Source organism: Panicum virgatum, chromosome 2N (assembly GCF_016808335.1).
Source record: "Panicum virgatum strain AP13 chromosome 2N, P.virgatum_v5, whole genome shotgun sequence".
Taxonomy (NCBI): Eukaryota; Viridiplantae; Streptophyta; class Magnoliopsida; order Poales; family Poaceae; genus Panicum; species Panicum virgatum.
Window position 1 is genome coordinate 5,186,698 of NC_053146.1, and position 70,279 is coordinate 5,256,976.

The window sequence follows — 70,279 nt, forward strand, 5'->3', positions numbered from 1 at the left end:
AACGTCGAGACGGCAAAAGCCATGGACGTTCTGAAACTAATTTTGTTGCAGGATTGAATCTTTGGAGATGAGTTGAGGAGCCCATTGGATATCATACAACTTGTGCTTTCTATTTGATAAAAGATAAAAGATTGTAGCTTTCCTTTCCTATTAGAACAGAAGGGCCATGTACGGGCCATGTACTATGATTATTTGTGTTTGTATGTGTCTGAAGGTTTATGATTTAAATCGATTGACCAAGTTCCTGTAAACCGTGAGAATATCATGGAAATATACTGGCATATTTCAAGTCACTTATTTTGGATGCCATCGCGGGGTGGGTTGCGGGGAGCATGCAGGCAGCCTGCAAGTGTGCCTGTCTGCAACTTGATGTTTAACCCACAACTGCGGGGCGGGTTGGAGCGGGTTTTAAAATATTTGGGCGGGGGTGGGGTGGGTGACAAAATATGTGCTCTGACAATGGGTAGGGGCGGGGAGTGGGGTGGGTGAACACCCATTAGCAGGCCTAAGTGTGCAGTACTAGGCTAGCAGATGATTGTTGCCTCCTCCATGGAAAGGATGCCAGAATGCTAATAACAGCGTAAGCGTAACAGCCTGTTGAAGACAGTTGTGAGCCATCACCTCACAACTGTTGACTAAAAAAAGGCAAAATAAAACTGGCACCTCACTGATCAAATGACCTTACAGCCGTTTAGCTCCCAAAAAATTTCCTACAGTATATATTACATCGAATCTTCAGACAAATGTATGAAACATTAAATGCAGTTGAAAAGATAATTCATTACACAGTTTAACTGTAAACGATGAGACGAATCTTTTAAATCTAATTAGTCTATAATTAGACATTACTTACCAAATAACAACGAAAGTACTACAGTACCTAAACCCAAAAAAATTCGCGAACTAAACACGCCCTTAATTGTGGCTGTATATAGTAGATACTAGTTCAATAATACTAGTCAATCCATTCTTCTCATTTTTTGATCTTATCGAGACTCGTAGGTTATACATTTCTCAACTAGTCAATCCTTCGATCCGCCAGTCCACAATCCCCACTGCTACACACAATAAAAATCCACACAACGTAAACAAAAGTTAAGTTTGGTGAGAACAAAATTTCTCAATTACAACGAGTCATTGATCAATCCCTAAAGTTCAAACATGACTAATAGCTACTTCTAAGAAACTACAATGTTGGTCAAGTATACAAGATATGCACATTCCAAAACACTGCATGATAAAGCAGATTGCATGTATGTAGCCAGGTCGATCAATCAATTCTTCCTTATAATAAGATCTAGATGGTTCTGTTCTGTCTGAACTCTTGCCATGGACTGCCTGTTGTATGACCACCATTAGTCACCTAATGTGTGTATCCCTTTAACCCATCCAGTCAAGTGAAGCAATCGTCTGATTATGATCCCAAGTTGTTGTTGCCTTCCTACTTTGCCGTTTCACTGCCTTTTGAAGCAGCTGGAGCAGCAATGCTTTTCTCAAGAGTCTTTGTTGTGGCAATTTCAGCTCCAGACGGCTCAGACTGTTTCTTTCGCCTGGGTCTCCTTGTTGTCATCTTGATCAGATCATCTTTTTTGTGGAGCCTTCTCTTTTGTTGAGCCACTTGTTTGCTGCTTGCTGTTGGATTCTGAATCCCCATCAGGAAGCAAAGCTCGAGAACTTAGACGAAGTTGGCCCTTGTCATTTATCTGGTTCAGACAATCAAGAAAGCAAAACATTCAGAAAAGGATGATATCAAGTGGTCAGATAACAGATGGCATTTCTGGAGGTAGGAATTGTAGCACTGTCAGTTTTGCAATATAAACGCCTACAAAGAGACAGTATAGTTTCACTACATATAACCAACTTAGAGAAACAGCTAAGGTCACTTCTATTTGCACTTCAAATTAGGCAAGATAAAAAATTCAAAAACCTAATGCCCTAATCTCTGTTGAATTTAAAAAGAGCTACCAACCTCAATAAGCTTGACGTCTATGCGATCACCAACTTTGAAAGCCTGCACAAAATGCATGGCTTGGATTACTTAAGCAAGCAGAGGGGCAGTGGAGGAGGACCAGCATGGCAAGGTATGGCCATTGCCATACCTTGCTTTTTGATAAATACACCACATATGTAATTCGTCCTACCTTATTTTCTTGTACTCTAATGGATAATAAGTGCTCAAATTTGTTGTCCGCCATACCTCAAATTTAATTCGTCCTCCGCTACTGCAGAGGGGGGTGTGGATTCAAATCAAATGAAACAAGTTCATAATGTTTCCTCACATCATCAGCCTTGGCCAACCAGCCCGAACTTAACTCACTGATATGACATAGACCCTGCACATTGAGTTAAGCAAAACAAACTATGGCAGCAAGAGTATCAAAACTAAACTGGAACGAATTTTCAGCAGAACATCCTTTCTTTTGTGAATTATATACATGTGACAAATATGTCAAAATGCGAAACTAATAAATTAATTTTAACATCTGCCCACCTCCCGGCTCCCGCCCTGGAGCAATTTCAACAAAGGCACCATACGGAGCTATTGATTTGATCTCACAATTCCTGGAAATAAGTTTCCAAGAAGTGAGTGTTAATTCGTAACCTAGAAAAATGGTTAGGAGAAAGCAAGCAGGGTAATTAATTGAACAAGAGATAGGAGACATATTTTGAGAAAAATACTGTACATAAAATCCAAGGGGATAAACGTTGATACCTATAAATTCCTCCAACTTTTGGAACCATGGTAAGGTTAGCTATTATAGTTCTTGACTTCTCCAAGCTTGATAAGTCCCTTGCTGTAATTTTTACCTGCCACAAGCATTTGTCAGATAGTATTTTAAGAAGGCTAACTGGCAAGTATCACTAAGTTCTCGCCATCATCTCCTGTATCAATAGCGTCTACTCCAGTCTCCTCAATTATGCTTTTTATTGTCTTTCCACCAGAACCAATTATTAAGTTCACCTTGTTAGGTTTGACCTTGAAGATCAATTGCAATAAAAACATGTTAGAAAGTAGAGTTACAAGATAGCATACGTAGTCTATAAACAATAATAACCTTCATGACATGAATTAAGGGAGCATGTAGAGATAGTGCTTTTGATGGTGGAGGCGAAGATTTTGACATTTCATCTGAGGAAGATAAGAAGAATGTAAAATCAGATGGTGGGAAGATCTATGCAAGAGAAAAACGCAGAAAATGACAGTTTCAACATATGAGTATTCTATGGAACAGAGAGGAGGTGGTTATTATTGTTGGCCATTCAAGGATAACTTTAATATTAAGAAAAGTTCCAACCATCTTGGGACATAATCTTTCATTAGTGACATTACTGCTCACAAATTTAGTAGGACGTTTGAAAATGATGTCATGAAAATTGATCAATTCAAGAATTAGCATGATGCACAAGCACAAAAGACAGCAGCTACTGCATAAGTGCATATGCTATTTTGCATATAGTATACTAATGCAAAACAGTGAAATTTCTGATCCATAACAAGCAAGAATAATATATTAACTTTTATGATTTTTTTTCTGAAAATGCTGAGCTCCGCAGCCCATTTGCTTATTCTTGCCGATGCCTCTCTGTTATGGAACAGGTCATGAATGGGTTGGCTTGTCACCACTATCGTTCTGTGACCTTCGAAGTAATGCCTCAGCTTCCTCAAGGCCATTACCACTGCATAGGCGATTTTTTCCAGCTCCGAATAGAACAACTTGGAGTTTGAGAGTGCTTCTGAGACAAAATAGACTGGTAGTTGCTTTGGGTGACCCTCAATCAGCCTTTCCACCACAAGCGCTGCGCTGACGGCTGAAGGGGAAGCGGAGACATAAAGTAGTAGGGGGTCCTTTGGATCGGGTGAGGTCATCTTGGTCATGTTTTCTAGGTATTCTTTGAGATCATGAAAGGCCTTCAATTGTTCTTCGGCCCATGTGAATTTGCTTGTGCTTCGGAGGACCTTGAACAATGGTAAGCTTCGATCTGCTGATCGAGGTATGAATATGCTTAGAGCTGCTATTCTTCCGGTGAGCTTTTGTACCTCTCTGATTGACTGTGGCTCTTTCATTTCTTTCAAGGCCTTGATTTTCTCTGGATTTGCCTTGATGCCCTTTGTTGATACCAGGTAACCCAGGACCTTTCCCTTGTGCACCCCGAACACACATTTTTTCGGATTTAGGCTTAAGTTTGCCTTACGGAGGTTAGCAAAGGTTTCGGCCAGGTCTGCTACGTGGTTCTCTCTGTGGGTGCTGACAACTACAATGTCATCGACGTAGGCTAATATATTCCTTCGCAGCTGAGGAGCGAGCACAACTGATGACATTCTTGAAAATGTCTGTCCCGCGTTCTTGAAACCTTCGGGCATCCTTACGAAGCAATAGGTGCCAAAGGGGGTGGTAAAGCTGGTTTTCTCTTCATCTTCTTTTCTCATCCATATTTGGTGGTATCCTGAGAAGCAGTCGAGGAGGGACATCATTTGGCTGTTGGCGGCATCATCGACCACTTTGTCGATTCTTGGTAGCGGGAAGTCATACTTCGGGCAAGCGTTGTTAAGATCTGTGAAGTCAATACACATCCGCCACTTTCCATTCTTTTTCTTGACAGGGACGGTGTTGGCCAGCCAAGTTGGGTATTTGACCTCTCTGATGATCTTTGCGTCCAGGAGCCTCTGAACCTCCGCCTTAACAGATGCGACCTTATCATCAGCCATCTTCCGCAGCTTCTGCTTTTTAGGTCGAATCTTGGGGTCAATGTCCAGCTTGTGCTCAATTATGTCGCGGCTTACGCCGCGGAGGTCACTGGCTGACCAGGCAAACACGTCTTGATTTTTGTTGAGAAATTCCAACAAACTTTGTTCTTCTTCTGGTGCGAGGGTTGCACTTATGGTGACCTCCTTGTCGGGCAGATATTTGTCGAGGGGTACCCTTTTGGTTTTCGTTTCTTGGAAACTTTGCTTCTCTTTGTCCCTCTTTGGGCTCCTTGAATGGTGGAGGTTTCTTATCGGCCTCGAGGACATGTAAGTTTCTCTGTCCGGGGGCTATGCCTCTTTCTATGTCTCTGGCCAGTTCCTGGTTGCCTCGGACGGTGATCACTCCTTTTGCAGCGGGTATCTTCATGCACAAGTAAAGCTGGTGGACCACTGCTTCAAACTTATTGATGAGTCCTCTGCCAAAGATTGCGAGGTAGGAGTAGTTCATTTCTACCACATCAAAGGTCACATGCTCTATCCTGGGGTTGGATGTGTCCCCGAAGGATACTGGCAATGCAATCTTGCCCAAGGCGTTCACCCTCTTGCCTCCGAAGCCTATGAGCGGGATATCAGATGGCTGCATGAGGTTGCGATCGATGTTCATTTGATCGAAGGTACTGGAGAAGATGATGTCTGCGGAGCTTCCGGTATCCACTAAGATTTTCCCTATCGTCCAGCCTTGTATGTTGGCCTTGATGACCAAGGCATCAGTGTGAGGGTAACTGATTAGCTGCACGTCCTCGTCTGAGAATGTGATTGGGGTTTGGGACAATTACGTTCTCTTGAAGGTGCCTTCGGGGATGATGGAGTGGACTTGCCTGAAGTAATTTCTCCTTTGCCTTTTGTTCTTGAAGTCAAGGGAGGAGCCCCCAGATATGGGCATGATCATGCCGAAGGTTGGCAATGGGCTTGGCTGGCTCTGATGAGGATTCGGGTTCTCCTCCTTGGGCGGAGGTCCTGGAGGTGGTGGGGGGAGGATTTCCTGAGGTTTAGGGTTCGGAGGTTTGCGGCGGTGCCCCTTGAGAGTTTGGCTGCGTGTGTTGCCAGCTGGCTGGGTATGGATTGTAGCCAAAGGCTGGGGATGGTTGGAAGGGGTTGAAAGGTGGTGCCGAAGGTAGGGCTTGTGGGGTGGAGTTGTATGGGTTGCTCGAGGGTAGAAGGTTTTAATGCTGTGTTTGTTGTGTGTTGTATGTTTGGCTCGGTCCAGTCCAGCTTGTGTGACTGACCAGCTTTGCCTTCTTCTCATCTTCCATTCTGTCGAGGGTCTTTTTCTTTTCTGGGCAGTGGTTCGTGGTATGGTCTGATTCTGCTCCATGGAAGTGGCAGAAAAACTTTCTTGGTTGATCTGGGGGTTGCTGGCCTCGGCCTCTACCGCGCCCTCGACCACGGGTGGACTTGCCTCCTCTGTTGGAGTCGTGGCGGTGATTGCTTGGTTGCGAGTTGAACGATTGAGCCGGTGGTGTCATGTAAGGCTCGGTGTCGGGGTGTGGAGCTGTTCTCTGTGAAGGTTCCACTGGGAATATGTACTGTGGATTGTGTCTTGGGATGCTTTGGTTGCCCTGTGGCCAACCTTGCTGCTGCCTCATTAGCTTCCTTTGCTCGACTCTTCTGCGGTGGTCTGCATCGGACCTTGCATACTTTTCCATTTTAGTGTACAATTCTGCCAAAGTCCTCGGGGGTTCTCTGGATAGATGTGAGGCTAGCTGACTTGGTAGTAACCAGGGTTTTTTTCCCAACCGGACACCCCAAACCGGAGCACTCCGGTTCCAGTTTACCGGACCGGTTTGACCGGTTACCGGTAGAAACCGGTCAAATTCAAATTTGAATTCAAAAAACTCAGTTCAACCGGTTCGGACCGGCATACCGACCGGTTAGACCGGTTTACCGGCCGGTTTGACCGGTTTGAATTCAAATCTAAATTTAAAATCGCATGTGTAACCGGTTTGGACCGGTATACCGGCCGGTTAGACCGGTTTACCGGCCGGTTTGATCGGTTTACCAAGTGAGCCTTAATGGGCCGTCTCATTTTTTTCCTTTTCTTTTTTGTTTTAACTTTAAATGCCCTAAAAGTATGTTAAACGAACGATTTTTTAAGAAAATTTGACACCATTAGATTCGTCGCACCTTGAAGTATTTTTAGGAATTTTTTTGGGAATTTTTCATTTTTTTGAATTCAAATTTGAATTTTGAATTTGGGCCGGTTTGGTACCGGCCCAAACCGGAACCGGACCGGACCAGTTTGACCGGTAACCGGTCAAACCGGACCGGTTCCCACCGGTTAGGTGAACCCTGGTAGTAACCCGGTGATACACTTCTCTATTGCTGCTTTCTCAGAGAAATTTAGCGTCTGTGCTTTTTTCTGAACAAACCTTCGAAGGTAGTCAGGCAGTGGCTCCCGGTCCATCTGGAAGCACTGGAATTCTTCCACGGAGGTAGTGGATACTTTCTTGAAAACTTGGAAGTCTTGCCTCAGGCTCTCCTTGAGGTTGAACCAGCTTGTGATTGATAGTGGGGGAATGTACGAATACCATGTCGCAACAGGACCTTCGCAAGCCATGATGAATGATTTGGCCATGATGGGGTCGTCTCCTCCAGCCGAGGCTATTATTGCCTCGTAGGCCACGATGAACTGGGTTGGATCCACAGAGCCGTTGTACTTTGGCAGCTGTGTGGGTTTGTAGCCGAAAGGCCATGGGGTGAGTTGAAGTTGTGAGGATACTGGGGAGGTTGGATCGAAGGGGGAGTTTGATTGGTAATGCTGCTGTTGATGTGAGTTCGGATCATGGGAGTTTGACTTGGGGTTGGTGACAAGCTTCTATCTGACCCGCATCTTGTGCCTCGCAGGCCTTCTGGAGCTGCTCAACCTCAGATTGCATCCTTGCAAGCTTGCGTTTGGCCTCGGCCAGCTTCTTTGCTTGAGTTATCACTTGTTGTTGTGTTGCCAGCTGGGCGGTGAGGTTGGCCTTTTCCCTCTCGAGGGCCTTGAGCTTGAGAGCTGTTTGTGAATATTCATCTTCCTCCTCATGTTGTGTATCTTCATCTTCAGTGAACTCAGTATCTTGGTTGGCCAATGCAGCTTTGTTCTTCTCTTGGGCGGGAGGCTGTCCTCGGGCTTGTGTGCCTGCTCCGGTGGTTTGAGCGGTGGTTTGCTTTGGGGCGACAGCAGCTAGGAGGAGGTTGGAAGCTTCCGCTTCGGTGGTTGGGGCGGCCTTCTTCTTTGTGGGAGCCATTGGGATTGTTTCTCGAGCTGAAACATGGTGGGTGCCTCTGTTGGGGTCTCAGCACCCGAAGGTTACCTAAACCCCGAACAGACAAAGGAAATGAACAAGCAAAGTACTAAAAGACCTTCGGATAACTCGAGGTGAGCTTTTCCAATGATCAAAAAGTTGTTACAGTGTAGAAAACCGGGGGTATTTATACCCCCAACCTCCGCGGTACATTTACATTTTTGCCCATACATCTGGACCTTATATCAGCACTTTCGAGACCCTACCCTAGTCCTTTCACGCTTCGCGGCTGAAGAGTCGTTCACGTCACGTCAGCTCTCTCCGAGTCGTAATCAGCGCGCTTCTCCTAGTACTCCGGAGGTTCGCGGAGGCTTCGGGAATGATCCGCCTTCCGAGCCACGACTCGGCAATCCGAGTCCGGAGGTCTTTGGTGACCCTGATCCATTCTTGCAGGCACTGCAGTACCTTCGGGCGAACCCTTGAGAGGGAGTGACATCCTTGGAAAGGATCTTTTGACCTGCGCATCATCAGAAAGATCAGCAGACCACCCGAAGGTGGGTTAGTTGCAGCTGCCGTTGCATCTGTAACCTTCGAACACGTGTCCTCCGGAGATGGTGATCCCCAACAATTGTTTAACGCAAGTATAAAGTAATAAAACTTGGAGCGCATCATATATTACCATTTACCAGTGTAAATGCTGTGATGGTTGGACTATGAAGAACACAATATTTGGTTATTGTTTCTTTGACCACGGGATGCGGTGTTGCTAGGTCTCTCCATCTCCATGTACGGTCCCTGCTCTCAATTATATCGGGCAAGACACATGTTATTATGGAGCATCACTCTATCCTGTTTAATTCCAACATAGCTACGCTCACTGTTTCAGCACCCAGTCCACAACTCAGTAAAAAGCAACGCATTGTGAACAAAATTTGAAGTTCAGCAATAACAATTTCTCATAAATCCCTAGTGTGCTAGATCTTGTTGGAACTAATATTTGAAGTGCAATGGGCTACTTGTTATTGCATCCTGTACTCGTGTAGATCCCGCTTCTAGGAAACTACAGCCTTGGTCACCACAAAAATCATGGCGTTGTGCAGCCCGTTATAAAATACTGCATGATGAAGCTGCACCAACCACATACAAGAAAGGGATTTCAAAAACTCTGCACACTCTGCTTGTCGTCAGCATCAACCAATTCTTCTGTACGATCCAATTTCGACTTCTGCCTGAACTCTTGTTATGGACTGCCTGCCTTACGACCATCATATAGGTCACGTGGTGTATGGATCCTTTTAACTCGGCCAGTCATGTGAAACAATCATCTGATTAAAGCGCTAAGTTGTTGGTGATGCTATTATGCGGTTTCACTGCCTTTTGAAGTAGCTGGAGCAGTAGCACTCTTTTCAAGAGTTTTTGTTGTGGCATTTTCAGCTCCCGACGGCTCAGACTGCTTACGTTTGGATCTCCTAGTTGTCATCTTGATAAGATCATCTTTCTGCGGCGCCTTTTCTTTTGTTGAACCACTTGATTGCTGCTTGCTGTTGGATTCTGAATCCACATCAGGAAGCAAAGCTCGAGAACTTAGTCGAAGTTGACCCTTGTCATTTATCTGGTTCAGATAATCAAGAAGGCAAAACATTCAGAAAGGGATCATATCATGTGCTCAGATAGTTTAACAGATGGCAATTCCGGAGGTAGGGATTGTATCATTAGCAGTTTTGCATTGCCTACAACCTAGAGAACAGCTAAGATCACCTTTATTTGCACTTCGAATTAGGAAAGATAACAAATATAAACCACCCCAATCCCTGTTGAATTTAAAAAGAGCTGCCAACCTCAATAAGCTTGACATCTATGCGATCACCAACTTTAAAAGCCTGCACAACATGCAGTGGATTGGATTACTTAAACAAGCAGAGGGGGATGTGGATTCGAAGCAAATGAAACAAGTTCATGATGTTTCCTCACATCCTCAGCCTTGGCCAACCAACCCGAACTTAACTCACTGATATGACATAGACCCTGCACATTGAGTTGAGTAAAATAAATTATGGCAGCAAGACTATCAAAACTAAACTGAAACAAACTTTCAGGAGAACATCCCAATCTTTTGTGAATTATATACATGTGATAATTATGTCAAAATGCTGGAACTAATATGTTAATTTTTAACATCTGCCCACCTCCCGCCCTGGAGCAATTTCAACAAAGGCACCATACGGAGCTATTGATTTGATCTCACAATTCCTGGAAAATCAGTTTCCAAGAAGTGAGTGTTAATTCGTAACCTAGAGAAATGGTTAGGAGAAAGCAAGCAGGGTAATTAATTGAACAAGAGATAAGAGACATATTTTGAGAAAAATACTGTACATAAAATCCAAGGGGATAAACGTTGATACCTATAAATTTCTCCAACTTTTGGAACCATGGTAAGGTTAGCTATTATAGTTTTTGACTTCTCTAAGCTTGATAAGTCCCTTGCTGTAATTTTTACCTGCCACAAGCATTTGTCAGTATTTTAAGAAGGCTAACAGGCAAGTATCACTAAGTTCTCCGTACCATGCCATCATCTCCCGTATCAATAGCATCTACTCCAGTCTCCTCAATTATGCTTTTTATTGTCTTTCCACCAGAACCAATTATTAAGTTCACCTTGTTAGGTTTGACCTTGAAGATCAATTGTAATAAAAACATGTTAGAAAGTACAGTTACAAGATAGCATTCGTAGTGTATATACTTCATGAAAAAATACTAACCTTCATGACATGAATTAAGGGAGCATGTCGAGATAGTGCTTTTGATGGTGGAGGCGAAGATTTTGACATTTCATCTGAGGAAGATAAGCAGAATGTAAAATCAGATGGGAGGAAGATCTATGCAAGAGAAAAACGCAGAAAACGACAGTTTCAACATATGAGTATTCTATGAAACAGAGAGGAGGTGGTTATTATTGTTGGCCATTCAAGGATAACATTAATTGAAGGAAAGTAGGATGCGTATAATACGGTTGATGTATTGCATTGAGTCTCTGGAGCGAATATATAGGAGTACATGGCTTGGAGGGCAAGTAGCCTCTCCTAGAGATAAGGAAGGTTATCCCGGGATTACAATCAATCCTAAACTAACCATATCCGGAGTTGCCTAATATACTCTAACATCCCCCCGCAGTCGTAGCGGTAGCAACACGAACGGTCAGACTGGAGAACAATGGAGACGTATCCCCCCTGCAGTCGGAACGCCGGTGCGAAAGCTTTGACTGGAGACTCATACATATGATAGCCCTTTAGTGCCGTAGTAGCCGAAGTCGAGTTGGACGTGGTCGAAGCCGTGGAGGGGGCGTGGGTCGAAGCGTCGTCGAGGTGCTCGAGGACACAAACTCAGCAGCTTCTGGCCGAAGATAGCAGTAGGACGGTGCGGCGGATGACGATGGTAGACGGCGCGGTTTGCGACTTAGGTCACGCTCAGGACAGGGGTGGCGACGACGCAGGTTGCAGCAAGTGTCGCGCTCAGATCAGGGGTGGCGACAACGTCTTCCTTCAGGAACATCAGCGGCGATGTCCGCGCGAGAACGGCTGGAGGCGCGGAGGCGGATCGAGCGCCTGCTTTTCGAAGACCGGCGGCGAGTGGCGCCACCACCTGAAAAGGCGACGACACCGGTAGGGTGGCTTGATCACGAACGTCGTCGCTGCAGCCTGGAAGGGCTCAGCGACAACCTCATCCTTCGGGGGTGTCGACGATGAAGCGGCGACAAACGGCAGGGCGACGCAAACCCGATCTCTGATCAGGAAAAAAAAGAATAGCAGCAGAGGACCGCGGGTACAATCTCGGGTGCACATACTGTTTCCCTCCCCTCCCTTATCTCTTCCCGAGCGTGGTGAGCCACGTGCACGGGAAAAAAAAAAGAAAGGGCGGAGAGAGGAGCCTGCAGGTGCAATCCGAGCGGCGCCTCTGTTCGGCGATGGCGCCGAGCACAGGGCCGGTGAGGGGAGGGCGGAGGCCCCCACGGCGCTGCAACCCGCCGGCGACGACGGTGGAGCGGCGCGAGGGCGTGGCGAGGAATCCCCGCAGAGACCCGTCCAGTGGTGGATCTCGTCGTGAGCGGCGGACGTATGAAGACGGCGCGACGACGTGGCTCGACCTCATGCCCCCCGGTGGTGCGGCAGCACAGCGCCGCCACATGCTTCCTCCGCTGCTGCGCGACCGCGCCCGAGGCATCTGTGGTCGCGGCACAGGAGGAGAAGGGCGGCGCTAGGCCAGATGCGCGCGGGAGGGGGGGCAACGGGGACGTTGGAGCCAGCCCGACAAGATCCGGGCGACCATCGGAGGTGAGTCCCTCTGCTGCTTGACACGACGGATTAGAGGGATCCGCCGGGCATCCTACGAGGGCGCTGCCCCCGGCGGAGATCGATCTCCCCGGGGGCGGCGCGGGTTGCAGCGGATGCGGCGGCGCGGCTAGGGTTAGGATCTCGTAACCTAGGCGTCTGATGCCATGAAAGAAAGGTAGGATGCGTATAATACGGTCGATGTATTGCATTGAGTCTCTGGGGCGAATATATAGGAGTACATGGCTTGGAGGGCAAGTAGCCTCTCCTAGAGATAAGGAAGGTTATCCCGGGATTACAATCAATCCTAAACTAACCATATCCGGAGTTGACTAATATACTCTAACATTAATATTAAGAAGAGTTCCAAACATCTTGTGGCAAAATCGTTCAGTAGTGACACTAGTGACAAATTTAGTGGGGCTGAAAATGATGTCATGAAAATTGATCAATTCAATAATTAGCATGATGTACCAGCACAAAAGACAGCAGCTACTGCATAAGTGCATGCCCTATTTTACATGCTGTATACTAATGCAAAACAGTGAAATTCTTATCTATAACAAGCATGAATAGGTCAACGTTTTTGTTTTTGTTTTTTTTCTGAAAATGCTGAAAATGTTTCGAAATGGGCTCAAAACTGAACAACAGCAGTTGCTATGCTTTCATATTCCTTCCTTTTCATTTTAACCTAAAGCTTAGTTATGAATTATGATGTATCAATTATCACAGATTTTTAGATAGCTACGGTGAGCACACTGAAATGTAATAAATGTTGATGTCTAATTTAGCACAGGCTTACTCAGAATATGCTTTCTACCATCCCTTGCTTGAAGGAGTGCTTGTTCCATCACAGGTAGAGTTATCCCCACCACCTGCCACAACAAATTTTCCAAACAGCTAACTTAAGCACTGTAGCAATGCCTCATAACAGTAAGCTAAATGAAAAATGCTTGCATATCTACATAGTCATATAACCTTGATGTCCATCTGGAATGCAGTTATACCACTTTCATTACCAGCAACCTGCAACAAGAGTTGATTGGTAAGAAGACTGAAATATGCAAGCAGCACCATACTAACCTTGCTAACGCATTTCCAAAGACCAAATTCAGAATACAATACAAGACACACCTTCAGATCCATGTCACCAGAGGCATCTTCAGCTCCAGTAATATCAGAAAGTATAAGTGGGCTGCCATCTCCACCAAATTCTTGTGTATCAAGAACCAAGCCCATTGCTATTCCAGCAACAGGAAACTTTATTGGAACCCCAGCATCTTGAAGTGCTAAACAACCTCCGCAAACAGAAGCCATGCTGGTGATGTATCAGAGAAAAAATAATAAGCAATTGAAGAGAGTAATCAAAAGCACATTTGTCAACTGTAAGGGACAAAGAAAAAGGCCGCTTGTTAAATGTGTGAGAAACATTGGTGAACGTTCAGGCAAATCTGGACCTAGGACCTTTATTTTGTCTCAAAGCCAAGGAATGTTAATTTTTGCAGGGTAGCAGAATCTATATATGTAACTCCCAAGCAGACATCAGGTAACAGAACATAAAGAAGTAAAATAAAAGGCTGTGCCAACTCTCAAATGGTTCAGCAATTTAGGAGTGCAGAATTTTCTCTTGCCAGAAGAAACAAACAAATTTATGCAAGCTAGCAAACCGAAGAATAAGAGTACCTGGATGAGCCATTACTTTCAGTGATAGTACTCTCGACACGAATAGTGTAAGGAAAGTCCTCTTCTGGTGGTAAAATTGGTTCCAGTGCCCTTTCTGCAAGCATCCCATGTCCAATCTCTCTCCTACTAGGTGCTCCAATTCGACCAACTTCACCAACACATGATGGAGGAAATGAGTACTGCAGTATGTCACAGAAATTAGTTGGCAATGCAGAGTAATCTTATTATCTAACTTCGTTGAAAACAAAACTTCAAGCTAGAAAATGGGACACTATTTAGGACTGTTTCACAAGTTAACAATAAAAATAGTAAGCATGTAAGCCTTTAAAAATAACTTCACAAGGTGATCCTCAAAGGTCAATAAAGAGCTTGGATAGATACTCGTAGACACCCTGATCATGATAAAATCTCAAGGGCGTACCCAGTGCCGTAGGCTTCCCGCACTGTGCGGGGTCTGGAGAAGGGTTGTCTTTAAGCCCCAAGCCTTACCCACACAAATGTGCAGAGGCTGGGGCTCGAACCCGGGACCTTCCGGTTACAGACGGTAGGCTCTACCGCTGCACCAGGCCCGCCCTTCATGATAAAATCTCAACGACAACTAAATATAGAATAGCATTCACACACAGATGACAATTAAATAGAAGATAGCATCTTGACAGCTCATATTTGCTTGCAATCTACAAATGAATTTAGCTCAGGTTCAATGCCATCAGTGAAAATGGAAGCAGCAACAAGGTAAGATGTGATCCTATCAACTGTATATACCAGTCCACATGTTTCCCTTAGATAACAAATGTTAAATGGTGCTAATATATGATGGCCCATCACTTGCTACCCATTCTATTCTCACATATCTTGTTCAGAAATATGGATCTAAAAAAGGACTAGCCCAAAGATTTCTCAATGAATAAAACTATCCAAAAATAAAATATAACAAATGAGAAACATAGTAGGTGGGAATTGCCTAGCAGGAATGCAGGATGATGTAGCATTCATTCGCGTACCTGAAGATAGAAGCTCTTTGAATCCTCGGTGTCTACAAGGTTGTCAATTCGCTGTGCCATTTGATAGCCACCTAACGTCACTACAGCCAGTGACTGCATGATTGAACAAAACAAAAAGGTGAAAAAAAGAATGATAAAGGAAGCAAATCTTAGTGCATTTGACTTGAGTTGAAACAGCATATCTATTAATAAACCAGCAGAAAGTATACAGCTTTAAAATACAGTTACTAGATGCACTATCTATTTATTAGAAACAAAGTCCTCAAAATAAAATGCATCAGCTAAAGTTGTAGGAGTTAATGATTGAGAAAATATTAGCTCTTACGGATGAAGCGCATACGAATAGAACGTACCAAACTTCTAAAAAAAGCATAAGGTATTGAACAGATAGCAAGACCGGCAAAAGCAGCATATGACAAATAAATTATAAGACCAGGTTATACTCTGCAAAATCAGAAATGACAGTTCAAAACATTCTCAAATAAGGTGTATTACCTTACCTGTGTTTCCCCCCTCGTGAACAGAGCACTACCATGTGCTCGTGGAAGCAACCCACATTGAGAATTAATGGGTCGAAGTTCCCAAGGGCTCCGTCCATCGCTTCGCTTTCCGCCCTGAAATTGAGACATTGATATTCAGTACCAAAATTTTCTTGTTCGACCAAATGAAAAGTCCCAAGAAACTGTGGTTACCAACAGAATGATATACTCCCTCCATTCTCTTTTGATAGTCCTATTTTAAAAAACATACATGTTCACAAATGATAGTCCTATTTGCTATTGACATAGGCTATAACAATAAATACCACTAGTAACGAGGAGTTCCCAATAATAACATTGGAGGACCAACTAAAATGTTTGTGTTGCATTTATTATATGATAAGGTTGTTTTCCTTGGTCATTGTGTCAAGGTGGAAAGAAAGAGAATGGAGGGAGTATCTCACTAGAAGTTCATTAGTGAAAAAGAAAGTCGCAACAGACAACATTACTTCTAAAATACAACTATAATTTTTAAAGCTACGTTGAAGAACAAAGGCATGCATGACAGATATTGCCGCACATACCACAGTGCTACATGATGCGGGCACCCCTTTTCTGAACTCTATAGTCTACATTGGTTTCACTACTAGGTACTAACCTGTTTCACCAAAGTGCATATAGGTATAAAAAAAAAGATCTTTTGTGGCAAGAACTAGAAAAGTTCATCTGATATTTCTTAGTTTTTACACAGCTGCGATCAAATATTTATGCTGCACAAATGGAGATATTGCAAATCCATGATGACTGATGATAGTTGATTATCAAGACTGCAATGCACCCCAACATTGCAAATCAGAAGTCAAGTATGCGCATGAAAGTTAAATCTCTAACAAGTTTTTTTAAGCAGAAAAAAACTCTTAACATGTTGACACAATAGATTACAGGAAGCATCCTGCTAAGCTCACATAAGCAAGCGAAGAAAATCTTCATGTGATAAGGGCGACCAATACCTCTACAATGCGTCGTCGTAAATATTTAGATGAAACTTCCTTGAAGACTAGCTTGACATCAACTTCTGCAAATAGCTATATAGAAGAAACAGTGGAAATCAGTATAAAATGCCATCTGATAATAGATATGAGGTGTTAGATTAAAAAGTCAAGCAAAGCAGGAAAAAACAGGGAAAAAAACAAAGTCTACTTATGTTAGAAATTCGATAGAGTTCCTAAAAAACCTTACGAGACAAAAACAAAGGCTTATCTAAAGATACTATATCCAACATTTTAAAGAAGCATTTACATAAACCACATCTTTAGCAAAGACAAAACAATAACCATCACCTGACGAGGGGGCTTCCTTGAAACTGGCTTGATGTGAACATCACCTTCATCTACTTCTCCATCTACTATAACTTCATCCTCATCTTCGTCCTCAACAATATCATCCAAACTTTCAGTGACTCCTAATGAGCTATCTTTGGAAACATACCCTTGTTCAGAAAGTATAGTTATAACTTTATCCTCCAATGCTGAAAGAGCTTTCCTTCTGGGAATCTTTCCTTTTATTTGTAATGCCTTAACCAACTCATCTCCAGAAATATCCTGAACAACATTAGCAGTTTAAATCAGCAACCCGATCAAAAAGATGTAAAGCAGATTAACTCTTCGTTCCTATGACATGGGCAATGCCTATAGGAAATATACACTTGAAAGAAAAATGGTGTTGCATAGCTACTGTTTTCAACTTAAAAATTACAGGCTCCTGAAGTTGCACTGTCAATGATTAAACAAGGAAATGGTCAGCTGGGTTCATTAACTTTTTATGATTTACAAGACTGCCCAACTGTCCACATGAAAGAAGAATATGCAGAACAGTAATACTATTTATGCTAAGGAGTGGTAACTGGAACAAGCATATCAAGCAAATGAAAACCATAAAACAAATAGGAACTAAGAAAAAGGGAGGATACAGCATTATAGTCACTTCGCCACAATTCTAGACAGTTCAGTTATTGTTTATCTACAAACAAGCCTATTAGGTACTTGTAGTTGCAACTATCAAATTAAAAGATTGAACAGTTGGTAAAACAAAGAGCTGTAGTATGTTCATACTTCAACGTGCCTGTAGAGTTCAGGAGGCGGGAAGTTTATGGCATCAACCATCTTCTTTTTTCCACAGTTCTGGACAAGAACATCAATTGCTTTGCAGATTTCTCGAATTGCAACCTGATTTCTAGATATGTCAGAATCACAAAAGGATGTGTAGACCAGGACAGAATTTGTGTTTCAGACTATCAGGTGTACGGAGCTAGCATTTATGTAAGAACTGGAATAACAAGAGGTAAGAAATAAACAATTACTGGCAGATAGCAGCTCTTCTTAAAGCAACTCTATAAATGAGAGAAGTTCTGGATCTTAACAAATTCGGAAAAGCAAAAAGGGGGGAGAGGGGGGGGGAGCGTAAACTTTAACAATTTTGGGTTGCTTGTGCTGGGTACTAAGAGAAGTAATATAGCAGCTGAAAAAAATTACAAAATAACAAGCTAAAATCTCTACCGTTAAGAACAACAAGAATACATTGATAAACAATATGAGGAAACAGATAAATCTATTATTTGCGCAAAGATTTGAGTAATCGATTGTAGATTAAAGTGATATGTGCTATCATCTTGCTATATTTAAGCACTTCCAAGGAATTTCGCTACCTTAGGACAGTTAGAGTTACTGCCGCCATTTATCGGGGCTTCCATTCAAAGCTTTACAAATATTATCCCATGGATTTATCGGTGCTACACTTTTTTTCTTGGCGGGAACAGCTTGTAATAGAGTGTGTCTTGTTTATCTCGAAGAACTGGGGGGGTAGATTAAAGTGATATGTGCTATCATCTTGCTATATTTAAGCATTTCTTTCATACTTACATTATGGAGCAATTTAAGTGTTAGGTTCTATCTGAAAGCATATCTTATTGGTAAGACATAAGCTAACCTGCCCAGCCTCCACAGCTTCAAGCAGCTTCTCCTCAGTCAGAAAATCACAGTAGCCCTATGAAAGACTAATCAGAAATCAAGAGATAACCGTAACCTCAATTATAAAAGGCATGAATAGTAATCCTAGGAAAATAATCAAGATAGTTGAGCTGATTTGAAGACTATCAACTTGGTTTAGCACATGAACCTAAACCATAACTACTTTATAACAAAAGAAAGGCAGAGTAACAAAATACAACAAGTATAAATAAGATGAGAAGCTGCTCATATTTGCCTAAAGAAGCTAATAAGCTATGTAGAACACCAGAACATCGATCAGCCAAAAGGTATGGCAATCAAAAAATTAAATATTTTTACTTTGATCAGATCAACCATCACCTTAAAGCATAAATTTTTTTGGTTATCACAAATGCATAAGCCTCTGTTGTAATTGTTCTAGTTCTAGTGCAGTACGGGTAAAATGTGAAATACTAAGGAAGCATGCAGAAAGCATCAACAAACACAGATTCAATTCATGGAGATTGCTACCAATTTTCTATCCAGATTAATTCCTATTTGCATCCTAGTTGAACTTATTTGGTACAGAAATTTCTGCCACGGTGCCACCAACCAAACAAGCCCCGATACAGATGCTGGAAGGATAAAATAAGAGAGTGAAGCTTACACCTAGAATGACATGTTTCTAAATTGATGGTAAATGAATGGATAGTGTCAGTTTCTCATATCCAAAGTTAAAACCTGTTGCTAAACACAAAGTGAGGATATATACTGCTACATACAAGTATCACATGCGAAGATTTTTCATAAGAGAAAAAAAATGTTGGGAATAGGGTGGAGCACGTATGCAACCAAAGCTTCAGTACTAACCTCAATCATCAATATGGCACTATCAGTTCCAGCCATCATCAAATCCAACTCTGAATTCTCCATTTGTTCAGTAGTTGGGTTAATAACAAACTGGCCATTAATCAGGCCAATTCTTACTCCAGCAATTGTTTGTTTATTTGGAATTTCAGAGAGGGCCCTGCAGTGAAAGATTTGAGGTAAATTGGAGATAAAGCGCCATTTAAACTTGCACAAAAAAAAAGAATAGATCATTATGATATTTTTCATTAGACCTACACGGCTATACCAGCAGCTGTGATAGCCAAGCAATCCGGAGAGTGAATGCCATCGTAACTGAAGACCTGTAGTAGTCAGATTATCTCATCTTATCGAGTCATTGATGGAGGTCATCATGAAACAACATCAAGGAATAGGTAGAAAGTACAATAGCAAATATGATGGCTGAAGCTGGCCCGTGAGCAACAAAGATGCCAATAGAAATATTGAGTTGCATGCACCGACCAGTTCAACCCAAAAACTTAAGCTGATGGGGAGAGGTGGGAAATTCACTTATATTCCAACACTCCCCCTCACGTGGAGGCTCCCTCAGGCCTCAAACGTGGAATAGGAGCGAGCAACAATTATTTTATTTAATTGCGCTAACCAGGATTCGAACTCGAGACCTCTGGCTTTGATACCATATTGAGTTGCATGCACCGACCAGTTCAACCCAAAAACTTAAGCTGATGGGGAGAGGTGGGCAATTCACTTATATTCCAACAAGAAAAGGTAGGCAACCATGGCTTACCATGTAAGATTGTGTATGATGCGTGGGATATATTGCATTGAGCCTCTAGGGCGAATATATAGGAGTACATGGCTTGGAGGGCAAGTAGCCTCTCTAAAGATAAGGAAGGTTATCCCAGGATTATAATCAATCCTAAACTAACCATATCCGGAGTTACCTAATATACTCTAACAGCAAAGGTGGGTTCATATTTCTTTTGTTTGTTGCCTAAAAAAACAATAACAGGAACAGATCATAAAGCTTTTGATAAGGGAACAACCAAAACAATTGTACTTGCGAACAAGAATCATCACAACTGAAGCTATGTCATGCCTAGCTTCTACTAAAAGGCTCTGTATAGGTCAGCTTGCATAAATAACCATAGAACAGCCATCTAAATGAAGATTGCAGATAAGAAGTATACAGCATGTCAGTTTCAAAAGTAGGAACAATAGCCTTTCAGTTTAAGTCAGATCTTATGGTTAAAGTTTCTGCTTTTTTCAACATGATTACAAATAACAGGTATTTCAGCTTTAAAGGTTCAATTGTGAATGGGATTGCCCAAGTTATGAATCCAGAATCCGAGCTACATGATGTTATGCATAAATTGGCCATGAATGAGAAAAGTACAATACTAAAGTTGCCACCATTTCTACTTTGTAGTAATGTGAGATTACTGCAGGAAGTTGATGATATTTAGGAAATACTAAGACAAGTTACAATGAAAGGAAAGAAAATATGGAACTGATAATGATCTACTCATATAGCTCTAGCACATGTTGCAGGAACATACGACCAAACTCAGGCAATATCAATGCAAGACTTTTAAAGATTACCCAGGATAGAATCTGAGTTTCATAGTAGAAACCATTGGGCATAGTAGGTCGCAGGGGCCTGTCTATCAATCTGCATACTAAAACCTGCAATGGGAGCAAGAAAGAAATTATAATAACCTAACAAACATAATAGTTCAATAAATTATAAGTTCTTATAGTAAACCTCATGATCTTTTGCCTTGCCTTCTCGTTTGAAGAAACCACCACTGGAACAGTTAAAATATAGAATAAGATTGCATAAAATACAAAAACTGAGGGTGGAAAATGACAAGGATGCCAACACCAGTCTTAAGTTTCTGTACCTAGTTCTTCCAGCAGCTGAAAGGCGCTCTTGATAGTGAACCGATAAAGGGAAAAAGTCTGAAGGATCATTTGGAGTATCGGACAGACAAACAGAACAGTAGAGAACCTGACAGCACAGTTTGAGGTTCCAGTTAGATATAGAAACTTCTACAAGTCAAAATAATGAGATTAAAAATATTTGGCATGCTTCAGTCCTCATTGATTGAACAGGAAAATAGCTATGGATAAATAAAATTCAGACTACAACCTCCTGTAGAAATTGGGGAAAAGGAAAAATTATGCTATGCTCGGACAGCATGCTGTCCTCCAGAATAGGAGAAGAATCATGGTCAGACCAGTCAATTTGGCTGCCATACACATAGTAACATTATACATCAAGGATAGTGGCTAAGTCATGGCACATTGTATAACAAGCTTCCACCCCTATATTAGATTTGAAGAATTACTAAAAACATTCAGATGTTGTGCTCCAAAGAGGAATTCCGAGAATTTTACCAGATAATTGAGTACACCTAAGCATGATGGTAAAATTTCTTAAGAAAGATATCTAGTAGGCTGGAGATACTAAATTCTGACGACTTACTGTTTCACCATCAGTGACCATTACAGAAGCGCTCGCTTGCCTCCCGATGTGGCCCGTTTCCACCAGTATCTGAGAAACAAAAATGCAAGACATTTCAGTGCTCACGCTGTGTCATAAATCAACCGAAACCCATGATGAGGAGCAACAAAAAACTTCAATGTGCCTATGCAGTTGACATGGGCGCACAACCAGGCATTGCTGGTGCTCCACACTTTTGATAACAAAAGGAGTAAAACCACACTCAGAGTTGCACGTGCGAACCCAGCAACTACGAGTGCCACAATGCACTGCGCATGGCCGCACAGCGACACAACCGCTGCGATTCGCGACGCCTGGACAGAGCACCGCGCCACAGTACAGAGGTCGGGGGGGAACTTGCAGTTCATCGGCGCTCACCTCGCGGTCGCCGACGGGGATCCTCACGGAGAACTTGGCCGGGCCGGAGCTGCTCGCCTCCTCCGCGACGGCGGCGGAGGCCCTGGAGACCCCATGCCTCTGCGGCGGCGCCCTCCTCCGCGCGCGGCGCGAGCACGCGGCGCGGGCGTGGAGCGGCGGCGCGGGGTGCTGCGGGAGCGCGAACGCGAGGTGGAGGCGGTGCGGCGGCGGCGCCGGGAGGAGGAGGTGGAGCGCGGCGGGGCCCGCGAGCATCTCGAGCGCGGAGGTGGAGGAGGAGGCGCGACGGCGAGCGCGGGGGGAGTGAGGGGAAGGGGGCGGGATACGAGAGGGTGGCGACGCGCCCTCGAACCTTATCACTTTTCTCCGCCTTCGTTTTTGCCTTCCGCCGCGTGGGGTTTTGAATCGCGAGACTCCGGGGTTTTGGATGCTACCATTCGAAATTAGGGTAGGGGTTTTAAGGCGTGTTTGGTTTGCCGCCTACGGCGCCGCACCGCGCCACACCTTCCGCGCCGCAGGTGTGGCGGCCGAATCGGCCGCCGCGCCTTAGGCGCGGTGCGGCGCCGTAGGCGGCAAAGCAAACAGACCCTTAAACCTGCTACTCGCTCCGTCTACTGAACAATGCAATTTTTATTTTTTTAATAAGTCAAACATTTTAACTAAAACTATATAAAAAGTAATGAAACTCATAATGCAAAGTAAGTACCATTATATTAGTTACAGAATATATTTCATAATAAATTTATTTGAGATATAAGCGCTAATATTATTTATTATGAGTTTTGTTAAATTTGAATTAGTTTGATCGGCACAGATTCTATAATTGTATTCTTTTATGGACGGAGAAATTAGGGCGGTAGAAGAATATTGAGATTGGTAGTAACAAATAACATGATGAAGATTACAAATGATACCAGCAACAAAAGTAGTGGAGATTTCATCTTAAGGTTGCATCGTGCTGGTTTCAGAGCTTAATAGTTTTGTGTGTTTTAAAAAGAGTAAAAATATTAATCCCTCTATCCCATAAACACTATTTGTTTAGAAGTGAAGAATGATCACATTACTCCTAACTAACTATAGCGGTTTGCGATTAAAGACCTCACTGTTTATTTGGTTCTTTTGATCCTCAATAAATGAAAAGTAACATCTACGTAACTATTTGATTGTCTCTGTATCTAGGGGCATAGTCAGGATTTGGATATAGGGGGCCAAACGGTCATGGGGACGAGTGACAAAAATATGACATGATACATACACAAGTACATATACTAACTCAAATAGAGCATTATTAATAAGTAAATCCGCACGAATTGCAGCATACAATTGTCTACTAATTAGCTCTCAGAGATAACAAAAGATGGCAATTAATACATTTTATTAGGAAGTACTAGTGGTGATACGGGAGCATGGGGGGCAGGCCCCTGCATGCGCCCCTGGCTCCGCCCCTGTCTATACCCTTCTCTGTGCATTTATTTTTTTATTTTGATATTGTTATAATCAGATGGATTTTATTATAATCAAAATAAACAGTTTTTGTTGGACAAAATTTGATGACTAAACGAACAATCTTTGTGAAACGAAGGGAGTACATGTTTATCTCATAAAAGATGTACCAGTTTACTTGAGGTTACCTAATTTTATCCGTGAGTATAGAGAATCGTTCAAATTACCATTGATAAAGGTTTTTTCTTAGTAATATAAGATAGTACTTTATCGAGTTCATCTTGTCTGTCATTGTACGTTAACCTTTTTGAACGTCTAGCTCTTCACCATGCTATTATAATAAACACAATATGTGCGGTCGTTGCTCTTGTTAGAGACTTTGATTGATAGTGGCTGCTTGCACGGTTTTCCAATATGCTCCAAATTTAAATCCACTCTAATCCATAAATGAGTTATCCATATACTGTAAAACCTGTATGATCATTTGTGAAATCATCCAATAATCTATCTCCTGTCAATCCAATGGATTCTAACTTCCCTAACGGGATTTTGGATCCTCTCATTTTGAATTGAAATCTACTTAATAAATTAGGCTATTTAGTTTAGATTTTGATATCCCACCACTTTCAAAATTTTAGATATAACCCTATTCTAAACTAATAGGATGGGAGATAGAAATTGATTCTAGACACCACCAAACTATATTTATATTCCGTAACTTATAACACGCTCTTTAGTTTACTCATCTATGAGATAGCGAATTGACCACTTACTGTTAAAAACAAATTAGATTTCCACACAAATTAACTGAGCACCAGTGGTCTAGTGGTAGAATAGTACTCTCCCGGCTGGTGCATTTTTTCCTCGTTTTGTTTCTTTTTCTATGCCCTCTTTTGTTATTTCCCACCTTTTTTGTAGTAGAATAGATTTCAAGCATTCACGTATGCATACCCATGTACATCTTCCCTACGATTTCAAGCAGAGCTGAACATCTAGTAATTCGAGTGTAGCCAAGCACAGGGTTTGAAAATCTCCCTATAAAGGGTTCAGACTGACAAAACATCATCAGAACGCATGTTCAGAATTCAGATACGCTGCGACTTCGGTAGCATCCAGAATTCTTGTAACAGTACACTTTTTTTCCCCTGCAGTTTTTTCCGGTTCACGCATCAGCATGTTAGCAGAAGGAAGAGTTGCACCTGCTTTATTATTAGTCATTAAAGTTTCGTTTTTGAAGTAACTTTCAGCACTTAACTCTTCTGATTTAGAGTTAAAGTGTCAGGGCTTCCTCCATGCTGAAAAGGAGATCAGATACAGCACTCTCCCTGCTCACCACACACGGTAGCTGAGAGAAGGAGATCAGCTCAAGATCACTAGAGGCTACACCATCAGGCTACATTCATGATCCATGCTTTATGTGCAGAAGATCACATTTTCACCCCCAAAGCATCCATGAATTGGTTTAACCCATTGGCATAATAATGCCGTTGTCTCGGTCCAGCGGATTGGTTTTCCTGCTTCATTGTGCGGTGTGCCCAGCAAGGGCTGCAAGGCTCGCCAAGCTCATTCGCCGTACGCACACGGCACGCCGTCTGCTGCTATGCTATGCGTGCTCGGCTCCCTACGGCTCTACCACCCGTCGACTCCGTTCAGCATCGCCGCGAGGAACAGGTCATCTTTGAAAACTTTTTTTTTGAAGGGGGTCATCTTTGAAAACTTGGTTATATGTTTGAGAAATATAAAATGTTCATCGTCAACCACAACGTATCTTATTTAAGGTAAAGACTTTACTACAACCGGCCGTACGATTGTGCAATTGTATGGCCTCTTCCATCCACCATCTGTGTTTCATCCAACGGCACGAACACCACATGCACGCCTCGCTCACGCGCGCGCAGATGACAGGGTGGCCCCACGTTAGAGCGGTGGACAATTTTATTCAGAACATTCGAAACCGCGCCTGTTCATTTCGTTCCCCTCCTCTCTCTTCGTTCCCGTCGACCTCTGGCGATCCCACAGCCAACTCCCATGGCACCCAGCTGAATCCGGCCATCACACCCTGACGAGGTGAATGCTTCTCAACACCCTAGCCCCAAAACTCGACCTGGCTGTCCCCCCTGCTATTTCTTCTGATGTGCTCTATTTTCGGTTGTTTTTTTTCATCGATTCACTGACCAACTACGAGGAGGTTGGGGATCCCCTCTCTTTTGAATCGCAGATCAGATCAAGTCGAGCATCCTATCCCACGTGCACATCTACCCCCCCCCCTCTGTTTTTCTGATGTGCTCTAGTTTTTTTGTCGATTTTTTCATCAGTGCGGGTCGGGAGGCTGGATCTCCGTGTGGTGGCTTACGCGCATTTATTTGGGAAGTGCAGATCCAGGCCATGGTAAGCCATCTCTCCACACACCCCTCCCTCCTCGTCCTGCAGGGGATCCCCTTTTCTGTGTGCTCCAATCTAGGGATTCGATTTTGGGGTGTTTTTCAAGTGGCATTTGATTTTGGAGATGGGTGTGGAGTAGGATTTTTCTCGCATGCTCATCACCGTTTTCATGTCCTTTTCATGTTTCGCAGTGTCCAGAACTGCACGCCGCTGGGGATCTTGGGTAACGCCAGGGTGCTGGGAAATTGCAGGTGAGCTGCTCTCTCCCATACACACCCCCTAATCATCTTCATATATGTGATGCGTGTCCTGCTAGCAGACAGATCTGTGCACGTGCTTTATGCCCGTAAACACATTTTATGTAGCTGTAGTTTTTGGATGAGTTAGTTGTTTAGCTGCTTAGTTTTTGGAGATGTAGTTTAGCTGTTTTTACACCTCTACTCAACAACTCTTTTTTGTCAACTGCATAGTAAGCAATTTTTTTCAGTTAACCAGGCATTAAGATGATCCTAGATAGGCAATAATACTTTACTTATCAAGCAAAGTACCATCTCAATTTAGGGTCTCAACTTAGACTTTCGAGCATATGCTGTGCATTTCAAATGTGCTGGGCATTTTTTGGATTCAGTTGAGTGGGTGGGGGGATGTTCGATGGAAGCCAATATCGGGGGGGGGGGCATATGCGGGCCGGAAGCACATGCTCTGATTAGCAATGCTTTTTTGGAACATTTTTCCACACTGCATTTTAAGCAACTTTTTTCAGTTCACTGGGCATTAATATGATGCTAGATAGGCAATAATACTCTACTAATTAGGCAAAGTACCATTTCAAATTAGGGTCTCAAATTTAGGTTGTCAAGCCTATGCTGTGCACTCCATATGTGCTGCGTATTTTTTTCGGATTCAGTTCGGGGATGGGTGATGTTGGCTGGAAGCACATATTAGGGGGGCATATGCGGGCTGGAAAGCATGTGCTCTAATTAGTAGTGTTTTTGAAATATTTTTCACACTGCATACTGAGTAATTTTATTTAGTTAACCAGGCATTAATATGATCCTAGATAGGCAGTAATAGTCTACTAATCAGGCATCTCAAACATCTTAATTTTTTCCTCAATTTTTTTCTGCAGCAGCTCTTTTTCATGCATATTTGTCACAATGCCGAGAGGACAGAAGCAAAAAACAGCGCCCCCCTTCTTCTCATACGGCGGTATGGCCCCAATCACCAAACTATGTGATTTTTTTCTTATCTTTTTTGGCAACTCGTCCTAGCATCATGTCTTAACTGTAAACAATACCTATCAGTTCTTCCTTAAATACTGATAGCACGCCCTGCTTTTTTTTGTTGCTAACAACCCAGGCACAGGGCATCGCCTGCTAGGCTTGTCAAGCTGTACAAAACCATGTCTTCTAATCAGATGAGATGAAGATGATATGTGATGTGGAATTCGGCGGGCTGCTGAAGATCTCTTGCGAAACAATGCAGCGGATCTCGCTAACTGGTTTTTCTTTGACTGTTTTGATGCTGAGTCCTCAGAGCTTGTGCTTCATGGAAGGGGTGGGATCTCTGTTACAGCAGAAGCTGTCGCTGACATACTGGGCTTACCAAACAAGGGCGGCGAAGTGAAATACGAGCTTGATTTGGAAGCTGTTAACTTTATACTCTGTACAAAATTGTCCATGGCACAGCACCCAAAATTGAAGCAATTATGGAAAAGGGTGTGAAGGAAAATAACATTGAAATGAGGATTTCCTGAGATCATGGCTGATGATTGTTGTATCCACATTCTTGTGGCCTTCATGCTGCAACTAGTTTGTGCATCAGTCCAAGGTGTTACGAGGAATAGTTGATCTTTCAATGGTCAAGGAGTTGAAATCTTTCAATGGTCAAGGAGTTGATTTGGTGCAAGTTTGTTGTGGAGCAGCTCCAGGATGCCGCTAAAAAGATGGACAAGAAAAACTCAGTGTGGGGGTTGCCTTTTCCTACTTGAGGTAAGTTGTTTTTGGCTCTTGCTCCACCAAAGATCTTCCCATTTTCAGAACTTTATCATTTTCTTTTTCTTTTTCTTTTTCACAGATCCTTTACGCAGATTCACCAGCGGTTGATAATGTAGAAATCAGTGTCACTAAGGCTCGGGTCGCTGCATGGACGAGGAAGCTATTGGGCGAGGTGATTAAGCTAGACAGAAACCATGATGGCTCATTCGGCAAACTTAAGGTGATAATTTTGTCTCGACAACACACATGATACTTTTTCTCTTGCTCTATTCCCCCCCTCCCACTCTCTACAAAGCACTGCAATCTCAAACCCCTCTATAATTGGTTATTTTCTTGTCAGCTCAAACAATCAAGATATTCAGTTATCCAGAATTCACTTTTCAAGATGGATGATTTATTCAAATTTGTAACATTAAAGGCTCGGCAACAGATGCCATTACAGCTTTGCTATCGCCGCACATTTTTTATGACACTAGCAACACTGTTTCAGCATTAGTCAAGAATATATATTGTACGTGGGCAATTTAACTTTATCAAACAGGCAACAATATATATAGTATGTAGGCAATATTATTTTATCAGATAGAAAACAATATATAGTACGTAGGCAATATTACTTTATCACATAGGAAACAATATATATATAGTACGTAGGCAATATTACTTTATCAGATAGGCAACAATATATATATATTACGTAGGCAATATTATTTTATCAGATAGGTAATAATATATATTACATAAAGCATTTTCACCTACATTTTTAAGGCAATTTTTTTTCAGGCAATTCTATTTTTTACTACAAGCACATCAGTTTTTCACAGTTAGACTCCTACTTTCAGTAGGAAGCACAAGGCAATTCTCATTTAAATCCATTTTGTACTTTACATACAAACTATGCATGTTTTTGGTTCATTCAGAATAGAAAAGCTAACCAAGTTTTCAAATCTGCAGATCTACTGGCAACATATTAACAGCATTAGTGATGGTGTGGACGACAGGGAAGCAACCAAGGGGGATATCCAGCACTTCTGTCCAGAAATTTACACACACATGTTTTTCAAATCTCTATGTATAGCAATTTGTTCGGGTAAAACAAATAAGGTCTGTGTGGTTTTTGCCTCTGGAGGATGTGTTTTTACCTGTGGATCTATTATGTTGCTAGTACCCTAAAACAAAACTGCAGATGATGGATACATAGTAGTAAAAAGACTCGTCTTGATATGCTCACCTGATCCACTTCTTTTTCCTCTTGCCTGTTTTTTTGCTGCTGGTCTGCTTTTTCTTTTTTCTCTAGATTTCCTCTGTTGATGTGCGTTGCTGGAGGAAACCCTGTGTGGTAAGTTAGCTTGGGTAGCGAGAAAGACAAGAGGGCGGAGGGGGTATCGTGGGGCAGTTGCCTTTTTGTTTGGCGCACATCTGGCGCAAATTGGCGCCAAAAGACCCGTTGCCGACCCCGGGAATCGGAAAAAAACTGCTAATATACTAAACTTTCCGAAAATAGAAAGACCGTAGGGCTAGGTGATATTATGGCCGGCCGTAAGTTAGGCGAGTCCCTTATTTAATAACAAGCTTACCCTGTAAAAAAAATGGGAGAGATCGAACAAAGGGTGTTTTCTTAAATCTAGCCGACGCCACGGGAGGCAAAGAAAAATGCTTCAGGTAAAAGACACCCCAAAATCCACTTTCCCCGCGGCGAGAAGCCTCACGTCAGCGCAGCACGAGCGGTCTACCCCTGCCACGTCACCCCACTACAAAATTCCTCGCACACGCACCACCCAAATGACCAAACTACCCCCCCCCCCCCCCCCCCCCCCCCCCCCCCCCCCCTCCCCAACCGCAACCAGCCTTTGCTTCGATAAAACTTCCGCCGGACGCCCAGACCCGAACCCGACGAGGTGCTCTGGTCGCCAGCTCGGATTGGCCGCTCTGCCTCCTCATCCTCCTTCCAGTCCTCCGCCCTCGGTTCTCGCGCCGCGGCGTCCCCTGCTCCCTCGATTCAAAATTCTGAATCTTTTCCCGTCTCAATTCCGTTCCGTCGTCGTCTCGCTCTCGTCCCTGCAGTTCTTGACTTCGAGTTACATTACATACAGCATCAAAGGACTTCAGCTTCTCTGAGCTGGATTGTGTGGACATCCCCATCCAGGACATCTCACCTCACCGGCCTTGATTCCAGCAGCTCCCCGACCTTCCTTTCCTTCCCCTCAGTTCTTGGAGCCCAGCTCCGCGAAATCCACCCAAAATTCTAGCTATTCCTTCTCCTTCTCCAAGGTTGCTGCGCTCGCCGGATTCAAGCCCCGATTCCTTCCGGTCCTCTCCAGGCGGAGCGGCGGCTCGCATTGCGCTGATGGCGGGGCTCGCCGCGGCGCTGCTGGTGGCGCTGTGCTGGGCGGCGGCGCCGGGGGCGGCGGCGCTGGGGATGAACTGGGGCACGCAGGCGTCGCACCCGCTGCCGCCCAAGGCGGTGGTGCAGGTGCTCCGGGACAACGGCATCAAGAAGGTGAAGCTCTTCGACACCGACTTCGCCGCCATGAGCGCGCTCGCCGGCAGCGGCATCGAGGTCATGGCCGCCATCCCCAACATCATGCTCGCCGACCTCGCCGCCGACGCCGGCAAGGCCAAGGACTGGGTCAAGCGCAACGTCAAGCGCTACGACTTCGACGGCGGCGTTACCATCAAGTGAGTCACCGGCCCCATCTCGCCGCCGGCGCGGCGCGCCATGCCCGCCCGTCCCTCTTTTACTACCTTCCGTGTTTGGTCGAGGCTGTAAAAAATTTTGCGAAAACTTTTTTTACTTTTGACCACTAATTATTAAATGAAGTCTAATTACAAAACCATCTCCACAACCTCCGTGTAAATCGCAAGACGAATTTAATGAGGCTTTTGACCGCGTGATTAGAGCATGATTACTGTAGCATCACTGTAGCAAATCATCAATTAATTACCGTCATTAGATTCATCTCAAAAAGTTACATCCGTCCCTGAAAAAATTTTGCAAATAGATTTCATTTAGTACTCCATGCGGACGTTTGTTTTTTTTGTGTAAACTTGATTTGACACCAGATTTGGAAAGGTAAACAATGCGCTCCGATCGTACTGTTACCTAGCATCGACCCAAGCACAGTCAGCTTAGCATCACCATCGCACTGGCCTGGCCATCTACGACAGCGACTTGTTCTGAATTGTTGCGCTCCTGGTCACAGAAATCATGCTGCCAATCATTCACAATAATCGGATAACAAAATGCTATAAATTTCTGCTTGGCTTTTTTTTTTGGCTCAAAGCTATCATCTTGCAAATCTGAAGAGCAAACTCAACCATGAAATTTGATTTGTTTGGATGAGGGTGGTTGGGTAGTGGGGACAGAGTCAGTGGAGGAGGCTGTTGGCAAATTCGGTTGGCCGGGCAAGGCGTAGCATTTCTTTATGGGTCGTTTTCGGACATGGATAATGTCAGCAAGGTGGTTGTCATTGTTTGAATAATATCAGTTGATTGGCATTAAATTAAATAATCGGATGGCTCGGTGTATATATGGCCATGCAGCCCGAGCCCGTTAGCCCGGCCCAAGGCCCGTTTTTTTGGCCCGGCCCAAGCACGGCCCGGCCCGGTGACCTACGGGCCCGGGCCGGCCCGGCCCGGGGGTGCAGGCCGTGCCTGGGCCGCACCCCAGGCACGTGGGCCGGCACGGGCACGGCCCGGTTTCAACAGCCGGCCCGGTAGCGGCCTGTTCCTCTCCACCCCACTCCCAATTCCCCCATTTTGGTTCACTGGAGGCCTGGTCGATGACGGCCCAGCCCACAACGCGGCCTTCGCCAGCCCCGCCTCCCCCCAGCCCCGCCTCCTCCCCAAACCCTAATCAACCGCCCGCCGGCCGTCGCCCCAAACCCTACCTGCTGGAGCCATCACCGCCGCTCGCTCCCACTCGCTGGAGCTCACTCGCTCTCTGCCGTCGCCGCCGCTCACTCCCTCTCGCTCTCTATTGTCGGCCGGCTCTCGACCTCTCGTCTCTGGATTCGACGGCCGCCGCTCGCCTCCGACCGCCAGCTCCGGTGACTACGCCGTCGCTCGCCTCCGACCGCCCCAACTCCGGTGACCGCGCCGCCGCTCCTCCACCGCGCCGCCGTTCACTAACCTCGTCTCATCTCTCCCTCCTCTCCCTTCCTCTCCTGGAACGGTGCTGGGGGTGAGGCCGTGAGGGCTCGTCCGAGCTCGGGCCTCGGGGTCGGCACGGCGGGGGCGGATGAAAATCCCCTCCATGGCGGCGGTGTGGGCAGTGCGCCGGGAGCAGTTCCCTCCCGAGCGGGCGGCGCGGCCGTCTCCCTCCCCGCCTCCTGCTCTCCCTGCCTCCCTCCCCGCCTCCTGCTCTCCCTGGGCGGATCCGCCGGTGACTTCGGGAGGTCGGCACGGCGGCACGCCGACACGCCGTGCTTTCGGGCCGGCCCGACGGCCCACGGGTCGTGCCTTGGGCCGACGGCCAGGCACGAGCACGCCGGAGGCACGGCACGGCCGGCACGGCGGCACGGCGGTGGCACGACGAGCACTGGCACGGCACGGCACGATGTCGTGCCGGGCTGGGCCGGGCTGGCCCGTTGGCCATCTATAGCTCGGTGACGGTCCTGTTGTACCATGCATGGTCCATCCTCATCTGATCAGCTTGTTTAGGACATGTTTGGAACATGGGTAATGCCAACATTGTTGCAATTGTTGAATATCAATTTGTCGATGTCATTAAACTAATCCGATGGTTCGACTGCGTTCCAGATGCACCAAGCGCGGTCAAGGTTTGGAAAAAGGGGATAATAGTCCTTTCTAATCTCCTGCTAAGATTGTGGGAACCCCAGACTGATTACGATGATGATTTAGGTTGTTTTGGGTTTTGTGTACAAGTTGAACATATAATTGGAGATTTGAGGGTATTGCTTAGTAACAGGGCAACAAAATCGTAAGCTGTCAGGTACCTCTGATTGTCATGCAGTTTGTTGAACTTTGATCCTGCAAGGCCGCTGAGATCTGCTTTTGCCCTTTACACCCTGCAACTGGCTGTCATGCATCCGACCTAACCAGATCATATAACCAGTAAGTGCTGCCTGCTAATTCAATGGGGAAGCCACTCATGTCTACTTCTCATTTCCTCTATAATTTTGTTTGGTGATGATCATTATGCCAATTGTTCTCGGACTCTTTATCAAGGTAATGATGTGAAATATTCAGTTTTGCACGACTCCAAACAAATTTCACCAACATTACTCTCACCAATTCTCATGACATCTAAAGTTCTGAACCGAATTTGCTCGGGCACGTTTAGTTCCCAAAAAAATTTGGGAACTTTTACAACACTAATTAGGAGTATTAAACATAGACTAATTATAAACTAATTACACCGATGGATGGGAAATCGCTATTAAGCCTAATTAATCCATCATTAAAGGTTGTTTACTGTAGCACGATATTGTCTAATCATTGCATAATTAGGTTCATTAGATTTGTTTCGCGATTTCACCTGGAGTTATGGAATGGGTTTTGTCAGTTATCCATACGTAATACTCCTAATTAGTAGTCAAATGTTTGAAGTCACTGTAGCGCGGGAAAAATTCATAATCGTCCAGTGATCATGATAGATGCTTCTTGGTGATCTGGTCCAAAATTTTGACACATTAAAATCAAGAGGTTTCTTCTTTTATGCTACACGCTTATCAGTTGCCATGATGACGCAGAATCAGAAAATTGAGATCCTTGAGCACGCTGTGAATCCCTCTTGCATTGCAGGTACGTGGCTGTTGGCAATGAGCCGTTCTTGGCGTCATACAACGGCTCGTTCATCAAAGTCACCTTCCCGGCGCTTCAGAACATCCAGAACGCGCTCAACGACGCCGGCGTCGGCGACAGGATCAAAGCCACCGTCCCGCTAAACGCCGGCGTGTACAACTCCCCGGCCAGTAACCCGGTGCCGTCGGCGGGCCGGTTCCGCACCGACATCTCGGGCCTCATGACGGACATCGTCAAGTTCCTGGCCAAGAACAACGCGCCCTTCACCGTCAACATCTACCCGTTCCTCAGCCTGTACCAAAACGACAACTTCCCGCTCGACTACGCCTTCTTCGACGGCGGCGCGACGCCGGTGAACGACAACGGCGTGCTGTACACCAACGTGTTCGACGCCAACTTCGACACGCTGGTGGCGGCGCTCAAGGCCGTCGGGAACGGCGACATGCCCATCATCGTCGGCGAGGTCGGCTGGCCCACCGACGGCGACAAGCACGCCAAGGCGTCCTACGCGGGGCGCTTCTACGCCGGGCTGCTCAAGCGGCTGGCCGCGAACACGGGCACGCCGGCGCGGCTGAACCAGTACATCGAGGTCTACCTGTTCGGGCTCGTCGACGAGGACGCGAAGAGCGTGGCGCCGGGCAACTTCGAGCGGCACTGGGGCATCCTCCGGTACGACGGGCAGCCCAAGTACCCGATGGACCTCGCCGGGCAGGGCCGGAACACGATGCTGGTGCCGGCGAAGGGGATCAAGTACCTGCCCAAGACATGGTGCGCGCTGAACCCCAACGCCAGGGACCTCGGCAAGCTCGGCGCCAACATCGACTACGCGTGCACGTTCGCCGACTGCACGCCGCTGGGCTACGGCTCGACGTGCAACGGCATGGACACCGCCGGCAACGCCTCGTACGCGTTCAACGCCTACTACCAGGTGCAGAACCAGAAGGACGACGCCTGCGACTTCCAGGGCCTCGCGCTGCCCACCGAGAAGGACCCGTCCACGGCGACCTGCAACTTCACCATACAGATCCAGGCCGGGGCAGCAGCCGCGGAGGCGCTGCGCGGCCGGAGCGCCGGCGCGGCGGCCGGGGTGCTCTTGGCGTTGCTGCAGCTCCTGGCGCTGTGGTAGTGCTAGTAGCTGCCGCTGCCGCGAGCAGTGGTAGTTTTGTGATTACGTGCCCGGTTGTTTTTGTTGCAATTTCTTTTTTATGTCTTTTGGACTGGATTTAGATGCATGTATTCTAGGATGCAATGGATGTGGTTAATTGATTGGGTGTTTTCACCGGCTGTTCAAAAATTATTATTTTTTTGAACGAACGGCACTCGACGAGTGCGTTTCTATTGATATAGCAGAAAAATACAAGACTACGGTCCTAGGAAGCCATAGGCAGGAAACAAAAAGAAAAGAAAAAAAAAGAAAACAACAAACTCGCGCCGGTTGGATTGGGACGTCAACACGATACTCACTGGCCGGTTAGATTGGGACAAAAACACAGCCAAACTCTATTCACAACGATAACAGAGGAGAAAAGGCACAACCGCAGCTTCCACCCACCATCGCACTCTTGCGGCTATCGAAACATCTGAAGTGTTCCAGCGTTGATAGAGGAGCAGAAGGGGCAGACACCACCACACCAGGAGGCCACTGCCGTGCAGGACCCAACGCCGCAGTGATGCCGCACCCAAACAGACCGCCCGACGGCATGAAACACACCAAGTTCGGAGCAACCCAACGCGCGGGGGCCTCGCCACTTCCGCCATTGGACGCCTCTCTCGCGTGCACGGGGACCTCCAACCCGTCACTCAGCACGCCTCTCTCGTGTGCGGGGACCTCCAACCCGCCACACGGCACCACGCTCCGTACTCGTTTCAGGGATTGCCGTCGAGGCAGCAAGAAGAGGTGCCTCCCCGAGAACTGAACCAAGCCGCCGTGGTTCAAAATCATCACGTTGCTCCCCCTCACACGAAGACGCCGCCCTCGAGCCAGAAGACCGAAGATGTCGCCCGCGCCGTCTTCCGACGTTGTACCGCACCGGAAGGGTTCAGCCGTGCTGAAACCCCCGCCGCGATCCGCTGCAGGCCAAGTCGTCACTAATTGTCGTTGCCGCTAGCGCCGTCCTTCAAACGCTGTCCCGCACCGCACTGGAGACTGCCACGTAGCTCCAAGCGCCGCGGAACGATGCAAGCATGCGAACAACAGCCGAGTGATGACCCCCGGCCACCAACAGAAGAGCAGGCGTCTTGGTGTGAGGTAGACAACCCCTTCTCCGCACGTCCTCCGACAGATTTGTCACCACCGGCCGAAGCAAATCGCGAGCAGGAGGCCGGCCAAGTCGCCGAATGGTGTCTCTAGAGATGACGCCTCCAAGGAGGTCACGACGCCCACAGGCGCCACCGTCGCTCATCCAGGAGCTGGACCGGGTTTTCACCCAGAGACCTCGTGTAGGAGGGTTGCAACTCCAAAATGACGCCCTCAACAGGGAGAGCGACGCCCGGAGGCGCCGCTGCCATTTCACCAGAATGAATATGGCGAGGGCTTTCGCCCGGAGTGCCGGCACCCCACTGCACGCGTTCGTCGCCTCAAGCCAGCACTATCACTGCGGCCGCCCCAACCGAGGAACGCCACTGTCGTAGCTCCACCAAGCCCGCCGCCGAAGCTCTCTCCCAGCAGCAGACACCCCGCGCGCGACCGCGCCGCTGAAGCCGCCGTCGCCCCGCCGTCCCACGACCGTAGGAGGGTCGGATCCGGTCTCCCGGACACCGGATGTACCACCACGAGCCGCCACCGCCGTGCGCCATCGCCACCTCCGCCGCAGGCCGACGCCCCGCCGCCACGCGCGCGATGTGGCGCCGTGACCACCGGATCCGGCGGACGCCGTGTCGGATCTGTGGCCTCACAGCATCGCAGCCCCCGGGGCACCGCACGCACCGGCGATGTGACATCCTGAAAATTCACTAAACAAATCATGCGCTAAGAAGTTTTATCGTCGAGCTCGACTTAAACCTTGAAGCCTAACTTCCCGGAAACCCTCCTGCTCCGATCACCCAATCAGATCTGACCCGACACCCGAATTCAATCCGCGTCCCGTCTCTGTCCCATCCGACGCGACGCGTCGTGACCGGCCACCGCGAATCCCGCCCCTCCTTTTTCCCTCTCTCCTTCCTTTCCGGCCGCGTGCCCCATCTCCCGTGGCCCGCACCCGCGTGGCCGACCGCGGCCGCAGTCGCCGCTGGCGCGCACCGCCCCCCCCCTCTCTCCCTCCTTTTTCCTTTTCCTCCCTCCCATTTTCTTTTCCTATATTTCTTTTTCCTTTTTCCCATTTCTTTTTCCCCTTTTCTCTTTTTCCTTTTCCTTCTTTTTCTTTTCTCTCCCTTCCCTCCTTCCTCTCTCTCTTCCCCGTCGCGCCTGCCCCGCGCGCACCCGGCTCGGCCTGCCCCGCCCGGCCGCGCCCCCTCCGCTCCCGAGCCGCCTGCCCCGAGCTCCGCTCAAGCCGCTCCCTACCCTTCCCCGCGCGCGCGAGCCTCCACGCTGCCCGGCCGCACGCGCACCGGAGCTGCGCCGCCTGGCCGCGCGCGCCCGCTGCACCGAGGCCACCACTGGCGCCGCGCACGCCGTCGCCACCGCCTGCGCCGCGCGCACGCGCGCGCTGGTCGCGCCGAGTGCCCGAACACACGCCGCTGGCCCCTGCCCCGCCGCGCACGCGCGCGCGCACACCCTGCCCCGCCCACGTGCGCGTCGCGCGACGCCCGTTGCTGCGCCGCCCTGTGCTCGCCGCAGCCACGCCGCCCGCACTGCCCCGCTCGGCGCCGCTCACGCGCACGCGCCGCACCGCCTCACCCCGGCGCGCCACGACGCGGCCACCCGACTGGCGCCCCGCCATCATCGCCCCGCCGTACGCCGCGACGCCCGCCGCTAGCGCCTCGCTCCGGTCCTGCTCGGCCCGCACGCGCCCACGTGCGCCCGCAGCGCCGCTCGCCGTGCCCTGCCTCGCCGCTCGCGCCGCCACTGTGCTGAACAGCGCCGCCCCACGTGCTCGACGACGGCCTCGTCGCCCCCGCCGCACGCCGCGTCACGACGTGCGCGGACGGCCGCGCGCCTTTACTCCGCCCCGCGCCGCTCGCCGGGCCATCTCACCGGCCACACCTACTCACGCCGCCGCACCGCCCTCGCTTGGCTATAAAAGGACCCCCCCGAGCTCCACGGCCATCCACGCCACCTCACCGCCGACCCTAGCCTCCTCCTTCAGCCCGCAGCGCCGCCGCCGCAGCTACTCCAGCCCGCCGCCGCCTGCTCCCGTCGCCCCGCCTCTACACGCTACCCTAGCTGGAGGTGAGGCCGGGGATCGATTCCCCGAACCCCCCTCTCTCTTTTCCCCCGGTCCACGGCCACCCCCGGAGCCTGGAGCGGCCGGGATGGCCGCCGCCGGTGAGCCGGCGCCCCTCCCCTGTCTTGCGGCGGGAGGAAGGGGATGAATGGCCATTTTGCATTTAGGCCCCCCCTCTCCTCTCATTCTATTAAAGGACCCTTGTCCTTATATCCTTTCTTTTCAAAAAGAACCATGTCCTTTGTTTTATTTCCAAAGAAAACCCTTTCACATGAAACATAATTCCAAGTATGCCCTAGACCTTTTCAGTTTAGTCCAAATATTTCTAGAAATTGCAAATAGGTCCCTGCCTTCGCGAGGAGTAATTACAACCAGGCCCCTGACCGACCCCCGAACCTCTACTAAACCTATTATTTCATGAACCTAACGACCTCTAATCAACCCGGAACCTTACCAAGTATCTCTTAGCTCAGTTTCAGCCTTACCATTAAGAAACCACTCAAAAATGCCGCTTCTATCTCTATATTTTATGTGTTCCCGATTCGAGCTCAACGATAGATCTTTGTTTTGATTGAGTGCTTGTTTGTGTGCGCTGTAGACCGCGGAGTGAACGAAGGAGAGCCCGTCAACGAGCAGTACTGTGAGCAGGAGAACGAGGACCAGTTCCGCGACCCCGAGCCCGAAGGACAGGACTTCCCCGAAGGCTACGAAGACGGCAAGTTCAATCCCATCCTTTGATGCATGTTTCTGTCCTAGTTTTATAAACATAACCCAATGGCCCGTTTTATAAAACTGCATATGTTTACTTGCATGAAAACACGGTTGGATAGCCACCCCTTGATTTGTGATGACTAATTCCTTGACCACCTAGATTAATGTCTGATTTTGCTTGGACGTTAATCGATATTAGAACGCTTAGGACTTTACCCTTAATATGATTTATTTGATAAAGAAAAATGTGTGCGTATGGGACGGGATAAAATGTGGTTTCGAAAGATGAGTATGGGCGAGATGGACGGCATTTCCGTGTGGATTGCCGTTTGGTGTGCTTATGCCTGTGTGGCAGGGCAATGAAGGGAGATATCCATCTTGTCGCATGTAAGGACCGAGTTGGTGTGTCATCTCACCTAACTCCACTATCGTGCAAACCACTCGACCGTTGTATGGGCAACGGCGTAGCATAAATCCCACTAGTTGGTGTGGTAGCCATCAGGAGAGCTGAGAGCAACGGGTGACTAAGGAGAAGGGATAAGCCCAGAGTGACTTATGCCCGGTTATACCTAAGTGAATGGTCGATGACCCCTTGGTGCATCCCGTGATGGCTAGTCAGGCTTAGCTAGGGTGGGTAACGGCTATGTTAGGATCTACACCGACACGACGGTGTTCGAGTTGTGGTATCCTACTTGTGGGTAAAGTTGCACACCTCTGCAGAGTTAAGAATCTATTCGAATAGTCCGGGCCCACGGTATTGGGCGAGTTATGGTGTGGTCACATAACTAGTGTTTCTTTGGAATGGGCTGGTGTGAGTTGCTTTGGAATTGTGTCCGGCAGTTGTGCCGTGTGCTACGACGGACGGGGAGTCCGGTAGCAGTTTAAAATTGGAAACCCCGTGTTACTTCAAAAACCGATTTCTAAAAGGTTTTCTTTAAAATAAACCCAAGCATAAAATATCGTTTTTCTGCAAACTAACCGTAACCTTATCCTTGATTTACTTATGCATATTACTCTGATATAACCCCCTCCGTGGGTGTGGTTGGACTTGCTGAGTACGTTTGTACTCACCCCACTCTTACTTTTTACAGAAGAAGATCCCGACTTCGTGCCAGACGACGCCGAGTAGGGTTACCGTTCCACACCCAACCTTGCCTGTGGTACCGGCCCTGTCGCGATGCCTCCGCTGTCGCAGTACTCTGAGCCTGATTTGGATCCCGTATTAGTAGCACTCTGGTGTATTGTCGTAGCTTGGTTAATCCTTGTTATCATCTGTATTGAGTGTCCGCCAAGGTTTGTAAGGTTTTGAACCATCTGATGTAATAAATGTGGCATCAGCCTCCTGGGACTGATGTTTTGTATCACATTTAAGTCTTCTCTTATGAGGGGACGCTTCAGGTGGTATCAGAGCCGTAGGTTGGCCGTAGGACGTGACCCTAGGAGCGAAACCCGATTTTTATACCCTTTACCTTAGGACTTTTCTATCCTTAATCCTTTCCTCACACAAGCACTTACCCTTGGTTCTTGCCCTGTTCCAGATGGCTGACAATGGATGGATCGGCGGAATCTGTTTCGCAGAGCCCGGCCTTCCAAAGTTGTTAATACTCAGCCTGGAACGCATTGGAGTTGTGGATCCGCCAGAGTTTCTCTATCGGGAGTACGACTCCAAGGGTACTCTTCGGTGTGACCTGATGATCTTCATAGCAAGAAGCACCCGCTATCCTGATGTGGACCCTTGGTTCATCTCCACCACTGGATTCCGTTTCCCGGATACCTATCGGAAAGCCGCCCGTAAAGCCCTGCGACGGCTCCGAGTGATCTACAAGCATCACCTTCAGCGGACTCCTATGGGGTTCTTCCCGCCAACTGAAGGAAGAGGACGCACCTGGATCGCCCGAATGAGAGGACTCGGAAGGGAAGAGGAAGATCTGGAAGACACTGTATCCCACCTGTCCATCTACCTCACCGGCCTGGATGAGCTCTATCGTGAGCAAGCAGCACAACTGAAACAGCAGGTCCACAGAGCAGAAAAAGCAACCCAGGAGATGGAGGAACAACGGTCGAGGACTTTCCACGCCGAGTATTCCCTGGCTGCTCTCCAAGTCCAAATGGATGAAAAAGAGGCAGAATTGGAGGAGCAGCGGACAAGGGCCGCACGTGCCGAGAACTCGCTAGCCACTCTCCAAGCTCAGATGCGGAGGTACGAAGCTCGCTGGGGAATAGGTGGATGGATAGAGGAAGACGAAGAAGAGGAGGAACCCATGGAAACCCATTGGGACGTTGGCACTCAGACTGAAGAAGAAGAACCCGAAGAAACCCACTGGGATAAAGGAACTCAGACCGAGGATGATGTGATGGATCAGCACCTTCCACTGAAGAAGCGCTCCTTTAGAATTGAGGAAGAATCCCCATGATAGGAGTAGTCTCCAAGCTAGAACCCTTGCTCTAATAATCATGTACCCATGAAGTTGTACCCCATCGTGTTGCCATAAATAAAAACCATCTACCCCTTTGTGTACCACAAATATTCGCGCAAGATATTCACTCTATCTTTATTTTCAGATGGCTGAGGAAGGATGGACCCAGGGCGACTGCCAAGCTGCACCTGGCTTCCCCAGCCTGTTGATCAACGCCCTGGAAAGCCTTGGCGTTACGGAACGCCCAAGGTACTACAGCAGAGAGTACGAGCATCATGGCACTCTCCGCTGCAGGGTGATCATTGTCATCGCCAGAAGTGAGTGCCACCCCAACATCCAGTCGTGGCGAGTGACCGCTACGGGATTCAGGCACCAAGACACCTATCCCTTGGCTGTCCGAAAGGCACTTCGGTACCTATGCCGGATTTTCGAAGAACACCTAGCACCCACGCCAATGAGGTTCTTTCCCCCGGCCATCAGAACCCCTGTTTGGGAAGCTCGCATGAGAAGCCTGGAACGGCGCCGCCATGAAGAGGGCCCTCTGTATCAAGTGGCTAACTATCTAGCCGCTCTGGATCAGCTCTTCGATGAACAAGCTCACCTACTGAGGGAGCAGATCCATCGTGCTGAGCAAGCTGAGCTCGCAGTGAGACTACAACAGATACGAGCTACCCAAGCTGAGGCAAGAGCCGCAGCCGCGGTCAGCAGTGAAGCAGTTGCCCAGGAAAGCCTCAGGCAAGCCCGAGACCGGCGCATGCAGGAATGGACCAGAAGTGGGACCCCAGTTCCGGCCATCGGAGAAGACCATGTTCTACTTGGGACACCCGTCATAGGATGGGGAACGCTCTTCGGAAGCCCTCGAGCTCCACCCGAGAACCCCGAAGGGTCTACTGCTGTCAGAGAAAGAGAAGTTGCTGTTCGACCCCAAGAGAACGGGAACCCGGAGGTCGACGAGCCATTTGTTTCCCCGGAAGCTCGTATCACCCCAGAAGAAGACTCGCCCCGCGAGTAGAGTGTCCAACCCTACCTTGTTGTTGTACCCTTCTAGCTCTTTTCGGTTTAAGTTGTACCCTTAGTTTGAACCTGTACCCGGACGTGTAGTACGCGTTCTAGTCTTGTTTCCATGTTGTACCCTACCTCGCTTTAGTAGAAGTTGCTTGTTTGCCTTGTTGTGTGATTGTTGTGTGAGTGCCTTTCGGCAGAAGGTTAATTCTGCCTTTTTCAAAAACACGAATTAAATAACTTAAACATCACCTAATCCCAATCTCACCAAAAACCCTACCAAATCTGCAGATGGTTTCCCGAAGCGTCACGAGGGCCTCCCGTGTCAGGGACCCTGCAGCTGCTGACGCAGGAGTGCGCCTTAACGGGCAAAACCACCCTCAGGAAGAACAAGAAGTGAGTCAGGGCAGAGGAGAAAATCAGGATGCACAGCTACCACCACCACCACCCTTCATGGACCTGGCACAAGTGATCCATAACCAGACTCTCATACTAGAGACACTGGCCAATGCTCTAATGAACAGGCAGCCACGAGAGCAGACCTTCAATGACAAACTGACAGCCTTTCTGAGGGCCAAGCCACCTACTTTTGCCGGATCCAGCAACCCCTTGGATGCAGATGACTGGCTCCGCGTGATCCAAAGGAAGCTCGAACCGTTTGGGTGCCAGGATCGGGATAAAGTCCTCCTGGCAGCACATCAACTCACCGGAACTGCCTTAGCCTGGTGGGAAAATTACTGCGCTGCCGCCAGAGATGCCTCCACCATCACCTGGAATGAATTCGGGAGAGAGTTCCGCCGTTATCACATCCCCTCGGCCACCATGAAGCGCAAGGCAGATGAGTTCCGCGCACTTCAGCAGGGGAGTATGTCGGTGGAAGAATATACTCACCAGTTTATGGAATTGGCTCGCTATGCACCAGAAGAGGTGAACGACGATGAGAAGAAGCAGGATATGTTCAAGAAGGGACTGAATCCAGAACTCAGAACCCTGCTCACCCCTCAAATCTACCCTGACTTCAACACCCTGATGAACAAGGCAATCCTCACTGAGAAGGCCAAGAGTGATGAAAGAAAGGATAACAAGCGCAAGTTTCTGGAGAGTAAGGCCCGCCAGCAGGATCGTTCCCAGAAGGCCCGAAGCTTCAGTTACAATGCACCAAGGTCCCAAGCCCCAATGCAGTACAGAACTCAGTCGCAAGCAACAGGACCACGGGCCCCTAACACCCAGCCCAGAAGCCAGAACACCATGAGGGCCCCTCAGAGTAACGCAAGCCAGGTCATCAACAACAACAACAATGTGAGGGCCTGCTTCAACTGTCGAGAGACGGGTCATTTCATCGCCGACTGCCCCTATGCTAAGAACAAGCCGGCTACATCAGCTTTCTCCAACACAGTAAATGGACCCAAGCCAGTGCTGACCGGTGCCAACCGAGTGCCCCTCCGTGGCAACAGCAACAACAACAACAACCAGCAGAGGCAACCCCAGCAGTCTTTTGGACGAGCCCGCGTCAACCACATCGACGCACAGGAAGCTCAAGGAGCCCAGGGCGTTGTACTCGGTGAGTACCTAGTTAGCTCAACTCTTGCAACAGTACTGTTCGATTCTGGAGCATCACACTCATTCATATCCTCAAGTTTTGTGGAGAAACATAAAATACCTACGGTACTACTAAAAACACCCCTATTAACCCGGACGCCCGGAGGAGACATCAGGTGTCAACTGGGTTGTCTACGGGTAAGGATCAATTTAAGTGGGGTAGAGTTTTTAGCAGACTTAGTAGTACTTAAGTCAGAAGGGATAGATGTGATCCTCGGAATGGACTGGCTGAGCAAACACAATGGCCTCATAGGTTGTACGGACAAGGTAGTCCACCTAACAAATCCAGAGGGAGTCCGAGTGACCTGTCACACCCGGGAAAGTGGAGCAAACCCGATGGTGTTTAGCATGGAAGCCAAGTCCTTAGAAGAAGTCCCAGTAGTGAGTGAGTACCCTGATGTCTTTCCTGAAGAACTTCCCGGTATGCCACCAGATAGGGACATAGAATTTGTCATTGATCTTGTTCCTGGAACCGCCCCCATAGCCAAGAGACCCTATAGGATGGCAGCCTCTGAGTTGGCAGAATTAAAGAAACAACTAGAAGAGTTACAACGGATTGGTTTCATCAGGCCAAGTTCGTCACCTTGGGGAGCCCCGGTTCTATTTGTTAAAAAGAAGGACGGAAGTATGAGGTTATGTGTAGACTACAGGGCACTAAACGAAGTCACTATCAAAAACAAGTACCCCCTACCCAGAATCGATGACCTTTTTGACCAATTAAAAGGAGCCAGGTACTTCTCCAAGATTGACCTAAGGTCCGGATATTTTCAGCTCAAGATTAGGGAAAGCGACATCCCGAAGACAGCCTTTGTCACCCGATACGGACAATTTGAGTTCACAGTGATGTCCTTTGGACTAACAAATGCACCTGCTTATTTCATGAACCTCATGAATAAAGTTTTTATGGACGAGCTAGATAAGTTTGTCGTAGTCTTCATTGACGACATACTTATTTACTCGAAGAGCATTCAGGAGCACGAGCAGCACCTGAGGGTAGTCTTGGAAAAATTGAGAGTGCATAGGCTATACGCCAAATTCAGCAAGTGTGAATTTTGGCTGGAGAAAGTAGCTTTCCTTGGACATATTCTGACCGCGGAAGGAGTGGCAGTAGACCCCGAGAAGGTCGAAGCAGTCTCCAACTGGCAGCAACCAACCAATGTCAGCGAGATCCGGAGTTTCCTCGGATTAGCTGGGTATTATCGGAGATTCATTGAGGGATTTTCTAAAATAGCCCGGCCCATGACGGAGCTGCTCAAGAAGGAGAAGAAATTCACCTGGACGGAATCGTGTGAAAGGAGCTTCCAGGAATTGAAGCGAAGATTGACGACAGCCCCAGTGCTAACCCTACCGGATATTCATCGGGATTTCGTCATCTATTGTGATGCGTCCCGACAAGGATTGGGTTGTGTACTGATGCAAGATGGGAAAGTCGTTGCATATGCTTCCCGTCAGCTCAGGACCCATGAGCAAAACTACCCGACCCATGACTTGGAACTTGCAGCCGTAGTGCACGCACTCAAGATCTGGAGGCATTATTTAATTGGAAATAAGTGCGAAATCTTTACCGACCATAAAAGTCTGAAGTATATCTTCACCCAGCCGGACTTGAACTTGAGGCAAAGAAGATGGCTAGAATTAGTCAAAGACTATAATTTGGAAATTCATTATCACCCAGGAAAAGCAAATGTAGTAGCTGATGCTCTAAGTCGAAAATCTTACGGGCCTAAGAATGACCTTTTACGAGAGGAAATGGCACGATTAAATGTGCACATTGTCCCTCGGGGCTCCAGCCAAGTGCTGAACGTTCAATCCACTCTAGAAGAAAGAATCAGGAAAGCCCAAAGGTCGGACAAGGGACTGATGGAAATTCGGAGGCAAACCGGAGAAAATAAGGCCCCAGACTTTCGAGTTGATAATAAGGGAACGTTGTGGTATAAAGACAGAATTTGTGTGCCCCAGAAAGGAGATTTCAGGCAGATGATCATGGATGAAGCCCATAACTCGGCCTACTCAATTCACCCGGGATCCACCAAAATGTATATGGACTTAAAACAGAAGTATTGGTGGAATGGGATGAAGGCAGATATTGCACGGTTCGTCGCCCATTGCGATACTTGCCAGAGAATCAAAGCTGAACACCAGAAGCCGGCAGGATTGTTGCAGCCCCTACCCATTCCGGTTTGGAAATGGGATGAAATAGGGATGGATTTTGTGGTAGGACTGCCCAGAACCCAGAAAGGACACGATTCCATATGGGTAATAGTGGACCGACTCACTAAAGCGGCTCACTTCATACCCGTACGTACCAACTACGGCGGAGAAAAGCTAGCCAAGCTTTACGTGGAGAATATAGTGAAGTTGCATGGTGTGCCCAGCCGAATTGTTTCCGACAGAGGGACCCAATTCACCTCGAGATTTTGGAAAAGTTTGCATAAAGCCATGGGCACCAAGCTGGACTTTAGTTCCGCTTATCACCCGCAGACAGATGGTCAGACAGAAAGAGTGAATCAGATTATGGAAGATATGTTGAGAGCATGTGTTCTCACCTATGGCAAAGATTGGGAACAGAGTTTACCCTATGCTGAGTTCTCATACAATAATGGGTATCAAGCAAGCCTGGGCATGTCACCGTTCGAGGCTCTCTACGGAAGGAAATGCAGGACCCCTCTGATGTGGTCAGAAGTTGGAGAACGTGCTTTAGTCGGGCCCGCCCTCATAAAGGAAGCAGAAGAAAGAGTAGCCGAGATCAGAGAGAAGCTGAAAGCAGCCCAGTCCCGACAGAAGAGTTACGCTGACAAGAAAAGGCGGGAAATAAGTTTCAGTCCAGGGGATTTTGTGTATCTCAAGGTATCGCCCATTCGAGGAACCCGAAGATTTCAGGTACAAGGAAAATTAGCCCCTCGGTACATTGGACCGTACCGAGTTCTGAAGAAAGTTGGAGCTGTAGCATACCGCTTGGAACTGCCAGAAGAAATGTCAGATATACATCCGGTGTTCCACGTCTCACAGCTAAGAAGATGTTTGAGAGTACCCGAGGCAGAGCACGTGCCAGTAGAAACGATAGATCTACAGCCAGACCTACGATATCAAGAAGTACCGGTCAAGATTCTCGACACGGTCACCAGAAGGACCAGAAACTCTGAGGTACGGATATGCAGGGTCCAGTGGAGCAGACACGGAGTAGAAGAAGCGACGTGGGAACGAGAAGACGCTCTGAAGAAGGAATTTCCCCACCTGTTTAGGGACCAGCCGAATCTCGAGGACGAGATTCATTTTAAGTGGGGTAGGTTTGTGACATCCTGAAAATTCACTAAACAAATCATGCGCTAAGAAGTTTTATCGTCGAGCTCGACTTAAACCTTGAAGCCTAACTTCCCGGAAACCCTCCTGCTCCGATCACCCAATCAGATCTGACCCGACACCCGAATTCAATCCGCGTCCCGTCTCTGTCCCATCCGACGCGACGCGTCGTGACCGGCCACCGCGAATCCCGCCCCTCCTTTTTCCCTCTCTCCTTCCTTTCCGGCCGCGTGCCCCATCTCCCGTGGCCCGCACCCGCGTGGCCGACCGCGGCCGCAGTCGCCGCTGGCGCGCACCGCCCCCCCCCTCTCTCCCTCCTTTTTCCTTTTCCTCCCTCCCATTTTCTTTTCCTATATTTCTTTTTCCTTTTTCCCATTTCTTTTTCCCCTTTTCTCTTTTTCCTTTTCCTTCTTTTTCTTTTCTCTCCCTTCCCTCCTTCCTCTCTCTCTTCCCCGTCGCGCCTGCCCCGCGCGCACCCGGCTCGGCCTGCCCCGCCCGGCCGCGCCCCCTCCGCTCCCGAGCCGCCTGCCCCGAGCTCCGCTCAAGCCGCTCCCTACCCTTCCCCGCGCGCGCGAGCCTCCACGCTGCCCGGCCGCACGCGCACCGGAGCTGCGCCGCCTGGCCGCGCGCGCCCGCTGCACCGAGGCCACCACTGGCGCCGCGCACGCCGTCGCCACCGCCTGCGCCGCGCGCACGCGCGCGCTGGTCGCGCCGAGTGCCCGAACACACGCCGCTGGCCCCTGCCCCGCCGCGCACGCGCGCGCGCACACCCTGCCCCGCCCACGTGCGCGTCGCGCGACGCCCGTTGCTGCGCCGCCCTGTGCTCGCCGCAGCCACGCCGCCCGCACTGCCCCGCTCGGCGCCGCTCACGCGCACGCGCCGCACCGCCTCACCCCGGCGCGCCACGACGCGGCCACCCGACTGGCGCCCCGCCATCATCGCCCCGCCGTACGCCGCGACGCCCGCCGCTAGCGCCTCGCTCCGGTCCTGCTCGGCCCGCACGCGCCCACGTGCGCCCGCAGCGCCGCTCGCCGTGCCCTGCCTCGCCGCTCGCGCCGCCACTGTGCTGAACAGCGCCGCCCCACGTGCTCGACGACGGCCTCGTCGCCCCCGCCGCACGCCGCGTCACGACGTGCGCGGACGGCCGCGCGCCTTTACTCCGCCCCGCGCCGCTCGCCGGGCCATCTCACCGGCCACACCTACTCACGCCGCCGCACCGCCCTCGCTTGGCTATAAAAGGACCCCCCCGAGCTCCACGGCCATCCACGCCACCTCACCGCCGACCCTAGCCTCCTCCTTCAGCCCGCAGCGCCGCCGCCGCAGCTACTCCAGCCCGCCGCCGCCTGCTCCCGTCGCCCCGCCTCTACACGCTACCCTAGCTGGAGGTGAGGCCGGGGATCGATTCCCCGAACCCCCCTCTCTCTTTTCCCCCGGTCCACGGCCACCCCCGGAGCCTGGAGCGGCCGGGATGGCCGCCGCCGGTGAGCCGGCGCCCCTCCCCTGTCTTGCGGCGGGAGGAAGGGGATGAATGGCCATTTTGCATTTAGGCCCCCCCTCTCCTCTCATTCTATTAAAGGACCCTTGTCCTTATATCCTTTCTTTTCAAAAAGAACCATGTCCTTTGTTTTATTTCCAAAGAAAACCCTTTCACATGAAACATAATTCCAAGTATGCCCTAGACCTTTTCAGTTTAGTCCAAATATTTCTAGAAATTGCAAATAGGTCCCTGCCTTCGCGAGGAGTAATTACAACCAGGCCCCTGACCGACCCCCGAACCTCTACTAAACCTATTATTTCATGAATCTAACGACCTCTAATCAACCCGGAACCTTACCAAGTATCTCTTAGCTCAGTTTCAGCCTTACCATTAAGAAACCACTCAAAAATGCCGCTTCTATCTCTATATTTTATGTGTTCCCGATTCGAGCTCAACGATAGATCTTTGTTTTGATTGAGTGCTTGTTTGTGTGCGCTGTAGACCGCGGAGTGAACGAAGGAGAGCCCGTCAACGAGCAGTACTGTGAGCAGGAGAACGAGGACCAGTTCCGCGACCCCGAGCCCGAAGGACAGGACTTCCCCGAAGGCTACGAAGACGGCAAGTTCAATCCCATCCTTTGATGCATGTTTCTGTCCTAGTTTTATAAACATAACCCAATGGCCCGTTTTATAAAACTGCATATGTTTACTTGCATGAAAACACGGTTGGATAGCCACCCCTTGATTTGTGATGACTAATTCCTTGACCACCTAGATTAATGTCTGATTTTGCTTGGACGTTAATCGATATTAGAACGCTTAGGACTTTACCCTTAATATGATTTATTTGATAAAGAAAAATGTGTGCGTATGGGACGGGATAAAATGTGGTTTCGAAAGATGAGTATGGGCGAGATGGACGGCATTTCCGTGTGGATTGCCGTTTGGTGTGCTTATGCCTGTGTGGCAGGGCAATGAAGGGAGATATCCATCTTGTCGCATGTAAGGACCGAGTTGGTGTGTCATCTCACCTAACTCCACTATCGTGCAAACCACTCGACCGTTGTATGGGCAACGGCGTAGCATAAATCCCACTAGTTGGTGTGGTAGCCATCAGGAGAGCTGAGAGCAACGGGTGACTAAGGAGAAGGGATAAGCCCAGAGTGACTTATGCCCGGTTATACCTAAGTGAATGGTCGATGACCCCTTGGTGCATCCCGTGATGGCTAGTCAGGCTTAGCTAGGGTGGGTAACGGCTATGTTAGGATCTACACCGACACGACGGTGTTCGAGTTGTGGTATCCTACTTGTGGGTAAAGTTGCACACCTCTGCAGAGTTAAGAATCTATTCGAATAGTCCGGGCCCACGGTATTGGGCGAGTTATGGTGTGGTCACATAACTAGTGTTTCTTTGGAATGGGCTGGTGTGAGTTGCTTTGGAATTGTGTCCGGCAGTTGTGCCGTGTGCTACGACGGACGGGGAGTCCGGTAGCAGTTTAAAATTGGAAACCCCGTGTTACTTCAAAAACCGATTTCTAAAAGGTTTTCTTTAAAATAAACCCAAGCATAAAATATCGTTTTTCTGCAAACTAACCGTAACCTTATCCTTGATTTACTTATGCATATTACTCTGATATAACCCCCTCCGTGGGTGTGGTTGGACTTGCTGAGTACGTTTGTACTCACCCCACTCTTACTTTTTACAGAAGAAGATCCCGACTTCGTGCCAGACGACGCCGAGTAGGGTTACCGTTCCACACCCAACCTTGCCTGTGGTACCGGCCCTGTCGCGATGCCTCCGCTGTCGCAGTACTCTGAGCCTGATTTGGATCCCGTATTAGTAGCACTCTGGTGTATTGTCGTAGCTTGGTTAATCCTTGTTATCATCTGTATTGAGTGTCCGCCAAGGTTTGTAAGGTTTTGAACCATCTGATGTAATAAATGTGGCATCAGCCTCCTGGGACTGATGTTTTGTATCACATTTAAGTCTTCTCTTATGAGGGGACGCTTCAGGCGAGGACCCCAGGAAGGGCCTGGCGCTGCCCGCGGCCGCAGCCGCGCGCCACCGTCCGCGGCCGTTGCCCACGACCCCGCCTAACGCCTCCACTTCGCGGACCGCCAGTACCACGCGCCGTCGTCTCAGGCGCCGGCAACCGGCGCTAGCACTCGCCCGCGTGTCCTTCCATATCTGCGCAAACCGCGCCCTCTCGCGACGAAAGAGCCCCGCTGCCGCCATCCTAGCAGGGACGCGGGCTTCCGAAGCCCTGCTCAAGCGGCAGCGAGGCGCGGGCGAAGGTGGGGAGGGGCGGCGGCGGTGGTGGCTTGGTGCCGCCCGTGTCGCCCCCGGGAGGAGAGTGACGCGGGCGTGGAGTCCCCGTTGCTGACTCGTTCCGATGTGGTTGGATCGAGGGAAACCGCCGGGAACGCAGGAGAGGCTTACCGGAGAACCGTCGCCGCCGTGCGCGAGTGATGATGGGACGGTGGCGGAGGGAGAGGATTCCGCTTTGCTGCCGAGGAGCGGGCGAGGAAGGAAGGAGCGAGCAAAGGGGTCGTCGTCGACGCGGAGGTGTGGTGTGGTGGTGGCCTGCCTGTGCTGTTAAAAAATTATAGGTTAACAAAGCCATCACCAATGTTGAAACTTCAAATGATATAGAGTATATACAAATCGAAAAACTATGTAAACAAGGACCATTTCCTTACGTCCATTGTTGAAAAATTACCGTCTCGATAAAACCGGTCAAATATTTGTCGATGAAATAGAATTGGTGTGCCCGTTGGCCGTTAAATCGCAAAAATGGACACAGCCCTCGAACTTTACAAATTTTTTTCGAGAGGACTTTAACATGGGGAAACCAACCTAACCTGTACCAGGCTAGTATACAGCATTTCCTACATGGACCGTGGGCCGTGGCCTACGTGTGTGGACCGGTGCATGGGCCGTCGGCAAAAGAAACCCAAACCCAACCTGCCCAAACCCTGCACACGACCTCAACCCACTCCGGCGCTACAGTTCAAAGGAGCGAGAAAAGGCGATTTCGCGGCCGCCGCCGGGGATGGCGGTCTCCTCTTCCTCCGATGGCCTCAGAGTCATCGGGAGGGGGCGGAGACTGCTGGGCTCCAGCCGGGCGGTGCGGGTAGGTTAGGTCCTAGTAGATCTAGTTGTTGGTGTCCATGCGGCGTCGGCGAGGTGGCGGCGATGACGGCGCATCGGAATAAGTCCTCTCGGACTTGTCCCCGTCCCTTTGCTGCTTCACTCTGGCGGCAATGGTGGGTCCGTGGAGATGGTGCTCCCGTGGTGGAGATGCTGTACAGGAGGTGGTCACCGGCGTCTCGTCGTCCGGTGAAGAAGGTGAGCTCGTTGGCTTTTTGTTTGGTGGAAAGAGAGGATGCTTCGGGTCTGGTGGAAGCTTGGCGAGTGGAGCAGGTCCAACCTTCTCGTGACGGTTCCGGTCGTCGCCAGTGGATCTGTGTCCAAGGTCACCGGAGCTCGGGGTGCGTCCCCGGCCGATGGGCTTCCCGTGGTGGTTCCATCTCGTCGTTCATGGCGAGTGTTTATTGCGGCTCTTTTCAAAGCTTCTTAGCGATGGGGTTCCGGTTGGCCATGGGTGGATGGAGATCGATTCCGGCGGCGGATGGCGAGTCTCATCGGCGGCGGAATCTTGTTCACAAAGGTTCTAGGGTCTTCGTTGTAAATGTCGTGTTTTTCAGGGACCTTTGTGTCAAATGTCTGGTGGATCACGTATCCTCTGTATCTGGCCATAACGTGCCTGTATGTGTACTGGTCTTTGTACCATATCTTTTGGTTTAATACAAGTATGTTTAATATAAAAAAAACCCGCTCCGGCGCCTACAAATAATGCTAGAGCCTCTCAGACGACCGGTGCATGGATTGGCCTTTCCGCCTCGCCAGACCCACAGCCAAAAGGACGGGCGTGGTGGACTCGGTCAAGCCGCCTCCGCGGAACGAGATCCTCTGCCGTTGGGTTCTCAGCGGCAGACAGACATTCGGCTGATCTGGAACGCGGGATGAGCATCCGACGACGCACACAAACACTAAGTAAGTTCCTGACTATACGGCCCATATATCAGACCATTATGAGCAACTAAACAGCCCAATTGCCTGCACTCACGAGGACCGAACGCAATTCCTTCTTCTGGCCGCGGAAAAAGGGACCGTCGGCAGCAAGCATCTCGTCGCCGCCGCCAACGCGTCGCCAGGTCCTGCAGCTCTCTCATCGCCGTCCAGCACCGCCGGGTGCCTCGCCTCGCTCTTCACTGCCCATCGACGTCGGGATGCTATGCCGTGCTCGTCCCCAATCCCATCACCTCGGTCATCGCGGAGTGGTTCTGATCGGGCTGTGCTGGTCGCCGCCGTTGAGGGCCAAGAGGCGCACCAGCATGGGGAGGGCACCGGTGCTGCCAAGCATGAACCACCGCAGAGGATGAGCGACAACTGCACATGAGGTGTCCGGATTTTATCAAGAACAGAAGGGAGGATGAACAAGAGGTCAAAATAAGACTTGCGCGAGGATCCGTTCCAATGTTCCATGATAAGCTGCGACGTGGTCGCGGATGCGAAGGAGAAGGAGCTCCCAGACGTGGCGGCGACTCCGCAGTCCACGAGCTCGCACGCGGCATCCTCGGCGATGGTACTGACGAGCGCAGTCGGCAGTGGCGTGGGCGGCGGGGGCGCGAACGCGCGATCTGACGTGCATCAGGACCGGGAGTGGAACTCGAGCAGTCCAAGGGCAGCTCTGGCGGCCGCAGCTCGCCGGTGGCGGCACTGTTTTTCCTCCTCCCCATGGCATCTGGACTGGGCTGCATCGTCCTCATGGGCCAACAAGTCCATTCTATTTCTGCTGCGTGATTCTTGCCATTGGATGCGCATCCCACGTTCCAGATCAGCCGAACGTCTTTCTGCCGCTGAGAACCCAACGGCAGAGGATCTCGTTCCGCCTCCGCACCAGGTGGACGCAGGAGACTGCTAGGGGCTCCAACCCTCTAACCTCATAGATTCTAGGTAAAAGTCTAAATTACTCCTCTAAATTATAGCTAAAGTTTGGATAACCCCTTAAATTATTATTTGGTTCATTTTAACTCCCAAACTATGCACTTTGGTTTAAATTATCCACTAATACAATTTGTATTTTTCATTTCTCCATGCATAGGTGGAGTCTTAAGCTAAAATTTTACAAGTTGATAGTACACATAATAACACATCTTAGAAAAATACATCATAAGTTTTTATCATTATTTTGATAGATTAGGATATTTAATAATAAATTAATCATTGGAATTCAAAATTATATGAAAAATAATGATAAAAAATTATAATAATTTTTTGAAATATGCATTGTGATGTCCACTACTACAACAACAACATAGCCTTTTTTCCCAAGCAAGTTGGGGTAGTCTAAAGCAAGTTGGGGTAGTCTAGAGATGAAACCCGAAAGAAATAAGTTTAAAGTTCAGGCACATTGATAGCTAGTCTCCAAGCGCTCCTATCCAAAGCTATCTCTTTAGAAATATTCTAATTCTTAAGGTCTCTCTTAACCGACTCATTCCATGTCAGTTTAAGTCTACCTCTACCCCTATTTACATTATCGACCCGCTCAAGAACCCCATTACGCACCGGCGCCTCAGGAGGCCTTCGTTGGACATGTCCAAACCATCTTAGCCGATGCTGGATAAGTTTCTCCTCAATTGGTGCCACCCCTACCCTATCCCGAATAACTTCGTTCCGGACTCTATCCTTCCTTGTGTGCCGGCAAAACCACCGCAACATCCGCATCTCTGCTACACTCAGTTGCTGGACATGTCGCCTTTTTGTAGGCCAACATTCAGCACCGTATAACATCGCCGGACAATTTGAAATCAAAATTCAACTTGTGTATGGAGAAGCAAAAAAGATAAATTATATTATGGTGTAAAATGAACTAAATTGCATAGTTTAGGGGTAAATTGAACCAAGTTATAATTCAGGAGGTTATCCAGACTTTGGCAATAGTTCAGGGGAGTAATTTAGACTCGTACCTAGATTCTATGGAGCCCTCGTAAAGCCCTCCAATAATTTTCAACCATGAATAAAGGAGAGGAAGAAGAAAAGAAGAGAAGTGAGTAAGAAGAAGAGGAAAATGAGCCACTCTAGATTTATATCCTAGATTCGCCACTGCAACCACGCACTCAGGATGGGGCAGCATGTGCGCGCAAAGTCAAGCGTCGCTGGCGCCATGGTGAGCATTTGACACTACTAGAAAAGAGGCCATCGGTCCACCTCAAAGGTACAAAAACCAAAATGACCCGGTACCAAAGCTTCTTTTGAAGTGCATAGAAAGATCCAGGGATCCTTTAGTACCGGGTGGTGTTACCACCCGGTATCAAATGCTAGACATTGGTACCGGGTGGTGTTACCACCCGGTACTAATGGATCCTTCCACATTAGTACCGGGTGAAAACATCACCCGGTACCTATGTCTAGCCTTTGGTACCGGATAATGTTTACCACCCGGTACTAAAAGTGTTTCACAGGTTACTTCAAAAGGAAAATATCTTCCCCTCATTCACGTGAGACAAGAGGTCACGAGTTCGTATCCTAGCCACTAGGTACCGCCTTTGGTCCCGGATGCCAACAGGTGCCAAAGGCACTTTTTCTAGTAGTGTGACTGCAACATGATTTTTTGCCTCACAAATTTGGTAAAAAAGAACTGATGTACAATCAGCCCTCACATGCCCTTTCGCACAACATTTGTGACAGTAGTACAGCTTGTTATTTATCACTGGGCGCCCCCCCCCCCCCCCCCCCCCCCCTCGGTTGAACTAGCATCAATCAACTTCCCTTTATAAGCGTTGAGCCACTTGATGAAGCATGGGGTTGTTGTGAAGCCGGTGCAGTAGCAACAAGGCTAGTAGATGCATCCATTTCAGAGCATGTGTTGTAGTGGGTGCACCAAATTGACGTATATATCGCGTGCTAGTGGATGCTTCTCCCCCAAATTGACGTATGTATTTTCAGATCAATCAAGATCATAGTGTATGTATGTACGTAAAAGATATATAGTGTGGATCCAGATCCTCAGACGTTGATGCCACCATGGCACCAACTACATAGAAAATTAAAGATACCCTCAAGCTTCTTCTCTTACAATAAAGGACTCTTTCTGGCGGGCGATACAATGTGGTTGGTGGTAACTGTAAATCTTGTCGTGAGTGAGAAGTGGTGGCCCCAACCATTCAAGCTGTTAATGGTCTCGTATGCAGACCAAAGCCACACCAATTCGACTGCTAAATATGCTCACCATTCAAACCGCACCACACCAACCCATATTCCTCGAAAGCCGAACCAAATTAATCTGCTAGTGATTTGAAACCAAAACCGAACTGAACCGCACCACACCAAACCATATTCCTCTAGCCAAACAAACGAGCTACCTCGGGCTTTTGGGGCATCGATGGACCGGACAGCGCGCGGTGCCAGCGGCTGCTCGCCCTCGCCGTCGTTCTGCTCGTACAGAGAAAGGATAGGAAGTAGCAGATTGAAGTCTAGACCAAACCGACCCAATCTGATTTTCCAGTAAAACCAAATCAAATTAGACCACTTTAGAAAGTTAAACCATTTCCCACTGAACTACAGCCAACCACAACGAGAACCAAACTGTTAGAACCGGTTGCAGTCCAAACCATTACTAGCTTGACCAATCATGTTGGGGTGTGGGGGAGGGGGAGGGGGACGGGGCATCCGGCTCCCCAACCATGCATCGAGGCTAAACGTTGTCGTAAAGCAATTGGGCAACGTTAGATCGATGACAATCTGCACAATAGGAACTGACGCTCTATAAAAGGAGCGTCGAGAAGGCTGTGCTTCTTCTGCCGTGCTCAGCTCGCTGTAAGTATATATTCTTTTCTGTTCTCTATTTGGATCTCTTATTACTAAGCCTGAATATATATATATATACATATATATACATATATACATACATATATATATACATATATATATATGTGTATATATATGTATATATGTGTGTGTATATATATATGTGTGTATATATATGTGTGTGTGTGTGTGTGTCTATATATATATATATATATATATATATATATATATATATATATATGCGCGCGCGCTAGCTAGCATGCAGTTTCGTTCTCTTGCATGTTTCACTCTTCGCCATTGCCTACATTCTTTTAATTTTTTGCAGTGCGTATTGCAGCAAACTCCATACTGCGTGCGTTCAGCTTGGCGATTGGACCTAGCATATATGGAATCCGCTGCTGCATGGGCAGGACCTTACGAGCTTCAGCTGGCGATGAACGGGACCACTGAAGAAGCATCACCAGCAAATGATGCTCAACACAAGTGTGGGCTCCTGCTCCTGCCGTCGGCCACCCTTTGCAGTACGCGTCCATCGCCGACATCTTTGGTTCGTCCTGGAGCCTGCAACCATATGCCGTCCCTGCTAGCAGCAGCTCTAGCGGTGGGCAGCAGCTCTAGCGTCAACTGCTTGAGTACAACTACTATGCTGCGGCCGCACAGCATCAGGATCTGTCGTCGTTTGAGGCGCAAATGGAGATGTATATGAATAACCCTACGAAGCTGTTCGTGGAAAGAAAGGATGAGTTCAAGGCTGATGCCAAATTGATGAAAATGAAGATGCATAGGTACCCTCCTAGCATTCGGGATCTCGGTGATTGGTGTACTGTGCCCAAGGTAGTGGCCATCGGCTCTTATTACCACCGCCACCACTCCGACAAGCTCAAGTAGGCAGAGAAGGCCAAGCATGTGGCTGCCTACTGCTGCATCCAGCAATCCCGCGGCCGCCCGGTCGAGGAGCTGTATGGCGCCGTCATCTCTGGTGTCGACAAAACCTGCGCCCGCGACCTCTACGACAAGGACGTGATGGCAGGTATCGGCGACGACGACTTCCTGCCAATGATGTTCTACGACGCCTGCTTCTTGGTGATGTACATCCTTAAAAGGTCGCGCCCGAAGAATTACGATGCGGGCGCTGTTCGATCTGTTCGATTTCTTCGAGTCCAATGCCCCTGACATCGCTCATGACATGATGCTGCTTGAGAACCAGATCCCCTGGCAGGTGGTGGACGCCATCATGGACAAGTGCACGTCCGAGCCCTTGGAGAAGAAGAAGAAGTTCATTGCTAGGTGGCTCGATGACTGTCTGCAAGACCGGATTTTCGAAGCACTGCCTCATGTCGACTGGGATGAAGACTACCAAGTACCGCACCTTCTTGGCCTCCTCCGGCACTACATGGTAGGAAAAAGCAGTAGCAAACTCAACGTGTCAGATTCAGATTTAGAGAAAATGGAGTCGATAGCAACTTCCGCCGGTGCCGTGGAGCTCGCTGAGATGGGCATCTTCCTCACAGCCAACGAACACAACGAAGCTCCCAGACATGGGCCTCGACAGGAAATGGATCATCTTCAACGAGCTCTCCATGGCGCCGCTGTCCCTCAACGATGCGCGCGCAAGCTCGCTCGTCAACATGGCGGCCCTGGAGCTGTGCACCACCCCGGATTTCCTGGGTCGAGCGGTGAAACGTGTGGACTCTGCTGTCTGCTCCTACCTCCTCCTCCTCTGCATGCTGACGCACAGGGAGGAGGACGTGCATGAGCTGCGAACCAAGGGTGTCCTGCAGGGAGGAGCAGGCCTCAGCAACAAGAAGGCGCTCGACTTCTTCACCAGCCTCCAGAGCCTGCGCCAGGGACGCTGCTACGCCCGCGTCATGGTGCAGATTGAAAATTGCAGGAGGAAGAGGCCGTGGATCAAGGTGTACGCGCTTTGTTACAGGTACCGGACGACCATCGCATGGGCTACCTCCGCCTTAGTCGGGTTTATCAGTATTATCGTGACGCTCAAGCGCGCCCTTTGATACGAGAGAGACGCAGTATTTCCCTGTCAACTAATTAACATATATTATTCCATGTATTTATTTATCTATATTCATTGTCATTAAGTTATCAGCTAGCTAGCGTGTGCTCTCTGCAGTAAAATGTTAGTTGGCTCCGTAGTAATCTCTGCTTGTGCAGTTGTGCGTCCCGAGCCTGTGAGTTGTGGCAGTATAATCCCTTTTTAAGTATCACTATTGGTGTGCGTGCCATAAGTTTGACTTGATTTGTAGAAAAAATGTGCAACATTTGTATCTCCAAATAAATTTGTTAAAAAACTAGATTAAAAGATATATCTAATGATATTAATTATGTATCATATATATTAATATTTATTTATATAAAATTAATCAAAGTTATTTCTCGAGAAGCGAAAGCGACAGTTATTTAGGGACGGAGAGAGTATGTATTGGGGAATCTGTTGGCCACGAGCGTCGTCCCTACAATTTGCAAATAAGCACAGTTGATAATATATATTTTTTTGAGAAAGCCGGGATGGATTTTATTTATTCATGGTAAAGATTACATCAGCAGCCTTACAAAGACACCCCTGAACCAGCCTTCTCTCGAATCCTCTCGTCTAGCTACAGTTGAGAGAGGATGAAAAGGGCGCCACGGTCGTCGCCGGCGGGGCCGGCGGTCCCCTCCGCCTCCGTTGGCCTCAGGGCCGTTGGGAGGTGGCGGGGACCCCTGCGCTCACGCCGGTTGGCAGTGGGTGTAAAGCTGTAGGTCCTAGTAGATCTAAAGGTGTGTTTCTCAGCGTTGGCGACGAGACGGTGGCGGCGACGGTGTCATGGTGGAATAAGTCCTCTCGGGCTTGTCCTCGTCTTGGTGGGGTTTCTCTCCAGCGTTGCCAGCGAGCCTGTGGAGGAGGTGCTCCCGACGTGGAGCTCCTGTACAGGAGTTTGGCTTCCGTACTTCTTCGTCTCCGGCAGGCGGTGAAGGTACGAGGCCTTTGCCTTGAGGCTGCAGAGCAGGATACGGGTTCCGTGGAGGGTTGGAGGATGGACCAAACTCGTGCTTCCCTTGACGGCAGAGGTCGTCGACGGCGAGTAGCGGTCCAAGATCGGAGGAGCTTGGGGTGCGACCCCAGTCGATGGGCTATCAGCGAAGCCTTCATCTCATCCGTGTGGGTGAGTGCCTACTGCGACTCTTCAAAGCCATGTGGCAATATGGTTCCTCCTGATCTGGTGAGGAAGACGGCAAACCGGCGACTTCCGACGGTGGCCGGCGGGAGCAGGTTCGGCAAGATTGGAGGTGTGGAAGGTCCTAGGGTCTTTAATATAATTTTGTGGTTTGTTAGGGGTCTTTCTACAAAATTCCTGCTGTCTGTATCCTTTTTGGATGTTCATGTACTTGTACGCATATTTGTACAGTTTCCTTAACATCAATACAGGTATGTCTTGATAAAAAAAAAGACACCCCTGAAGAAAACAGAAATTACATCGTGGTCCTTGTAAAAGCCTCCCGGTTGCCGTCTTCGCCGGAGCCCAGAGCTCGCGTTCGTCGACGAGAACAACGTCGAGGTTGCACCTCAACGAAGAAACTTTTTTTGATGCTCCATGAGTCAGCACACCGGCGTGTGCATGTAGATCGATGAACGCTCTAGCAAATCTTCGTCGACGCTGGTGAGTGACCTCCAGACAGCGACAAAGCCTAACAACATCGGTGCCCCCGATGGATTTCATCAACATCGATCGTAGCAACCGCTCGGTTGTCCTCCAACTCCCGTGAAGAACAAAACTAAGAACCGGCCGATTCCAATCGATGAATAGAAGACCTAAAAAGGGGATCCCAAACCACCAACCCGGCTCAAGTTGGTGTAGAACATACCTCACAAGAGCTTTATCAGGAGCTGCGTCGTCACCGCCACAACCGCCGGAGGAGCCTCGGAGGGAAGCGCCGGTAGATGGCACATCACGGCCACCAACCTGAAAGCAAACTGCCACCAGCGGAGCCGGCAGCAGGAACTCTAGTCTACTGAGAAAACTAAAACTAGTAGAAAACTACCTATGCACAGGACCGCGCCCGCTTCTCAAGCCGATTCCCAGCTCTCCAACGCCGGCGAGGCCGTCGGAGAGGAGGAATCGGCGAGGAACAGGCGCGGGATCAAGAATCGCCGACTCCGTGCGCTCTAACTGTAGATGTAGATGGGTATTAGAAGAATCGAGTACTGGTGCAGTGGTGCTGGTCCGTGGGAAGGATATCGGAGCAGCCCACCACGAAGGCAGCAGCTTGGGGACAGTTGATAATATCTAGGGGGCCCCAAAAATTTGGGGTCCGTTGCAGTCGGCCCACTCGCGCTGGGCCATACACAGTGGCAGCCAAAACACAGCCTTAACATGGAAACCAACCCGTGCTATACAGCATTTCGGACATGGGCCGTGGGCTGTGGCCTGTGTGTGGACCGGACACCACGTGCGCGGGCCGTCGGCAGAAGGAACCCAAACACAAACCCTACACACGACCTCAACCCGCTCCGGCGCCTACAAATATTGCAGAGCCTCTGCCCTCAGGGTCTTCCCTCCCATCGCGCCGCCGCTCTCGTTGGCAAGCTAGGTTTCATCGCCGCACCCCATGAACCCTAGCCTGCCACGATCATTTGACCTCGATCTGCGCTTGTTCCCATCGTTTCAGTTCCGTTTCGTTGCGTTGCTACTTCGGTTGGTTGATGGATCTTGTTTGGTTCGCCTAACATTGCAATTGCCCGGCGCTGCATCCGGTGCGGCGGGCAATCTATCCTTAGGCGAGATTGAACCCAAGGGGAGGTCGCTTTCCTAGTCCTTCCCGCCTGCTTTTTAAGCTCCGGCCGTCCTCTGTTTCTTCCCAGGATTCGCCGGTGACAAGGCAGGCAAATCCCCGATGATTCTGTCGTCTTAATCTTTTGGTGTTCGTTTCGTTTTTCTTGTTCGTGCGATTTGGTTGCGACGCCGGTGGGCATATGGCGAGGATGACGAAGAAAATCATTCGGATTCCCATTGATTTCTATACCAGAAAGATGAGATCTTTAACCAGCTACTTCTGACTCGCGATGTTTATGCCATTGGTTTGCTGATTTCTTGGAGGCGGAATTTTTTTAGTTTGTTGTGCCTGTTCTGCAGCTGTGATTCCGTCGGGCCGGTGATGTGATCAAAATATTTGCTACTCTTGATGGGGCAAGAGCTCCGCCTGATGATCACGAACCACCAAGATCTCTGAGGTCCTCTGTAATCACTCGTCCTGGATTCACTCTGCTCTTCATCGTGGATTCATTTTCTGTCCGTTTGTTTTAGTGGGTGGGGCCAATGGAAAACTCGAGTTTGAATTTTTTTTGAACAATAGCAGCTCTGCCTTTCAATTAAGAAAAAAACAATTAAATTAAAGAGTAAAATACACTGTGGGTACATGAACTTGTAGTGCTGTGTCAAATAGGTCTATAAACTTAGAAACCGGACATCTAGCCCCTCGAACTTTCGAACCCGTTCATCCGAGGTCCAGTCCGGTTTTGCATGGCTTGCATGGCACTTGCTACAGTAAACTCGGATTTGCTACCGTTATCGCGGTTTTGTTTTCCTTTTCTAATTTATTTCGGCTGAATTTTTGAAAAATCATAACTCTTCGATACAACATCAGATGAAGATGATTTTTATATGAAAATTGTAGCTCTCGACGAGATCTACAATTTTCTAGTTTTGAGTTTTTTCATTTGATGAAGTTAAGTTGCCCAAAAAAATTATACAAAAGTACAGCATTATAATAATTACGTACTTCTGCTTGTCGCACTAGAAAATTAATATATTTTTCTATTTGTTGTCAAATGAAGACACTTTGTATACTAAAATTTTAACACTTTTAACGATCTAGATTCTTGTAATTTTGAGTTTTTACATTTAAAGTTGTTAAAATGTTGATAACATAGTATAAAGTCTTAACATCTTTTGCGTACTTAATATACTGTTTTATCGATATTTTAACAACTTCAAATATAAAAACTTAAAACTCTAAGAATCTAGATCTTTTAAAGTACTAAAATTTTAGTATAGAAGTGTCTTCATTTGACAACAAACAGAAAAATATATTAATTTTCTAGTGCGACAAGCAGATGTACGTGATTATTATGGTGCTGTACTTTTGTATAATTTTTTTGGGAAACTTAACTTCATCAAATGAAAAAACTCAAAACTAGAAAGTTGTAGATCTCGTCGAGGGCTACAATTTTCATATAAAAATCATCTTCATCTGATGTTGTATCGAAGAGTTATGATTTTTTCAAAGATTCAGCCGAAAACAAAACCGCGGTAACTGTAGCAAATCTGGGTTTACTGTAGCAAATTGCGGGCGCACAGTGCCATGCAAGCCATGCAAAACCGGACTAGACCTGGGGTGAACGGGTTCGCAAGTTCGAGGGGCTAGATGTCCGGTTTCTAAGTTTATGGACCTATTTGACACAGCACTACAAGTTCATGTACCCACAGTGCATTGTACAAGAACAAATAGCTAAACAAGACCCACACTGGGCACCTGAAGTTTATTCTACCCATGCGACGCAGCAGAGTACACACAACAACCCTGGGTCATCGTTGTCGAGCATGGTTGCATAGCAGCCAGCAGCTCCGACTCCACAGAGCTGACCTCAGACGCCTAGCGATGCCAAAAACAAGCGGGTCCGAAGCAAGAGGCCACGACATGTCATCGTTGCCCAGCTCAAGAAGAGCAGCTCCAACTTCCTGCCATGGACCCACGCCCCGCCCTCGGTGTTTGCCAGACTAGCCACGACCCAACGCAGCAGCTCTGACTTCACGTGGCAGTCCCACCTCCTCACGTCGACCAGGTGCCGAGAAGCCTAGATTGACCACCGGGAGTGACATCATGGTCGAGACGAGCTCCAAAAGCAACGCCTTCAGGAAGGAAACGACACCGATAGTGCCGCCGCCGCCCGTCCAACACATGGATTGGGTTTTCACCCATGGGAGCCGTGCTGGGAGAAATGACGCCCTCAACAGGAAAGTGGCGCCCGAGCGTCACTGCCATCGAGGCTTTCGCCCAAGAAGCCCACCAACACAGTCGTCGCACCAAGATGCCGGATCACCAGCTCGCCGTCACCGATGTTGTCATTCATTGCCCTGACGTCCCGTAGAAGCCCTTCCAGAGGGGCATCGGCGCGCCGGCCGCGCGTCGCAGCCGTGTAGCTGCGTCGACCACCACCCCCTCCAGCTGGGCAATCCTACAGAACCGGATTTACCCTGCCGCGCGCAACACACCGTCGCACGCCGAAGCCGCCGCCGACACAGCTGCTGCCAGCCGAAGCACCACAACGCAGCTGACGGCAACCACATCTCAGCGCACGCCCACCACCACGGGCGCCGCCCCCTGCCCTAGGGGCGCCGGATCTGGCCGCAGGGGCAATAGACCCAATACCCCTGCCGGCGCCGCCGCCTCCACCATGGGCGCCCCCCCTTCCTGGGGCGACGGATCCGGCCACCAAGGCCTCGGATCCGGCCGCCCGAACCCGGAAAGCGGCCAGATCGCGCCATGGACGAGGAGGAGGGGAAGCGAAGGAGGAAGGAAGCTCCCTGCCGCCGCCCGGAGACAGCACGGGCCCTGGCCGGCGCCGACGCAGCAGCAGCAGGCAGCTCCGCCGAGCCCCACGCTCGCGCAAGGGCACGCCCCCGTCAGCTCGCTGCAGCGCACGCCGCCACCACCGCCGAGAGCGAGGAAGAGCCACGCCACCGCCATCCTGGCAAGCCGCGCGGCCTTGCTGGCGGTGGCGCGGCGGAAGAGGGGGGAGGTAAGGGGCCGGCGGCAGCTGGGGCCGTTCGCCGCCCGAGTCGCTCTCGTGGGGAGGGCGACGCGGGGGCCGTTCGGAGGCTGCAATTCGAGTTTGAAGTACTAATGGGCTATTTGAACACTGTCAATCATGTTGCTTCCTAGGAATACATGCAAATCCATTTTCATAAGAGAATAAAACCATTTTTTTAAAAAAACTCATTTAAATTTTGATAAGTCAACAAAGCAGGCAACCTTGTGATTTTATATATCTTTTATCATCTTTTCTTGTAACCAAACACCAACGGTAATGGTGAGGATGAAGAAGAAAATCAATCGGATTCCCATTGATTTCTAAACGAAAGATGAGATCTTAACCAGCTACTTCTGACTCATACATGACATTGGGTTCTGGTGTAGGCTTTGTTGTTGTTGTTGTTTTGCGTTTCATTTGCACCCCTGAATCCCTGTATTTTGTAATAGTAGTTGGCTAGTTGACGGAGGGTCGTTGCCGTGATAAGAATGTTTGCTTGGCCTGATTTTTTTTCATTGAAGACTGCTACGCGCCTACGCTTTGATATCACGAATCACCAACATCTCTGACGTTCGCAGCACGGGAGCGGGAGTAAATTGAGATGAAAAGTAATCGAAACCTGGCTGAATTCCTGATCATTCAGGCGAAGCAAGGTGGCTTCGTGGCTAGTTGCTTGATGAAAATGCTCGCATGTATCCTTGCGAACATTGTCAGTTCCTCTGCGCTCTGATTACCAAACTGTATGGAAACAAAAAGAACTGTATGCAAACCATTTTTTTTCAATATATGCAAGAGATTTGCACATCTTGTATTATGATTGAAGGGAAATATTTGGTTACATGCGCTTCACAAGTTGAGCGCTTCACAAGATTTGCACAAGAACTTTTGCATTGTAAAAAAACTCGGCCGGGTGGGGAAAGACCGCCCCACCAGTATTGACTTTCAGAAGAAGCCTCGGCTTCCCCGACCGAGAAAATCCCCGAACCCTGGCCCCGCCCTGACACCGGGGCCGTTACCCATGGGAACCTGGGCCGTCCACACACAGTGCTTTGGCACCGGGGCCAGCGAGGGGATTTTTTTACCCTTAGCCTGAAATTCGCTCCCACAGGGAGTCGAACCCAGGACTTGAGGGGTGCCGCCAGGTTCCTCTAACCACTAGGCTAGAGGCCCTTTGGCAACTTTTGCATTGTGATTTACAAGAAAAAAAAACAAAAAAAACAAAACACTGTGATTTACAAGAAAACTTTTGCATTGAGGGGATTTTTTTTCCCTTGTAAAACTTTTGCATTGTGATTTACAAGAAAAAAAACGACTTAGAATTCTAAGAACCTGAGTGCACCTATGTTTAGAGAAAACTAAGTTAATGTTTTGAGAAACAAAACAAGAGACTTTTATTGGAGGAATACGGTAATGCTATTCTAGACTCTAGGTGTATAATAGTATTCTAGAACCACCTTGGTGTATAATAGTATTCTACACCCTTCTATTACTAGCAAAAATAATTTAAACTAAATTTACCAAGTCTCTGCCGGTTAAGAGCATCTCCAAAAGCTCTTATTTTGGGTGAGTTGGCTAAAAAAAGAAAAGAGACACAAAAAACCTCATCCAACAGATATTCTATCTTCCTCATCTTCTATCCTGTATCCCGAGGGCTCGGCATCCGGCCCTCCCACGCCATTCTCGCGTCCACACGTCCGTCCCTCCCGTTGCCTTGCTCACATCCAGTGCCTTGCCCACATCCACGTCCGCCCAGGCACAGTTGCCGATGGTCTTGGCCTCCACGCACGATGCAACTTCAGGGGCAGCCAGCGGCACTCACGTCCAGGCGATGCAGCTTCAAGGAGTAGCGGCACTCACGTCCAGGGGCGGCGCGGATTCACATCCAGGGGCAGTGGCGCTACGCCGTCAAGGGCGAAGGCGCGAGTCAAGGGGCGGCGGCGCTCATGTCCAGCGCATCGCGAACAGATCGATCGCGGTCGAATTGGAAGGGCCAACGAAATTGGATGACGTGGATCTAGTTTTGAATATAGCTATCATACTTTATCTAGTTTCTTGGACTACCCCATAGAATTAGGTGCTTTTCTATTTTTACTAAGGGTCTACAAACTCCATATTTAGAAAACAAAATACAATAGCTCTTGGAGATGCTCTAATTCTGATTAGTTTAGCTATTGGTGTATAATAAAGTGCTACACCTAAGGTGTAGAACAGAACATGAGTGGAGGAATAATAGTATTTATGAATTATGAATGCAGTGATATACAAAAGTTAGAATAGCTCCAACCAGGCATCTCAAGCTGAAAAATCTTTCGTACGTGAATAAAAGTTGGCATCTCTCGTCAGGTGTTCGATGGTCGAACCATGTTCTAGGATACTCTCATGTTAACTTTGCAAAAAAGATGAAACTAAATCCTCCGGCAGCTAGTAGCTTGCTTCATGGGGCCTGAACATGCACCGGTTAGAATTCAGGCTCGTCATAGAGAGCTGGGCGGACAAAAACCCATCAGAAGTTCGCTCAGCATGGATGCTTTTCACAAGAACGATTCCTTTTGCGTTAATCAAGAAGGGGTCACCATCATTTGCCTCCATCTCGCACTATTGCTTTTTACTGTTAACTAGGATACAGCCTAAAGCGAAGCTATAACTGGCTGAGCATGAAAGGCTAAGGTGCCACTGTCAGTCATTTCCTTTATTTTGCATTGTTTTCCTCTCCAAGCAATTATACCCATGTCGCATCCCGTGCAATCAAAAGCTCTGCTTTCCTACATAGGCAACTGCATCTTGACATTAATGGTTTGCAAATCTCACAAATTGTGGCAGTACCGCCAAAATTAATCCGGTTCAAGTGCGCTAACCATCACCCTAAAGGTAATCCCGGCTAACACGCACTTCAAACAGAGTAATCCGGCAGGGCTGTCGGGTAAAGTCCCGAAGAATCCACCTGAGCGTCGATCGAACCCAAAGCTTACATGCAACCCACACGAAGGTGAGTCCAGAGAGTACAACATTTCATCAATACATTACATTACAGAGTCTTAACTTAATTATTACAAACCAAGTTCGAAATCTCAGAAAGGTACTTGAAGTTCAAATTGAAATTAGTTCAGAGATCAACTGCAGCGGAAATAAAGCGAGTTCTAAACGACGATACAAGATGTCATGATGAAGCCCGTACATGACATCACTCGGCATTGTCATCGTTGGCCGGAGTCGAATCACACTCCACCGACCAACCAGGGGGTAAAGTACACGGCCAAGTCGAGCTAGCTATCTGATCTTCAAACGTATCACCTGAAAACAAAGTTGAGCCACAAGCAAGACTGAGTATACTAATACTCAGCAAAACTTACCCGACTAGGATATACTTAGCCCTCTAACTAGACATGCAAGACTTTTGGCTTGAGGGGTTGTTTTTGCCGAAAAGCAACAAAGAGTATGTCCTTATTTTCAGATTTTAGTCTTCAAGTTCTAGTTCGATTAACCATTCTACATTAGCATCTATCCAATAGCATACATAGTGAAAAATAATTATTTTTCATCATTCAACCATATTCCTCATCATCATTGTTCCACTTCTTACTCTATATGGCAAAAGGGTTAAGCAGTCCCAATATCCGTGAGAGGCGGACGATTCGAATCGAATTTGTTAACCTTGCAAAGCAGACCTAAACACATGTCACGTGGTTACTCCCAGAGTCACACGTGCAACATTTCCCCTTTCTTTCCGGGTTGTGGATCAAGGTCACCGTCCTCGACTACAGAGTACGACGACTCTGCACCCGCATGTGCGCACATGAGAAACGACGTTCAAAGAAGGTGAAAGTAAAGTCCACTTGCCGGGTCAATCAGATACTTATGCTTACCGATTACCATATTTCTCGGCATGTGGTTAGTACGTTCAAACACTTAACCACCACTACCACACACTGCGGCCTTATCAAATTTCACAAAACAGACGGGGCATCACAAGTACCACAGCCCCGTCTGTAGACCTTGTAGTTGCAGCATGTAGTAAACATCCAACTCCTATAATTCTCGCGAGTGACCGGAAATCACTCGACTTCTACCGAACCATTAGCATAGCCAACTAGCGACCTACACATACTAGTGTTCAAGTATAGGTACCTAGGATCATGCAACTAAGGTTCAAATCAACCCCTGGAAACTTAAATGCACAAGTCAATAGGAATAACAATAAATTGCATAAATTTAAAATAGACGGGACATGCTCCGGGGCTTGCCTTCCTGAGCGGAGCTAGCCTTGGGCTCTTCTGAACTTTGGTTCAGATCTTCAGTAATTTCAGTTAGATTAACTTGAGCTTCACGCTGCTCACTCTCGGACTCCGGCACCAGCTCGTACGTACCGTCAGCGAGAGTAGTCAAATCTACATGAATGCATATGCGTGAGTTACTTTAGTGGTAACGATTCATTCATTTCTTCACTATAGAGTTATAATCCAACAAAACCCAACTTTGAAAACAACCATTTTCAAAATCATCTCACAGGGCAATCATTTATCGGGTATTATCTAACATGATTTAGTTCACAGAAAACCGGGGTGGTTTTCCCCAAACACTACTCAACCAAGCAACTCAAAAATACTTTATTTACACGAGTTGTCCATGTATAAATCAAAATCCATAGTTTCCTACACTCCCTAGTCATGAAATTTTTACACAGCAGGAAATTCATGATAAAAAATCTACCATAAAAATTTCAGTTCATTTCCTGCAACAGAAACACCACGAAAAATCTTTTACCTAGCCTCTGCTGAAAACAAGACGAATTTTTACAGGGCAAAATATGCAAGTGCTGGTAATGAAACTTTTACTAAATGTTGTTTACCTAAATATGAGCATTCTGTAAAATTTTCACATTTAATTAAGCATCACACAGGTCATGAAAAATACAACAATGTACAACTGCAGTAAAGAAAAATAATTTCCACAGGTAGTTATACTAAGTTTCAGAGGTTCATATTTTTCTATAAATATTCAGTACACAAATTCCAGCTCTGGTAAAATATAATATTTTTATAGGTACAGAAACTATTTTTCATGATTTAATGTATTTATCACTACCCAAAAATCATTTAGCCCAGTTGGGTTTAACAAAAAATTCTCAAACTTTTTCTGTAGAATCTGGGAACCAAACTAAAGGTACTGTAAAAGTTTGAACCCATAACTCATATCATAACAACTTGGGTAAATAAAACTATTTATCCTAGGCATACATCAAGTCCTAATTAAAACCTATATCTAGGAGTGTCAAATGGATCTCAAATTTTCACAGTGTCCTACACTTGCACTCTACAACAATCTGTCCAAAAATCTAGAACTTGAGATATAAATAAAGGACTAATAAATTTGTATTTAATCTAGAACAAAAACCAGTGAGCTAATAAAAAAGTGCATGTAATAAAAGTTGTAGATCTAGTAACAAGGAACTCAGATCAATTGAGTTTGCATTTTTCCGATTTTTCTACGAATTTATATCGATTTTACAAGTTTGCTGTTTTTGAAAACAAAAAGAAAGGAAATTGAGATCTTGCATCTAGGCCCTGGAAAGATTTGGGCGATTACAAATAGGTCCCTGGCCGGAAAACAGAGGTGGGGCGAACATGGCTGGCCGGAATCCGGTGTGGGGGCTCATCGAAGGTGTGGGAGAAGTGGGGGAGAAGCTCCACGGCGTCGAGAGGAACCCGTGGATAGCCTCGGTTGGAGCTGGGACGGCCGGTGGTGGCGATGCCACGGAGCAGCAGCTCCGGCGGAGGGGGCATGCGGCGCCGGCGGCGCTCCGGCGAGGGAGGAGCGGCGAGGACCGGCCGGAGAGGACCAGTGGGAGGTGGAGAACCGATTCAGAGGGCTCTCGAGGTTGGAGGATGACGGGAGGAGGGGGCTCCACGGCGGGCTAGGTGGAGGCGGCGGTCATGGCGGACAGCGAGGCTTCCTGGGCGCCATGGGTGCTTGGGCTTCGTTCTGGGAGAGGGAGAGAGTGGAGA

At 48.2% G+C, this 70,279-nt stretch overlaps 3 protein-coding genes and 3 non-coding genes across 10 annotated transcripts; 5 read left to right on the forward strand and 1 right to left on the reverse strand.

Moving 5' to 3' along the window:
• Window positions 1–8,099: 8,099 nt before the first annotated feature.
• On the reverse strand, window positions 8,100–22,548 carry LOC120659431 (probable polyribonucleotide nucleotidyltransferase 1, chloroplastic). 2 transcript variants are annotated; one of them, XM_039937573.1, is made up of 25 exons: window positions 22,183–22,548; window positions 21,787–21,855; window positions 21,203–21,309; window positions 21,064–21,106; window positions 20,901–20,984; window positions 19,575–19,639; window positions 19,320–19,476; window positions 18,451–18,507; window positions 17,577–17,690; window positions 16,806–17,066; window positions 16,476–16,550; window positions 15,487–15,600; window positions 14,987–15,079; window positions 13,983–14,161; window positions 13,434–13,617; window positions 13,278–13,325; window positions 13,102–13,174; window positions 10,734–10,807; window positions 10,537–10,644; window positions 10,377–10,471; window positions 10,161–10,224; window positions 9,946–9,999; window positions 9,813–9,854; window positions 8,654–9,586; window positions 8,100–8,491 (listed from the first exon to the last, which is right to left on the reverse strand). In XM_039937573.1, the coding sequence occupies exons 1-24, from the start codon at window positions 22,432–22,434 to the stop codon at window positions 9,332–9,334; spliced, it is 2,667 nt and encodes an 888-aa protein (XP_039793507.1). In that variant the 5' UTR covers window positions 22,435–22,548; the 3' UTR covers window positions 8,100–8,491; window positions 8,654–9,331. The 2 variants fall into 2 exon arrangements, with proteins under 2 accessions (XP_039793507.1, XP_039793509.1); XM_039937575.1 differs by lacking the exon at window positions 8,100–8,491 and having other exon boundaries at window positions 9,440–9,586; window positions 9,733–9,854.
• A 1,609-nt stretch (window positions 22,549–24,157) lies between these two features.
• On the forward strand, window positions 24,158–29,231 carry LOC120659432. Of its 4 annotated transcripts, none has more exons than XR_005669022.1 (7): window positions 24,158–25,689; window positions 25,938–26,010; window positions 26,196–26,255; window positions 27,134–27,213; window positions 27,364–27,995; window positions 28,094–28,221; window positions 28,956–29,231. XR_005669022.1 is itself a non-coding variant. In XM_039937576.1 (5 exons), the coding sequence occupies exons 1-5, from the start codon at window positions 25,104–25,106 to the stop codon at window positions 27,423–27,425; spliced, it is 465 nt and encodes a 154-aa protein (XP_039793510.1). In that variant the 5' UTR covers window positions 24,158–25,103; the 3' UTR covers window positions 27,426–27,887. The 4 variants fall into 4 exon arrangements, 1 of the variants encoding a protein (XP_039793510.1); XR_005669020.1 differs by having other exon boundaries at window positions 24,166–25,689; window positions 28,081–28,221; XR_005669021.1 differs by having other exon boundaries at window positions 24,166–25,689; window positions 27,137–27,213; window positions 28,081–28,221.
• A 622-nt stretch (window positions 29,232–29,853) lies between these two features.
• Window positions 29,854–35,077, forward strand: LOC120659433 (glucan endo-1,3-beta-glucosidase 8-like). Its single transcript, XM_039937577.1, has 2 exons — window positions 29,854–30,680; window positions 33,768–35,077. The coding sequence occupies exons 1-2, from the start codon at window positions 30,349–30,351 to the stop codon at window positions 34,891–34,893; spliced, it is 1,458 nt and encodes a 485-aa protein (XP_039793511.1). The 5' UTR covers window positions 29,854–30,348; the 3' UTR covers window positions 34,894–35,077.
• Window positions 35,078–61,442: 26,365 nt separating this feature from the next.
• On the forward strand, window positions 61,443–61,528 carry LOC120663158. Its single transcript, XR_005670381.1, has one exon. It is a non-coding gene; the product is annotated as a small nucleolar RNA R12 (small nucleolar RNA).
• Window positions 61,529–61,613: 85 nt separating this feature from the next.
• Window positions 61,614–61,700, forward strand: LOC120663162. The gene has a single exon (XR_005670385.1). It is a non-coding gene; the product is annotated as a small nucleolar RNA SNORD24 (small nucleolar RNA).
• A 2,856-nt stretch (window positions 61,701–64,556) lies between these two features.
• LOC120663157 lies at window positions 64,557–64,639 on the forward strand. Its single transcript, XR_005670380.1, has one exon. It is a non-coding gene; the product is annotated as a small nucleolar RNA R12 (small nucleolar RNA).
• Window positions 64,640–70,279: the final 5,640 nt, after the last annotated feature.

Excerpts from the sequence above, each read along its gene's own strand:
- LOC120659432 (XM_039937576.1), top strand. The coding sequence starts at position 25,104 with ATGCCGTTGTCTCGGTCCAGCGGATTGGTTTTCCTGCTTCATTGTGCG. Across the intron at positions 25,294-25,937 it reads AGCATCGCCGCGAGGAACAG|TGCGGGTCGGGAGGCTGGAT; the intron begins GTCATCTTTGAA and ends TTTTTTCATCAG. Across the intron at positions 26,256-27,133 it reads AGGGTGCTGGGAAATTGCAG|CAGCTCTTTTTCATGCATAT; the intron begins GTGAGCTGCTCT and ends TTTTTTCTGCAG.
- LOC120659431 (XM_039937573.1), bottom strand. The coding sequence starts at position 22,434 with ATGCTCGCGGGCCCCGCCGCGCTCCACCTCCTCCTCCCGGCGCCGCCG. Across the intron at positions 13,618-13,982 it reads GAAAGTAATGGCTCATCCAG|CATGGCTTCTGTTTGCGGAG; the intron begins GTACTCTTATTC and ends ATACATCACCAG. Across the intron at positions 13,175-13,277 it reads CATTCCAGATGGACATCAAG|GTGGTGGGGATAACTCTACC; the intron begins GTTATATGACTA and ends TTGTTGTGGCAG.
- LOC120659433 (XM_039937577.1), top strand. The coding sequence starts at position 30,349 with ATGGCGGGGCTCGCCGCGGCGCTGCTGGTGGCGCTGTGCTGGGCGGCG. Across the intron at positions 30,681-33,767 it reads GACGGCGGCGTTACCATCAA|GTACGTGGCTGTTGGCAATG; the intron begins GTGAGTCACCGG and ends CTTGCATTGCAG.